This window comes from Nilaparvata lugens, chromosome X (assembly GCF_014356525.2).
Source record: "Nilaparvata lugens isolate BPH chromosome X, ASM1435652v1, whole genome shotgun sequence".
Lineage (NCBI taxonomy): Eukaryota > Metazoa > Arthropoda > Insecta > Hemiptera > Delphacidae > Nilaparvata > Nilaparvata lugens.
Genome location: NC_052518.1, coordinates 81,710,099 through 81,782,187, shown reverse-complemented (window position 1 = coordinate 81,782,187; position 72,089 = coordinate 81,710,099). Strand labels below are relative to the sequence as shown.

The 72,089-nt window shown below is 34.6% G+C and overlaps 3 protein-coding genes across 8 annotated transcripts; 1 reads left to right on the top strand and 2 right to left on the bottom strand.

Moving 5' to 3' along the window:
* The first annotated feature begins 2,975 nt into the window (after positions 1 to 2,975).
* Positions 2,976 to 17,355, top strand: LOC120354479. 3 transcript variants are annotated; one of them, XM_039441721.1, is made up of 5 exons: positions 2,976 to 3,314; positions 6,276 to 6,386; positions 8,714 to 8,895; positions 13,010 to 13,091; positions 15,882 to 17,355. In XM_039441721.1, exons 1-4 carry the CDS (start codon positions 3,186 to 3,188, stop codon positions 13,047 to 13,049), a joined length of 462 nt encoding a protein of 153 aa, XP_039297655.1. In that variant the 5' UTR covers positions 2,976 to 3,185; the 3' UTR covers positions 13,050 to 13,091; positions 15,882 to 17,355. The 3 variants fall into 3 exon arrangements, 2 of the variants coding, with proteins under 2 accessions (XP_039297655.1, XP_039297656.1); XM_039441722.1 differs by lacking the exon at positions 2,976 to 3,314 and adding an exon at positions 3,474 to 3,524; XR_005573053.1 differs by lacking the exon at positions 2,976 to 3,314 and adding an exon at positions 4,373 to 4,483.
* Positions 17,356 to 24,533: 7,178 nt separating this feature from the next.
* Positions 24,534 to 49,825, bottom strand: LOC111056822 (heterogeneous nuclear ribonucleoprotein A1, A2/B1 homolog). Of its 3 annotated transcripts, XM_039441717.1 has the most exons (9): positions 49,678 to 49,825; positions 46,828 to 46,839; positions 44,801 to 44,943; positions 34,403 to 34,523; positions 32,151 to 32,361; positions 28,741 to 28,980; positions 27,308 to 27,484; positions 26,597 to 26,664; positions 24,534 to 25,610 (listed from the first exon to the last, which is right to left on the bottom strand). In XM_039441717.1, exons 1-8 carry the CDS (start codon positions 49,684 to 49,686, stop codon positions 26,627 to 26,629), a joined length of 951 nt encoding a protein of 316 aa, XP_039297651.1. In that variant the 5' UTR covers positions 49,687 to 49,825; the 3' UTR covers positions 24,534 to 25,610; positions 26,597 to 26,626. The 3 variants fall into 3 exon arrangements, with proteins under 3 accessions (XP_039297651.1, XP_039297652.1, XP_039297654.1); XM_039441718.1 differs by lacking the exon at positions 26,597 to 26,664; XM_039441720.1 differs by lacking the exon at positions 44,801 to 44,943 and having other exon boundaries at positions 49,678 to 49,809.
* Positions 49,826 to 51,279: 1,454 nt separating this feature from the next.
* LOC111049549 lies at positions 51,280 to 64,130 on the bottom strand. Of its 2 annotated transcripts, none has more exons than XM_039441716.1 (5): positions 63,973 to 64,130; positions 57,320 to 57,430; positions 55,366 to 55,541; positions 53,677 to 53,771; positions 51,280 to 52,660 (listed from the first exon to the last, which is right to left on the bottom strand). In XM_039441716.1, exons 1-4 carry the CDS (start codon positions 64,066 to 64,068, stop codon positions 53,732 to 53,734), a joined length of 423 nt encoding a protein of 140 aa, XP_039297650.1. In that variant the 5' UTR covers positions 64,069 to 64,130; the 3' UTR covers positions 51,280 to 52,660; positions 53,677 to 53,731. The 2 variants fall into 2 exon arrangements, with proteins under 2 accessions (XP_039297650.1, XP_022191337.2); XM_022335645.2 differs by lacking the exon at positions 63,973 to 64,130 and adding an exon at positions 63,061 to 63,957.
* Positions 64,131 to 72,089: the final 7,959 nt, after the last annotated feature.

Sequence of the window (72,089 nt, the reverse complement as noted above, 5' to 3'; positions counted from 1 at the left end):
CTTTCATTTTTTTAATTTCCCAAATTCCATTTTCTCGGCTGTATTTTATTTTTCCTACAGTCACTTATTTTCTCTCTGAGGACTGCCTTCACTAAATAGTGATGCAAGTCACAAAAAATTTGGCTCGCTACAGCTCCGAGTGTCTATTATGGAGGATGAGAATCTTTTCCTTATTACCACATGATCAATTTGATTGATCATTCTACCATCTGGCGATTTCCATGTACCAAGATGTATTCTCTTATGAGGGAAGTGTGTGCTCTTAATATACATATTTGTCCTGGCCGCGAAATTTGCTAATAGCTATCCATTCTCACTTCTTATCTCATCGATGCAATGCCTTTTTCCCTGCAATGCCTTCCAGTTCATCTCCTTTTCCTATTTTAGCATTAAAATCTCCTAGGACCACCAGTATATCATACCTAGGAATTCCATCGCACACTTCTTCAAGCCCCATAAAATTGCTGTTTTTCTTCTTCACCCTTATCTCCTGTAGGAGCATGTACAGATTTCAATGAAATATTCTGGAATTTACCTTTAATTCTCAGTCTACATATTCTCTCATTTACAGGCTCGACTTCCAATAAACTCCTTTTCACGCTCTTGCTTATCAAGAATCTGGTGGCTAACATTCCTTTTCTTTCATCTGAACCACTATACACAATTGAGCATTCCCTTTTATCAATCCTTCCTTGTCCCTGCCATCTCATTTCCTGGAGGGCAACAATATCTATTTTTGCCTTTGCTATCTCATTCATTATCTCTTTCATTTTCCCAGGCTTCATCATTGTCTGTACATTCCATGTACCTATCTTAATATCACTAGATCTATCCGTTTCCAAATCCAAGTCAGTTTCCTTTCCATAAATTCCTTTTTTCCGGTTACCGATCTGAGGCCGTTGTGTTGGTTTGATAACGATTTGCTTTTTCCGGGGCAAGGCTGTTGGCCTTGCGCCCAACCCCCTACTAGGAGGACCAGGGGATCATGCGGTTATTTCTTTTCTCTCACTAGTTATCTATTTTATCTCATGCAGTTATTTCTAGCAAAATGTGAGAAAACGCACAAAAGCGGTAGGGAATGCTGAGAAAACGCAGTAAAGCCACCAATCTTGGGCGTATCTTTGGCGTAATTTTGAGTCCTCTTAAGAATAAATTTCTATAGACCCTTGCTGAACTCCTATACAAAATTTAAACATGATCTGGTTCTTGAGAAGGCCTAGAAAATGCATGAAAAACGCTCAAAAACCGCCGATCTTGGGCAGAACTTTGGCGTCTTAACTTTATAAGTGGAAATCAACTCCCAATACAACATTTTGACTCTGGACATGAGTGCTAGAGTGTTCTAGACATTAGAACCAGCCACGGTGTGTTTTCTTGTCCAGCTGTCAAGGTATCTCGCCTCCCTCTCGAATAATTACTCTACTCTCACTTCTGGTGTCACAGTGGTGGATTGAGTAGCCATTGCTGACTTGAGAATTTATTATATCACTTCTCACCAGCATTCTTGACTCTCACTCTCTCTCTGGTCTTACCTTCCTTATATGTGTTGAACCGTTGGTTCAAGGCGGGGGGTATGTTGCGGCAGCTTATCCTTATCATTGCCAGATAGGACGCATGTCGGCTGCTCGGCTGTCGATTCTCCCGGGAGTCCGTCACTCCCTGAGCTCTGATCTGTGTGGAACAGTACTCCAATGTAGTTAGTCGTTAACCTACAATTTCTGCACTCTCGCAAACTCTCCCTCTCTCTCTCTCTCTCTCTCTCTCTCTCTATCATAATCAAATGTTACTCTCATTTATTTCTCATTAAATTATTCCTCTCATTTCACCACTTCATCACTCAAGCCTCATGCAAGTGCAACATACGTGCAAGGGGCGCCCCCACCTGGTGCAGCACAATGGAGCATCACATCGTACTTCCAGTGGTGAGTAATATAATCATCCCCTCACTCAAGGTCCTCCGAATTCCTGTTCATAATTAACCAATCATCTTTAAACCAAGGGTTACAATATTGATCAGAATGATACACAATATAACTATGCTAACGATGCAGACTAGTATTGATTGCATGAAACAGACAATCTTTGAAGACTGCATTATCAACTTAATGAAGGATCTACACAAATAGTACTTACAATGAATAACAAGAAAACTAAATACGTGACCAGCAGCAGAACCTTAAAAAAGAAGGTGACAGAGAACTGGAAATACAGAACTTTGTTTTTGAAAGGGTATCAGAGTTTAAATACCTCGGCTCTGTAATCACCGAGGATAGGCTAACAATAGGTTTGAGGACTACATGAAAGCGAAGGTAGCAGCAGGAAATAAAAGCTATTTTGCCTTGAGTCAATATTATTGAGGTCTAGAGCGTTATCAAACAAGTAGAAAATCAAGATCCACGAAACAATAACTGAGCCAATAGTGTTGTATGGAGCAGAGGCCTACAAAGAAAGATCAAAATCTCCTGAATATTTGGGAACGAAAAATCCTGAGAAGGATTTATCAACCCATCATCATCAATATATATTGGAAAATATAGCACCAAGAAGTAATTATTTAGGCACTGAAAAATAAATGTTATTAATAAATAAAATGTAATTGATTATTTTAAACATAGATGAACAGTTAATATTACATCAGATATAGGCCTACCAGTATCAGCTATCAGGTAGTGGCAAGGTAGAGAATAGGCAACGCTGTGATTCTATCTTTTTCCACTGCTATTGTAACGTCGATCTCACTAACTATTTATTAGTGTGCACTGAAGTCAAACTTGCTGACGCCAGAAAGGCGTAAAAACGCGCCTTACGAGCGTCGCAAATATGCACTGAGACCGAGCCTAAATTATTATAGGCAGTGCATTATTTGCTCGTTCAAGCTTAACTTTGCCTTTTGCTTGTATTTTTTTCTGGCCTCTCTATTATTCAGCACTTGTTCATTTACAAGTATTTTCTATTTATTTAACTAGATTTTAAATCAACTACAATTAAGGATACATTTATTTAATTCATTCATAACTTCATTATGATTGCGATTTAACCTCAAAGTCGTATTTTCTCATCACCAATTATATTTGGCGCGAACTCAAGTCCTCGAATACGCAGCAGCAACAGTAGTGGTCCAGTGCATCACTCATTTTTGCTTCCACATTTATTTCGAAATTTTAGAGCAGACTTTGAAGAAGAAAATGCACGATTTTTTTAAATTCGTAATTAACTTCAAATATTATTTTATTATTGTGGCAGGTTTTACTGCACATTTCTTCTCAAATGAAGGAGTTCATATGAAGAAACGTGTATTTGAAGCTGTCTTGTTTGTAAGTAGACAAATTTATTGGAACATTTCAAACATGGTGAGCTATGACGCCCCCTATCGAAATTATTTTAGGTCTGAAGCAGCGTTAGCATTAGTCAGTTTCACTTGAATTCAAGTTTTCTTTCAACGTTTGAGTTGATGAAAGGATGATTTTGAAAACTTGGAGTCAAGTTTAAATTCAAGTTTTTATAACCTCAAAACTATGAGTACGGTAAGGCTATAAATTAAAAAATCGAATTAATCTCAAAGTTTTCTTCTTAGATAGACTACATTTTATACTTTTATATTGAATCATACTTCTCTATTTTTCAATAATTTCATACTGAACTTTCATAATTAAGATGAAATATTTTTTCAATTAATATTATTAATCACATTGTTGAAAGGCGATCTGGCAACAGAGCAAAGCAAGAAAGAGATAGCGCTATCTGCTTTGTTGAATTATAGACAAGGATAGCAATACAATTGCTAATCAAACACTGCCATTATACGTGAACCTCACTATAGTTGTTTTTATACATTCAACATTGACCGACAACTGTTTTTATCCCATTTGTAGGTTGAATAGTACCTTTTAGATTCAAGTCGAATCCATTAGTCAAATATGTTTTCAACATCTATAAAACTTGAAGAAGGGCCTACATTGGTAAAGTGGATTCAAGTTTCTGTTCTTACTTATAAATTCGACTACAAGTTTGAATAATACGGTACCTAACCATACTGTAACAACAGCTCGTACAGTTCATTCAAAAATGAAACTTGATAAATCTCCTACACTTCTTGTACAGTGAAGTTTTGCGATATTTCCAACAGTTTTCGAGTTATTTGCTCTTGAAAGTGTAAAATTGTTCAAATAACAGGTTTTTATCTAATTTTCTGCTCTTTCAGGGCTTATAGTCTAACTCCTCAACAGTGCATCGTTAAAACCAATGCTCATTGCACAATAACCTTGTACAGTGCATTCATTACTATGCATAGTGACTCCAAATGGAATCATCTCAGTTTTTACTGTCTTTCATTCAATATATTATGAATCCAAATGGAATCATTATGCATCACAAGACTAGCTTTATATGTGTCCTTACAAGTAGTTCCTTTGGAACACACAGATAGCAGCATATACCACACTTTCAAACGGATTCCATCTGAAGTGTCATGGCCTTCTGAAACGTAAGTCTCCGTCTCCATATTTACTTGTAATTTATAATAATTGAACGAGCGTCAGCGAAGTTCTCACTTCTGACTTACTGACTTACTGAAGGCGTTTCCTGTCTGTAGGCCTATGTTCGACAAGAACTTTAGAGAGAATTGATCAATCAGCTTAAAATTTTGAACACGAATTCTTCAAACCGTTTTACAGGTCAAGTTCGTTGGACAACAAAATTGACTCACTCCTTCGTCCTTTTCCAGGATATAGAAATAACATTGAAAGTGCATAAGAAGACAGCCATTAGCCGTTTTCACACCGATATCTCGCCGACACGACATACAGACAGGATTTACTCTGATGAAAAGCATAGAGGAGGCTGTGGTTTATAACTGCGGGAAGTCTACTGTTCACAGAACTATTAGTAGAAATAGACACGACTTCTACAGACATCTGTGTAATGCATGCAATTAATCCTATCTTCAAAGTAGATGATACTAGTAGTTCTGTGACCAGTAGACCTCGCGCAGTTAAAAACCTCCTCTTATACTGTCCATCAGAGTAAATCCTGTCTGTATGTCGTGTCGGCAAGATGTCGATATGAAAATGGCTAACGGCTGTTGAGGTTGGTGTATCAAAAATGCTAACATCAAAAGCTAATCTCCATCAAGACATAACCGGCAACAGGTCAGCCCTAGTTAAAAGCAGAGAAAAGTCGAGAGAAAATATCACATTATTCTAGTTATTAATTGCATGCGTCGTTTCATGCAATAAAAATAGTTTCATGCAAATATTGCATTTAAACTAGTGCATAAAAATTGCATGCAATGACGAATGCAATTAATAGTCCACACAACACATGATTTTTTACCAAATTACATTGAGGTATTAATTGCATGCGTCATTGCAAATTATCCACTCGACAGCTGATTTATGATGAATAATTCTATAGTCTGATTTTAATGGTAATATTAGCGTTCGAAAGAGCCTCCTTTTCCTTTTGTATTATCCTTAAAATGCGAAATTTCAAAAAACTTTTTATACGTCGACGCGAAATTCAAGCAGACTTGACAAACACAAAGGTACAATAGTAGCGTCCACAGGTGGCCTCCAAAATGCCATCACACGAGAACAGTAGACCTTTCACAGAGACAATTTATGCAGAATTTTGTTATACGACACTAATCGCCAGGCCTAGTTGATGCCACTATTGTCCTAGTATGCAAGTTGCATGTTTATTTTTCATGCTTGTAATGTTTCGTTTTATCTGAATAGAGCGTAATAATATTATTTAAGGGAATGTGATATGATGCCAATAATCAATTAATCTCAAAATCGTTGTATTAGTCTTTGGACTGTTATTTCTATCTAGGTATGGCATTATCCGATTTTAAATGGGTCGTTGCACATTATGATTGTTTTTGTGCAGCCACATTCCCCTCCTCACACTAACCCTCACCCCTCACCATTTTATCATCATCATCATCATTACACAATAATTGTACTTTGAAATATATATGTCTAATACACAACATATTTTTTAAATAATGTAGAAAAAATGGTAGCATCTGATTAGAAATGATATTGCTATCCTTATCTATCATTCGACAGAGCAGATAGCGCTATCCTTTTCTAGCTCCGCCACGTTGAAGGATCGTTTTTTAACAATGTATAAATAAAGTATAATCAATTGGAAAATATTTAATTTCAATTATGTAAATTCATTAATTTATCATTGGAAAATATTATGTTCTTGACGAATAAAATATCATTGATTATTTTTAAATATAATGTTTTTATGAAAATATTTTCCAGGCCTTTAGCTGCTCATCGATCATACATATCATTATGGATATGAACATTGTATTAAGAATTATGATTATGATGGTGTACTACGGTTACTATGGTTATCACTATATGAGTCAGGTAAATTGTTCTCCAATCATTCTAATCTAACTTATATTAAAAACTAATGACAGCACCTGAAGCTTATAATGTTATATCAGATCAAATTACTTGTGATTTGCGTAATGTGGTTTTCATCGGTAAGAAATATTTCTGTGTGTAGGAAGATTGAAAGAGTTTAAAAAGGTTCAAAGGAGTTTAAAGAGTTAAAACTTAAAAAATCATATTTAGAGAGATAATTAATTCTATTTTTGATTTACAAGATCAACGTTTTTTTAACTATTAAACTTGGTCGATAGTTTATTTTTAAAATTCAATTTTTGATATTAAAGAAGCAGATATGTTTGACTGAAATTTTATCACATTCTAGCATTCCCATGAGTGGAGTATTTTGGAAAAACTACGTTGATTAGACGAAAATAACGTTTTTTTATTAAAATATATTTTTTTAAATTATAAAATAAAAAAATTTACCATTTTTTAGTTTCTTTTCAAAAATTTTAAAAAGAAACAACAAAACTATAGTTTAATTAGTTTTCTAATTATATAATAATTTAACTATAGTTTTCATGTTTTAAATAATAATAACTTTTTCAAGTTATTATTAACTTAGTATTATAAACTTATTAAACAATAATAATTTAATTATAGTTTCCTTGTTTTAAATAATGATAACAACAGTCCATTGGGTTAATTATAGTCCAGGGCCGGATTAAAGGACTAGGCAAATTTAGATTAGACCAGGGAGATAAATTCCAAATTTACATTAGACCAGATTAGACTCAAATTTAGATTAGGCAAATTAGTTAGACCAGTTAGACCAGATAAACCAGGCAGACCAGTTAGCTGCTTCAAGACACAAACAATTATTAATGATTGAATAAAGAAGTGTGAAATATATTTTCAGAGTTATAAAGGTATAGTACATTAGTACTTGCGTTCAAAAAAACAAAATGAATAAATAAAAAATAAAAAAATGGAGATTTGATGATTATTCCCCCATGCCAAGTAAGAGTCCGTTCAAACTATTGTGTCACGTGAATTTTGTGCAAAATAAATAAAATATTAAAACTTGTGGTAATTTATAACGGACACATCAGGTATTTTTCACTTTTTTTCAATTTTCACTTCTTTTTAAACACTTCCAAAAAATCTTCTGTGACAACTTGTCAATCCACTCTCTAATGCAAAAGGAAATACTAATCTCACCTAACCCATCTCAACCAAATCTTACTAGTGCGTGGAGCCATACAACTCACCGCCTCCTCAAAGAAATAGTGGATACGCTGATTGCGCTCCTCACAATCGTTATATCTTCTCTTAAACTGGAACTCAGCCACGTAGCCAGGGAAGTCGGCCTTTTTCACACCAAAACTGAGTAAGGTCACTTTTTATCAGTAGTAGGCCTATTTCACTTTTTGGCCAAATTGCACTGTTCCCCACACTTTTTACACTTTGTTACACTTTTAAAAATATTTTGTTTTAACATAAAATATTGAACTTCCTCATCTTTGAACTTCGTGCTCTCTAAATATTTCACTCTACAACCAACACAATCCATTTTGAAATAACTTGGTTCAACACTTTTAAACAAACTTTGTTGATTAAAATATAAACTACAAATTCTTTTTCTTCATAAAGAGCAACCATAATTACATAAAGAATGATCATAATTACAAACAGAATGGTCTTACTGCATTTATAATTTAAATTTTCCTCACTTTTTATAATTTTGATCTAGGCAACCACATGATTGTCCAATCAGTTTAGTGATGATATGAGAAAAAACATTCTGGAAAACATAAACATAAACAAAACCATACATAAACTTGATGAGTGAAGAACGTTAATTTTAGAATTCATATTAATATATTTGAAATGTAAAGAAAATATATTGTTGTTCCAAGTTAAACAAAATATCACATAATCAAATCCATAAGTTTTATAAGTAATAGAGTAAGTATATCTTTTTAAATACCTGATGCGTACATTGTAAACTAGTACCAAACTTTTAACTTGGCAGAATAAAGAACATTGAATTTTAGAGGAAATTATAAATCCATAATATGGATTATAAGACCAGTTTTTAACGACATAGCAGTCTAAGTCAACAATTATAACTGAAAAAACCAATATGCTACGAAAAATACATCATTTACACATTTTGTTTTCAAAGCCTAAACAATTTTATTTTCTATTTATATTTTCCATGGCATATTATGTGTATATATTCTTGATAATTGCAACTCTCAATGGTACTCCTACATATTTATTCTGATTCATGTTACAAAAAAAATGATCATTGATGTTGATGTTGATGTTGATATGTTGTTGATGTTCTATTGTAGCTGCTGGATTTCATCGTGAGGAATTCGATCCCAGAATCTGTCTTGAATAACACCTCAGCTTTGGTCGTGTACCTCCTTCGAATCTTGAAAGCTGTATGTTATTGGTTTGCATTGACCAGATGTTTTTTTGTACTGACGGACGAGTATATTAAAGAAAACATTAACCTCAATCCTGAACCTGAGTAAGTTACTTTACCTTGTGTGATATTACCTTGTAGTATATTCACATAGAAAATTCAACAATAATTTATAATAATAGCCTCAGTATTGCGTATGACAAAATGATAAAATGTATTTTTGAAATACATCAACTGTTTCCTTAAACATTCAATATTGGTGTGGTATGTGACATATATATTTGCAGTGGGCCTTAAAAGATAATTATTATTGACAATAGAGTTTAAAGTGCAAGGAAAATGAGATTCATATTTTATCAAGTATTAAATTACAGTTTTTATATACAGTTGACGTATTGTCATTACCTTAAAGTCACTAAAAACCATCTCGGTTGGGTACAATCTAGGTTTGTTAATAATAATTTTAATGATCAGTTTTTGCGCTATGAATAATTCCTGAATGTGACTAATTTTTCTTATTTAGAATTTTGTATATTTGGTAGAATTTTTAAGATAAATAACTCATTCTTCTACAGGTGGACTTTTTGTGAATACATCTTATAATGTGAATAAACATGATATTGCTGTTTTTCAAATGTCATCTTTGACAGGATATTAATTTGGACTTTTGTCAAGTCAAAAGTCAAAATCTTTATTGTTGAAAACATTTAACAATGTTATAACAACGTCAGAACAGTAGCTAAAAAAATACAGAAGAATAAGGTTAAAATTATACAAATACAAGAAACATGTAACAGTAGCAAACTTAAAGACACTCTAACTCTCTCTACTTATTGTAAAATCAGAATTTAAATAATCTTCAATAGAGTAAAAACACTTTTCAATCAGTATTCTCTTTATAAAAGACTTAAAATGATTTTTATCTATAATTCTAACCTCAAATGGTAATTTATTAAACAGCTTAATAGTCATGTAACGCCAATTTTTCTGAGCAGTAGTCCAATAGTGACAGTCAATCCTTATATTTAGCCTACTTCTTGTATTGTAATCGTGAGTCTCGGCATTCAGAGTATATTTGTGCACATGCTTCCTCATATATAACAAGCATGTAAATATATATAGAGAGGGAAGAGTCAACATTTTTAAGTTCAAGAAAAGATGCTTACAAGTTGCCAGTGGTGACGCATGACAAATTATTCTTATTGCTTTCTTCTGAAGCTTGAAGAGTGTCGGTGACATAGAGCTATTTCCCCACAATTGAATACCGTATGCCAAATGACTATAAATATGAGCATAATATACATTTATCATCACCTCATGTCTTACAATATTTCTTAACCTACGTAACATGAAAATTCCCTTTGCAAGCTTACTACATACATCAAGAACATGATATTTCCAATTAAGATTGGTGTCAAGTGTTAATCCTAGAAATTTGAAGGAACTGAGTTTTTCTGATTTTCTGCTGAAAGTGAATTGCAGGTCCTTTGTTTTAAGCTTGTTAAGACATAGAGCGTTAGAAGCACACCAATCTTCAATTGCTGTTGTGCAATTCTCAGTTGTAGTGTTGATTGAAGCTTCATTAAGACCACTAACTCTTAGTCCTAAATCATCTGCAAAAAGGTATGGGTGACTATCATTACAACATTCATTGATAAAATTAGGCAAGTCATTTATATAGATTATAAATAGAAGTGGTCCCAGTATAGATCCCTGTGGGACCCCGAAATTTATCATCTCACCACTTGAGAATTCCCCATTTTCAATTACATATTGTAGCCTGTTGCTGAGATAAGAGTCAATGAGATTTACTGCTGCCCTGTCAAGACCATAGTAAGATAGCTTATCACATAATTTTCCATGCTCTACTGTGTCAAATGCACGTGACAGATCAAAGGATCTTAGATTAACTTTTCTCTTTTGTTCCAAACTACTTATAATATCATGTACTAGATCCAACACATTGTCGCATGTACTCAAGTTTTTTCTGAATCCGTACTGATTTTTTGATAGTAATTTGCTATTTTCGAAGTATTCAGCTAGTTGCTTGTGGAGGAGCTTTTCAAATATCTTGGAAAATATCTGCACTATGCAAATGGGTCTGTAATTTTCTATTTTCGACTTGTCACCTTTCTTATGAGTAGGCATCATTTTAACTTTTTTTAGGCCGTCAGGGAATATGCCAAAGTCTATACATTTATTGAATAAGTGTGTCAATACTTCAGAGACCCTATTAGCAGCTAATTTCACAATAAAAGAGTTTAAGCCATATACATCTAAGCAGTTACTGTTACCTATTTCATTAATAGCAGCAAATACCTCTTCAACTTTAACATGACTGAAGCTGAACTTCGTAACTGGTTGTGGTATTTTCTTGACATAATAGCTGGAATCAAAATTGCTCTTGGGAATGGTTCCTATCTGCTTGTCCACTCTATCTATAAAAAATCTATTTTTGTCATTGATTGGCATATCACATTCAACTTTGGAAGATTTACTATTCCTACAAACATGTCTGTTAACTATTTCCCAAGCCGCTTTAGTTCTGTTTTTACTATCTGAAATAAATTTACTGTTAAATTCAAGTTTGGCTTTTTTATTGCTAATTTATATTGCTTTTTACTATTATTATACTCCTCTTTTATTGTGTCACTAAGGCAGTCTCTATACAAATAGAATAATTGTTCACACTTTATTTTTAACATTTGCAGTTCAGGTGTATACCATTTATTATAATATCTACTCTGATATATCTTCCTTTTAACTAGCGGATAAGCCATATTAACCGCCCCCATAAACAAGCTTTGAAATTTTTGTATTTTATGACTAATATCATCAAGCTCATAGACTGAAATCCAGTTTAAGGATTCTAGATATGCCAGGAATAGGTTTGTCCTATCTGCACTAATTTGTCTTAGTAGTATTGTTTTTTTCTTTTTATCGATACAAGACTTTTTTTCAATTTTAACTTTTAGACTCAAGGCATAATGATCTGAAAAAATTGTATGTAATACTTTACTCTCCCATCGGCTGAAATGTAAATCAGTGGCAATGTTGTCTATACACGATCCTTGTGAATTAATATTATTAATGTTTGGTCTGGTTATTTCCTTAGTTGTAATAGACATATTAAAACTAGCCAACAAGGTACATAGTTCATCTCTGTTCTCTGATTCAACATTGAAATCGACATTAAAATCAGCTCCCAAAATAACATTACAATTAAAATTAAACAAATAACTCAAAATTTCATTAAGCACCTCTAGGAATTTTCTAAAATCGCTCGTTGAAACACTATATGGCCTATAAACAGATACAACAATAATATTCAATTCCGGTATTCTAATAGCGCATGCTTCACATATCATTTCCACTGACAAATCCCTTATTTTCTCTATTTCCCTGAATTCAAGCTCATTTCTCAAAAAGATAGCAGCCCCTCCATGAATTCTATTGTTTCTAACAAAATATGAACCTAACTTGAATCTATCAACACTTACATAGATTATATCATCCTTTTTCAGCCAATGCTCGCTCAACAATACAATTTCAGTATTATTCTCATGCAAAATATTTATCTACACTATTTGTTCCTCCTATTATGATATTCCAATCATTTTTCGACTGATGACTATGATCTGCACTAAGAAAAGTATTTGAAAGTTTTTGAAACGGGGCCCCAGAAGAAATGTAGGCCGTGCACTTATAGGAAGGTAGCAAGCGTTGTAGAAGCTCTCTGATTCCCCTGCCGTGACTATCAGCCCATATGTTGATATTTCCATCGCAGTCCTCTGTCGGTGGACATCCTTTTATAGCTTTAGAAGGGGGGCTTCGGAGAAAAGTTACTTCCCTTTTCAACTCTTCAATTGTCTCCTGAAGCGAAATGTTGAGTCGATCTGCCTCTTTTATTTCTCTTATACATCCCTCCAAACAGCTCTGCAAATCAGTAATTTCTTTTTGAATCTTACTATTGTAATCTTTGTAATATTCCAAGCTTCTATTGTGCAGTTCAATCAATTGCTTCGTAGCAATCCCTATATATCTTCGTAGCAATAATATATTATCTCAGAAAATGATATCAGTTATATTATTTGTATAATTAATAATCAAATAATATTGTTATTATCATATCAATAATGCATTGCATCTCATCAATCATATATGGAGAAAGTTCATTCAAACACATGATTTTCCATTAGTTTTCTTATCTTTTTCACAGAATTCGTGAAGTACACTACCCTACAATGCTTGGTGATTAGATGGGATTCATTCCAAACTATCCAGAATTGGAGAAGGGAGTGGTATGTATGAATCTGTAATTTTAAAAACATTTCGATAAAGTATCACGACACTTCCCATTGCTTTATTGGCGAACTTACTCAAATCTATTGCTATTGATAATATTGAACTGAGAGAACTCAACCTGTTGCTCAATCTGCGTCTACAATCAAAGCTGCAACCAAAAAAAGATTTTATGTACGACCATGTTAAAATGTAAACATTACACCATCACAGTAAATCCCATAATAGGAGTCTTTTTGCAATGGATTTTCAAAACTACACTATATAATGAGGACTTTATGAAACGACTTTAACATTATAACACGGTTTTCAATACTGGTGGCATCAAAATTAAAACACGGTTTCTGGTGATGGCAGACGGTTACAGATTATCAAGTCTCCACTAAATCAAGTTACCAGTTTGACAAGTTTTCAATTCGTCAAGATCTCAGTCTATCAAGTTTTCAGTATGTAAAGTTTTCAGTAAGTCATGTTTTCAGTTTGTCAAGTTTTCAATTCGTCTAGATTTTAGTTTGCCAAGTTTACTGTTGAGCTACCTTCTCTGAGTAACTTTTTAAATCTTTTTCAATCTTTCCATCATAAATAGGATAGATGGTTGATTTCTAACTTTACAAGTAAGCAATGGGATACTTTGCTTGAGTGCTTGTAGATAAAAATAGTGTATACAACAGTTTTATAAGGTTTTCAAAGCACGCGTGAGATGTTTATGCTTTTAAAACACTAAACCATCCTCGTCTACGCTCGCTCACTTGTGTCTTAACTCTACATCTAACTCGTGCGTTGAAGCCCCTCATTATGAAACTGTTGTATAAACTACTTATAACCTATTCATCTAAAAACCTATAAACTATTTTCTAGTTACTTTCTTCTACTGTTTTCATATTTTCAGAGCACTATACAGGATAGGGATTCTAAGTGAAGTACGTAGTTATTATTCTATTATCTTTGTGTAGTCTATATTTCTCTTTGTCTTTTCATTCATGTATACTCTTCAAGTATTTTATCTACAAGTATATTATCTTTCAGTATTTTATCTTCAAGATTTGCTGCCACATGATAAAAGTGACTAACTTGCCAATTGAACCGGAAACTTGTTGAAGATGTGTATCACAGTCCTCCGCTTTTAATTTCCCAAAATCTTGAATCCCCTAAATTTGAATCACTTCAACGCCCACAACTCACTAATCCTCGACTCCTTTGAACTTTTCTTTCGGATTGATAAAATAATCTTGTTTGTTTGCTCTTGCATATGAGTTTGCATTCTTTTACTGGGTTCTTATAATTTTCTTTGACCAGCTCTGAGTTAGATTCTCTGTACACTTTTAATAGGCTTCTCATATTTTCACATTCTCTGTCGAGCCAATTCCCTTTCCGGCTAGCATTTTGTCCTCCATGAAGATTGAGTGAATAAGGAGGATTTATATACAAGCTTACTTATCAACTCGGAATATCAAGATTACTTATCTCATCACCACTCCCGGGAAGTTTAATTTATTTCTCTACAAAATTTAGTCAGTTAAATCATTTTTCCGCGCTTCTTTCTATCTCAACTTTGGCAGCAGCTGTATTAATTACTCTCATAGATCCTTCAAACCCTTTTTTAATCCCTATCAATTTCCCTTCTATCGCTCTGCTCCATAATAGATTCCCTATCTTCGAATTCCCAATATAACAATAATCTACTACATTCTAAACAACATTTCTAAAATATAATTCCTTTTCTCGCTCAACAAACGTCTCTTTTGATCTTTGATCTTTTGTTTCTCGTGTCGAAAGCAAAGCCCTAGTGAATCATAAACCGTGCATTCTTCAACTTCCTGCTGTTTCTACTGATGTAGAAGCTGATTGTATGACGTGGTCGACAGGAGAATGCGCAATGATCGGCCTATCATTAATTTTCTTGCCTAGAGCATGAGCTCAGTAGACCCAAGTTTCTTCTCGCGCCCCTACATGCTTTACTCAAAAGTCATCAATAATCCTAGCTTAATCCACAATTCAGCTCACGAAGAATTAGATTATTCCTTCTTGATCACTTTTCAAGATTTTTACTCGCTTAAAGATTCTGCACTCCAAGTTCATCATTTTGCTTTTTTAATAACTGTTCATTTTTGTCGGAAAGCTTTTTCACTGTTTATTAGTTCATTTACGTCCTCCTTTGAAGCAAAAAATGCTAGTTTCTTGTCCATGGACTCACTAAAACGTATCTCAAACCGTTAAAATATTGATTCTAAAACATCAGAAGTTCCACATCAACTGTTGCACTCAATCCTGAAGCACGTTTTTCTTTTCCGTATTATCAAACTCCCGTGAACTTTTAGGTCTTGTCCTCTTTTTTTGCACTATTATCAGGTGAAATGTATGTTTCAATATTGGTCTTAGCCATAGCATCAATTTGAAGCACCTTGATTCACAGAGCAATACTTTTTTTCAAACAATACAAATACAAACTAACACAAAACACTTTATTACGTTAAACACTGAAATGCCTGAGCATGACATGTCCGAAATCTGCTGCGATAAGAGAGAAAAATATCTCAGCGAGCGTTCCGTTGAAAAGCTCACTATGATGCTTATATATTTTTATCTTTATATATATATATATTTTTTTCTCCATAATCTTTCATTACAATATTATTTATTGCAATAATGCTAGGCCATCAAGAGCATTTTTTATACTTTTCCCTGATGATAATGTTTTCCTGGAATAGCTCTAGATATCTTGAATATGGTACTTGAATAATTAAAATAAAATATTATTATAATTAGATTATTATTGTTAATGTTTGCAGGGAGAGATGATGTATTCGGTCCTACGCCTGCGTTCCGACTATCCGATCATACTCCTATCAAGTTTGAAATTGCTAAAAAGTTCGTGTGTTTTGTATTATTAAGTTGATTACTATGATTTAAAATTTATTTTGACTGTGATAACGATTGAAATTGACTGTGAATAAAAATTTAGAGTAGGTCTAATGATGATTCAGGGCTTTATTCATAAACGATGCTGAGACTAAATCTTCGATTAGCACGATTAGTAACAAAAACTAGAATCTAAGATGACTGACCTAGGACAACAATCGTACTTTTGCAGTAGGCCTACGATTCTAGCTAATCTTAATTTTAGTCTAAGATATGATATTTACGGCCCTGAAATTGCTATAAGCGTGTACTGTTTTGAGTTGTTGGAATTTGAGCATATCCAAAAATATTGTGTCTATTCCCTGAAATATTGATCCCTTGAAGGCCGGTCTAGATGCTAAGACCTATCAACCGATTTCTTATAAATATAACAAAAACTTGAATCGTGTGATATGGAAATAGATAGGGAATGGATTCTGATTTACAAGTCTGGTATTACAACACAATAATTTTCCTAATCAACTAGATATTTTGCGTAGTTAAGGTTGAAAATCGGACGTTCAGTTCAGCATCTGTACCAACCTCTAATTCCATTCAAAGCATATATATATGAACTTTTCCAATTGAGTTTTTATCCACTCAAATATTTAAACGTTCAGATGTAAAGGTTTGGTCAATTTTTAGTTTCGAAATTGAAGCATTTCCGGAATTTCGATCGATCATCATTCCACGCTTTTGATGATTTAGTTCGTTTGTTCCTTAATTCAGTTGAATGTTTAAATCCTTCAAAGCATAAGTCAGCGTAAGGTACCGTATCTTGAATTCATTTAACGTTACTTTTGTTCCTTATTAGTATATATTCCGATTCACTCATCAATTAATTTCATTTTCTCATTGCTAAAAATGTTTATTTTTTGTATGTCCAAGAACTTTGTTCGCTCAGTTCATTTATTTCCTTTATATGTAGTTAAATGTTTAAATCGTAAGCGTAAGTCAGTTTCATAGATTTATTTCGCGTTTGTTATTATTACGCTTTGTTCTTCAATGTAGTTAAATTTTCAAATTGTTGAAAGCGTTTATGTCAGACTAACATTTAAGTATCTTAGATTTATTTCACTTTACTTGGGTTTTGTATATGTATGTTATTTGTAAGTTTGGAAATTAGTTCCCTTAGTTCATTTGTTCCTTAATGTAGTTAAATGATCAAATCATTCAAAGCTTCAGTCAAAGTTTTTTTAATTTGTTTCACGTTACGTGTTTCTTAATAAAATATATGTTTCGATTCACTCATGAATCCATTCATTTGTTTGAAACTTGAAAAATGTATATTATTTGTAAGACTGAGAACTCAGCCACAACTTTTCTGTTTGTTCCTTAATGTTCAAAGTCAAATGTTTAAAACGTCCAAAGCATAATTAGAAGTTTCTTAAAACTGTTTCACATTACTCTTGTTCCCGAGTAGCCTTTGTTTCAATTTAAAAATATTTTGATTTATTTGTAAGTTTGAGAACTTTATCTTGTTTCTAATTATTTCAGTGAGTAAAATTTAGTTAAAATTAGTGTGTATTTTGTCTGCTTTTCTAAAATCTATTGAATTTCAACTCCCAAGTTAGATCTAATACTAGTTATAAAATTTCATTACTATTACAAAAATGGTGACAAATTCTGATCTGTATAGGAGGAGAGGAAAAATAATAACATTTTTGCAAAACAATAATAATCCTAGCCCATTGCAAGCGTTCAATCGAGACAAATTATTTTTCCTCCACTTATTTTTCAAAGTGTAATACACTCTCTGGAGAGAATCTTTTCTTCCATGGGATAATTTTGGAAACAACGAATTATCGAAACGCATCATAATTTGACATATTTTAAATGATATTGGTGTTACTTAGTGTTGGAAAATATTGATATTGATGAACTTAATGAGTGCTCAAAATGTTGCACCCAATCTTCTAATGAAATATCTGCACCCAAGCTGAAAATTTCCATTTTAAAACTACGGACAAGCTTCCAAAATGGTCCAGACTCCTTAATAGTTTTAAATTTTTCAGTCAGGTCAAACCAAATTATTTTATCCACGCAAAGTTTCTTGAATTCTCTATGTAGCTCCTGCGCACCATTTCTGAATTTGTTTTCCTGTAGTTCTTATTTTATGAAAAGTTTCATACAATAAAAAAATTCAATATTCCTCAAATACTCCAAAAAGTTAATATCATCTATTTTATTAGCAATTCCGGCAACATTATAAGAGACAATCTCCAAATCGTACACAGCATTATCATCAATGGCATTATGCAGGCATATTTTATTGCTTTGATTTTCCTTGTGGACGAAAAAATTTAGTTATATCCGCTCCAGACGTGGATGTTGCCGATCTATTCGATTTCTGTTTCAGTTGTGCTATTCTCTTGCTTTTACGTGAGTTTGGCGTGTGGCTGCTGGCCGGCTTCCTTTTCCTGCAAATACTTATCCAGCCCCTCATTGGTTAAGTTCTCCAATGTTGCATATTAGTTCCATCAATGATTATACTCCGTACAAAATTACTTTTGACTTGGGAGGGACATGCGCAGCAGAGAAGGCATACAGCGGTAGGGATACAACGGCGGCGATGTTACCGTTCTAAACCGGCCAGCGTTCTCTTATTTTTAGTGAGTATTCAAGCGCTCATGTTAAACTTACGAAGTTTCCTCTCTGAAAGCATAAGTCGGCTGAGTCTAATCGACAAATTGGCAACTGCTCTTCTACCTATGACTATCCATCACTGTAATTGGCTGATCTCCCTCCTTTTCTCTGCGTCGCATATTACTCCAAGTCAAAAGTAATTTTGTACAGAGTATAGTACATCCTTCCTAATCCTCACCTCATAGTCCGCACCACGTAATTGTCTCTGCATGTCACTCAACACTCTATTATTTTGTCTTGTCGCCTTGACGCAATTAGGAGAGACAAATATTTCGGGAGATTTCAATTTTAAGCAGTTAGTTAGGAGCCTACGTCTCTTCAAATCGGACACTAATGTCACTGGGCGACTGGAACCAACTCTACCAGCCCCAAACGCCGCACATAATTTATATCAGCTTTCTTCATTTCCACTTTCATCACTTTATCGCATGAATCAAGCGTCTTCTTCATGACTTGTTCATCATTTTCGCTCGCCTCCTCCTTCATTCCATGGAAGATATCATTTTAAAATTTCATCATTTCTGTTTATTTGTACTCGAAAAACCTGAGAAGAGAAGAAAAATGTACGAAAAAACACGAAGAAAAACGTATGAAAAAAGCAGATTTAAAAAAAAAACAAAAGCAGCACGAGGAAAAAAGCATGAAAAAGCAGCTTTTGAGCGTATCTTTGGCATTATTTCAAAAACGTTCAAATACAACAATTTCACACTTTGGTTGAACTTTTGTAAAAAAATTGAAAATTTTCTGTTTATTGATCTCTCGAAAAAGCTGAGAAAACGCAGAAGAATTGTGACAACAGAAGATTTACCGTAACACTCATAACTAACTATTCCCGCTGGTTCAAGTATATGGGAACCTATTTTTCCTGAAATGAGTGTGTCCTGCTGAAGCATTAGACGACCAACGAGATGTCCTATGGGCTATGGATTCTATATACAGTAATACAGACGAGATATCAGGGATGCGAGAAAAATATTATAGCCTAGTAAAATGAATGTTTTTTATGTTTTCAATTTCGATTATAATATTATCAATGATCAATTAATAAAGTGTATTATAATTGAAAAATTGAATAACAGAAGAGCCAGGAAACTATGTTGGTTTTTCAATACGAAAGCAACAGGTATGCGATTTACATGCCCTTGAAAAATCGAGCATTATAAAAGATCCAGCCGTCAAAAAATATTGAAACTCTAGAAAAATAAAGATGAATATGAATCGCTGGATATGTCGATGGGATTGAAAGTTATGTATTTTTTTAGTAAAATACTTACAAAATTTCTCAATTTAACATTGAGAAGATGGGAAAATAGATTTTTAGAGCACCAATGACGTCACACCCATCATCTTTGAAGTTTGTTACTGTGTGCATCTTTTCATGAGCACCAACTTGTATTCTAGGTACATTGGCTAAACCTAAGAGAGTTTACCTGTATATCAAGTAATATACAGGGTGATTCTTAATTATGGTAAAATAATTTGATACGTGATAGTAGAGGTACAAACAAGAATTCTTATAAACATATATCCATAAACGCTTCATTAGCGAGCTATACAGAGTGAAAGATTTCGTCCTTAATTCAGTTCCTCTGGTGAAATACACCGATGCTGAATTGTTTGGGAACTAGTTTTTGAAAAAGTTATGCTGGATTTATAAGGGAATAAAATATCTGAAAAATTGAATAAAACTAGTCTGGAAGCTGTAGTATGAGTAGTTTTTGAGAAAAAAGTTGAAATATGCAAAAAATCTAAGTAGAAAACAAAGACTTCTACGTTTGATGCTTAATAAATTTCTTTAAAGACCAGTAAACAAATAATTTTTCGCAATAAAAATTGTAGAGAATTTAATTCTGAAAAGAATTATGTAAGCTGTGTAAACTATAAAAAAACTACAAAAAATATTTGTTTACTGGTCATTGAAGAAAGTTATTGGGCATCAAACGTAGAAGTCTGTGTTTTTCTACTTAGATTTTTTGCAAATTTCAACTTTCTTCTCAAAAACTACTCACACTACAGCTTCCAGACTAGTTTTATTCAATTTTTCAGATATTTTTCCATATGAATCCAGCATAACTTTTTCAAAAACTAGTCCCCAAACAATTAAGCACCGGTGTATTTCACCGGAGGAACTGAATTCCGGGCGAAATCTTTTACCCTGTATAGCTCGCTAATGAAGCGTTTATGGATATATGTTTATAAGAACTTTTTTCTTATTCTTACCTCTACTATCACGTATTAAATTATTTTACCATAATTAAGAATCACCCTGTATATTTGGCACTATACACAAATACTGAGATCGTTACAATTCATTAGCTGATTCAACTCCACATTACCAGCATAACGATTAAATATAGAATATCATAATATGATATTATCACGATAGCTTCATCAGGTCCCGGGTCCGTATACAGAAGAGAACAACGAGTAACCACACTCATCAAACGATGTCTGTAACTGAGCTCTGAGATGATTTTTACTTACGGGAACTTAATGATGGCTGATCATTTTCTGCAATTGAATTGACCGTTTCCTTAATATTTTATTATTTTCTTTCTGGAGTTGCGAAAGAAAGAACTAGATAGGAGATAATGCTGCGAAAGTATATGTGTTATCTTGCTTCCAAGGACAAATGAATTATGATGTGCAACTTTTTCCTTTTTTTAGTAGATCATGCACGGGAACGCGACTAGGTGCCACCCAGACTACTTGTCCCCTTTTGAAACCGGTTTTTAGGGGACAAGTTGACGTGAGCCATTCCCGACTACTTGCCTCCTTTCTAAGGAGGTGACAACTAAAAACTTTTAGTCGAGGGGACACCCTAACGCAAGGGTGCGAGGTGTCAAGTTGTCGTTTACGGTCATGACTAGTTGGCACCTCCGGTCCAGAAGGTGACAAGTAGTCGGGGTGACAACTTGACGGCAATGGTATATTTTTACGAGGGTACAGGTAGTCGTCTACGGTCACGATAACCTATCACCTCGATTCCACTCCACAAGAAATCACCATTCCGGCTGGCTATTCATTTGAAAGTTGGAAATTATTTCAAAGTGAATGTATCTTCAAAAAATTATCTTGAATATTTAAAAAAATAAATTTATTATCTCATTTTTATTGCCTCAATTTCTATCTCATATTTACTCTCATTGCCACTTATTTACTATAATATGCCCAGGAATTCGAGAAATAATTTCTTTCCTTCAATATTTTTAGTGAGAGATATGGCAATACGCTACTCTTCTCAATAATCATACTCATAAAATTTGTTTGAACAGAGTCTGTGAGTGTAGAAGACACAGACACAACTTGAAGATTCTTATTGGCCTTCTTATGGTCTGATTGCCATCTGAGCAGTGGCGTAACGTTTCCAAACCGGGCCCCCCCGCAAAAAAAATTCCGGGCCCCTCTTCTAAAATCGTACCACCTTTCTCCAGCCCCCTTCTCCCTTAATCCCAAGCATTAAACTCTAATGTGAACGTACATCTTTCATAGCTTACATAGCTTCGTTGAAAAAATAAAACTTGTTCTCGATTGAATTCTACAATTCAAGTCAAGAATTATGTTTTAAGCTACAAATATAGAATCCAACCTTTAGAGCTAGAAATAGAGTTAGTAATGAATTATTAAAATAATAAAGTCAATAATTTATAAAAACATTTGATTTGATGTCTCCTACATGCCTCCAAGTTCATAATTAAATTCAAAATAATTTCTTTCCTCCAATGCTTCTTTAAAGATAGTAAATAAATATAACGATCTACTTTAGAACCATTCTGACAATCTTTGTTTGAATCAGAGAGAAAAGAAGTAAATCTTATTTATAAGTAAGTGGTTTGAATAGTCTCAGTCTGGTCTGGATTGTCTCACCGGATGTATAAATTTTAATGATTTGTAAACAAACAACATTCCTAATTTTTCAATAAGCTCGATCACTACCAGCACACAATCATTGAAGCTCTGTCAATGGAACTATAATTATTATTACGAGTAGATTTGAACAATGATTGTTTTTCTTTCTTGCCTTATTCACTATTTTCTACTTGTATTCTCTTGATATTAATTTATAATCAGACTGATAACATTGTTCTATTGCATATTTCTTCTTACACAATGAATGAAACCTGTCATTTTCCACAATAAAACTTCTGCTTTTTTTAACAAAAGTTACTTCCATGATTATTTAATTTTTCTTTTTAAAGTATGCAATATATAATTATCATTTCGGGCCCCCTAGACCGGGTAATTTTATTTTTTTTAGAGAACCTATATTAGCCTACATATTATCCGCCCCCCCCCCGCGCCGCGGGGGTGTACGTTACGCCACTGCATCTGAGCGCAAGTGTATATAAATAATTAATTATTTATCCTCATATCATCTACCAGACTTCATGTAATACCTCAGTTGATAACCAGACTGATAGCTTCATCTACCATTATCATTGATGGATGAAAATTTGACTGTCCTAGCATTAGGCTCAATTTACTCGTAAACGGTGCGTCTGACGGGGAAAAAATGTGTTTGGAATATTGTGTTCTACATCTGGTTCAGTCATCAAAAAGACTCAGTATTCAATTTTTTCTGTTTTCAACCAACTCGAAAAAATTTGTCCTAAAAATAGCAAAGACGGCGAATATCTCCCGACCCGTGCGTTTGTCGGGAAAATGTTACTGAACCAAAAGTGCTTAGAATTCAATTCTACATCATAAACAGTAATAAACATTGCTTGATCCCTCCTCCCTACTCCGCGGAGGTGTAAGTTGTGCCAACTGGTGCTCTGTAGGTGACAAGTAGTCAGGGTGACACCTTGATGCCAGCGTGCAAGGTGTCATAATGACGTGAGCCATCTCCGTCTACTTGTCTCCTTTCTAAGGAGGTGACAACTAGTCGGGGGGACACCCTGACGCGAGGTGTCAAGTTGTCGTTTATGGCCATGACTAGTTGGTTAAACAGTAATAAACATTGCTTGATCCCTCCTCCCTACTCCGATGAGGTGTAAGTTGTGCCAACTGGTGCTCTGTAGGTGACAAGTAGTCAGGGTGACACCTTGATGCCAGCGTGCAAGGTGTCATAATGACGTGAGCCATCTCCGTCTACTTGTCTCCTTTCTAAGGAGGTGACAACTAGTCGGGGGGACACCCTGACGCGAGGTGTCAAGTTGTCGTTTATGGCCATGACTAGTTGGTTAAACAGTAATAAACATTGCTTGATCCCCCCTCCCTACTCCGATGAGGTGTAAGTTGTGCCAACTGGTGCTCTGTAGGTGACAAGTAGTCAGGGTGACACCTTGATGCCAGCGTGCAAGGTGTCATAATGACGTGAGCCATCTCCGTCTACTTGTCTCCTTTCTAAGGAGGTGACAACAAGTCGGGGGGGGACACCCTGACGCGAGGTGTCAAGTTGTCGTTTATGGCCATGACTAGTTGGCACCATTGGTCCAGTCGGGAGGACAACTTGACGTTAATGGTATATTTTTACGAGGGTACAAGTAGTCGCCTATAGCCAAAATGACCAGTTGTCAGGTAGTCGGGGTGACACCCAGACGGCGACCCTCATGCACGTGTGTGTTCGTGAGTGAGCGATAAGAGTTGGCTTTACTGGGGTAAAGCTATATAGAATTTAATATTTCAATTCTAATAAAAGATCAGTGAAATTTTCCCTCTAAGCCATCAACTTAACATTATTTGTTATATAAAAGGAGCTATAAATATTATTATATTATCTGGAAAGCAGATAATTGCAAGAAAGCATTGCGATGATAGAATTTTTTCGAGTGATATCGAATAAAACAAAATAATGTTTTATGAAAATCCAACTGATTTACTACAACTAATACAAACTACAAAAACTATAAAACTACATGTTCTAAAACAAACTACTAAGAAATAAATGATTACACTATTGTGACAAGAGAAGTTTATTATTCTTAAAACATTTATTATAACTAATAATACTTGAGGTTACTGAGTACTTCAAATGCCTAACGTGGATAATTTGGAATGTATATTTTTCCAACAGTTATTTAATTTATATTTCAAAGTAAGGTTGCCTTAATTATTATCACAAATTGAGTTTTTAGGAATACATAAAATAATTGAGTCTTATTATTATCTGATCAACTATTATCAGAAATTATAGTCTTTGAGAAACTATTCTAATATTATAATTATTCATTATTAAATTATTAATTATTTCATAAAATCTAGATTTCAATAAATTTGAAGTTTTTGAGCCAAAAGATTCAGTTTTTATTTACTGATAATTTGTGTGAAATTGAATTAGGCCTAAATGTGACCTTATTGTTTTTCTATAAAATGTATAGAGATTGAGTTTATCTAGGTTTCTATAAAAAACATTAATATAAAAACAGGGTATTTTCCATAAACTATATGAGATCAAAATACTTGTCATAATGTATTACCCTCAGATTGATTTTACACAAAACTAATTTGGCCAATATTTGGTAAAAAGTTCTCAATTTACAATTCCTTACTGCATGAAAATGGAAACCAAATTGGCAAAGTTCTACGGCAAAAGAAACTGCTAGTAGCTATCAAAACATCTTAACAAAAATCTAATTTAATCCACTACATAAAAATTACAGATATAATACTAAATCGACTTACGATAAAGAAAATTATAAATCCAAGTTTGTACAAAAACTCCTCATTTCAAACATACTTAATGGAAATAATGTTTTCTGTGACATAGTTCATAAAATGACTAAAGAATACACTACCAAACTAACATACTTAGATAGTTTATAATATTAATCAGTTCTTAAACAATACTTTGGTCAAGTGCTAAATTCCTGGTAATGATGAGAGACCATACTGCGGATATACTGGGGGAGCTGGAGAGGTCCAACTGCTTCCTAGTCTGCCTGACTTGCAATCTTGTACTTTTCTTAACATGATTTTCACTTTCCTAGGCTACACTCCTCTCACTCGGTTCTTTCTATCCTTGCATCACATACCTGAATAGCGCATATAAAATAATCAATTAATAGACATCTTTGATAAAATAGCAATTAAACCTGTCTTTAATTATAATAATGTTACACAATCTATTGTAATGTTATTTACAAAGTAACTACTCAAATTATGCTACTGCTACAATTTATCAAGGATGATTGTAAAATTATTTGTTATGAATGAAATTATAAAAGCAATAGTGAACTGTTTGACCTACAACATTACAATTCCAGAAAAACAGTGACGGGTTGAGATTTTCTGAAATTTATACTCATATAAATGAGTAATCAAACCCCATCCTGATATACACAATCAATCTGATCGAATTCGTTGATAGGGATATGCATATGAAAGTGGATCTCAAACACTAACAAAGGCAATTACCAAGGCAAGGCTAATGTTATTATGGCGAGTACGCAATATTCCTGGAACCGGATTCTTATTCTTCTGATTTTTATTACTAAATGCTGATAAAATTCTGTCAATACTGCTTGAAATATCCTGCCTTGAAATAATGGAAATAGATCGTTTAATTCAATGATATCATGAAGTGAATAGAACATAAGAGTACCCAAGTAAACATGTGAACATAAAATTATGTGTTAGCACAGTACTGCTATTAATTGAGTTTCCGACCACCAAAGCTATTTCAAACTAGCTAAGAGAAACTACTTGAGAATATTATAGATTTAGAACTACGTGATAAGCATGAATATATTCATTTACGCCTTGAAAATCTCAAAGTGTTGCATGCAAAATTAATGTGCTCTTGTTGGAATAATTACAGTTGTGTATGCATTTATTCCAATATGTAGAAAGAGTAGAACAACGTTCATGAAATCGATATTTGAAAATTTTCATTTCAAATTCCAATTAATGTATTATAATTTAGGGATGGTAACTTGGTGCAATATGTTGAGCCTTGCAACAACTGTCTATAAATGATCTATTATTTTCAACGGCCGATTAATGAAATAGAGGGAAATACCTTCAACACATCTTAGGAATTAGCAGCGACTCAGTACTTTCGGCCTTTGTCATAACCACCACCACCAGCTGCAAATATAAAAACAAGTATACAACAAATTTTCACAATGAATAACAACCAAATAGCTGATAACTGAGGTTCAAAGAACTGATAATGAGGGAAGTTTGTAAGACTGTTATTTCAAAAATGAAATTGGGTTTCTATAATGAATTATTCATTTGTGAGGGGCAAACGCCCTAAAATGCGAATAGAAGTTTAGACTTGAGAGTAGAAATACAGAAGATCATACATACAGGTAACAGTAAGAAGCTACAAATATCTCAGGCCAACCACTAACAGAAGGTATCATCGGACTTTTTCAACTGGACAGTCAAAAACTTGAACATTAGTGCCAGTCGATTCCAACGCAGGTGTGCAGAAAAGACCACTGTCTGTGTTCTTGCAACTCAGCTGTTCCAGACGACGTCAGTCGAAAATTTCCAGATAACGTTACTTTGGTGGCTGGCTCAAGGAAGTTGGTTTGTTGCTCGTTCAAACCTGTGTCGCTTCTTGGACCGTTTTCGCAACTCATCTCTGAATGCGTGAATAGATGAGTTGAAACACCCGTCATTAGAAGAAATATGTCATCTTACAAAGAAAGAATATCCGTCATGAATTAGTTGTTTTGGTTTTGAGAGTAAATAACCTAATAATGATTAAAAATAAACTGACCATTGCCACCATAGGGCGAAGGCCTTCCACCGGCACCGCCTGAAGAATAGTTACTGCGCATGGGTCCACCACTGTAGCTCTGTTGGTAGCCACCTCCACTCCCTCCATCATAGCCGCCCCCGCTGTTTCTGCCTCCATATGAACCGCCTCCCATTGGCTCAGATTCCCACGTTTTACCTGTTCAGATCAATTCATTTTAAAAATTCAGTTGAACGTTATAAAATCATCAAAATACTCAAGCAATAAAATACATGGCAAAAAAACTGTTTTTTTGTTGTACGAGTTTTCATCAATTTTTTGCATCATCATTATCAAATGTGTCTGTTCGCTTTTGTATAGGGTCGAACTTTATCGAAGTGAGCTAACACAATTCATTTGTTTATAACAGTAAAAATGTATTACCATTTTCCATGAAATTGTAAAAAGATAACAGTTAACTTCAAAAATATAATACATCAATAATGCATTTTACATGAACATTGTTTTTTGTAATACTGGGCGCAAATAAATAAGATTTCCATGTCCGCTCAAGATAAGATTTTGTTATTTCCATCCCGAGTCCAGGATAGTTTTGGAAAGTGTGAAAAATGGTTGCTTTTTCCAGTTTCTGATAATTTTAAAGAAAAATTGAAATAGAATCTAAATTGAACGGGAGTAAGATACAATTCCTTAGCGACGATTCCAGCGCGCGACCAGAGCACATAGCCTATAAATTCATTGGATTTGATGATTTATTGGAAATAAATCCAAAAAGCAATATAGTAGCCAACACTTCTAATTCATCTACCGCCATAACGTTCATACATCTAATAAATAATTGAATCTAATAAATTAATGTGAATTAATAGGTTTTGTGCTCTAGCCACGCGCTCCCAACTCTCCTGTTCGACTTTCGCTATTTTCAACTTTTATTTGTTGGTCTTATATTTCAACTATTCAACATTTTGACTTGGTGAAGTTCTCTGTATTTTTGGCTAAAATTTTAATGTATTTAAATGTTCAGGAAATAATTTCCGCTTTTCTTTTTGCAAGAACTAGCACAAATGCAGATAAATCTCATTAACAAGCATACTATATTTCTCACAAAGTTGTTGATTAACATTTTGTGATCTTCTAAGCATTTGTTGTTGCTACAGAAACTCATTCTTATTCTATACGAGAAATCAGTTTGAACATGAAATATGAAACGATTACTTCATGTGCGTTGGTGCATTAAGCGGTCCCTAGACGGTCGATATTATTGTACAATATAGTACCTACTTATAACATCAGGCCAGTGTCCACGACATGTTTATTCTAGTTGTGTGGTCTGACCTAATGCTATATGTAGGTACTGATATTGTACATTCAACGATACGGAATGTCTAGGGATCACTTTGTAAACTACTAATAAGTCTTAAACTAATGATGTGAATGACATTGAGTTTCGTTACCGCCGGCCACCACAGTTGTGTTATTCCAGTCGCTTCCTCCGCGACCTCCGCCTCCGTATCCACCCCCACGACCTCCGCCTCCATATCCACCCCCACGTCCTCCTCCTCGACCTCCCCCAATTCTGCCACCTCGTCGGCCACCCCTATCCCCACCACCTCCTCCCATCTTCGCCATCTCCTCCCTGCTCAACGCCTTTTTCACATCGATGCGTTTGCCTTTCACTGTGTGACAGCTTTGCACTGCAAATTACAATTTACAAATTACCTTTCATCAGCGTGAAAATGAGAGTTAAATACTCCAGATCAAACGAATAATTACCAAGACTAAATACTCACGTACTGAAATGAATATAAAGATCAGAATCATCGAAGCTAACAGTGTCTTATGACAAAAATATAGAATATATAATATTCAATGCAATATAGTCCGGACGCAAATGTCATTCCGTAGTCATTTTTGGGTAACAGCCGTGGAAGATGTCTCGATTTCTTCGTTGGGTCTACCATAATAAGGATCGAGTTGACGATAAGATGAAATCACAGGCAAACACCTCGGAAACACGATAGTCGCCAAAAGTTTCACGATTTTGATAAATCGATTGTATTTCAATAACCGTTCAAGATATTCAACCGTTATTAACGAAAATATTTCAAGAATCTTCCTCTACAAATTTTGTACTATAAATTTCCCTCTAAAACGCATATTTCACTAGTTATATATAACCTTCAGAAGCACATTAAAACTATTTTTCAAATTTGTTTCCATTGTAAATTTTTTTGTGCAAGGAATACAGATAAATTTCTGATCTATGAAATTTAGATCGTTTATTCAGCTTCAAAACGATATATCTTAATGCGCTGTACGTCAACAAATGTGTTCTCCAGCGCCCTCCAAAGAAAACCCTGTATGATTTCTGGTGCGTTTTTCCAGAACTATAAAATCAAGCTAGAACTATAAATCGATTTTTCATGACTAGACTTGCAAATGGCCTCAATCTCTTCATTACAACAAGCTGAATAAGAATATTGATGATGGAAACGAAAATATTCGACATCATTAAAAAATTCAAGATGGCGGTCATTATTGACAGAAAAGTTTATATCGCTTGCTATTCAGTTATTGTGAGATATATCGTCGGATTGATTTTACCACCAGTGTTAAGAATTAACCAATATATAATATCCGATAGAATTGTCTCATTTGTACTACTTTTTTCGTGAGTAATTCAACTTCAAAAACTTGAAGTTAAAAAATATTCGTCATCATAGGAATATCCAAAATGGAGGCTGTAAATGATAGACAGTCGTTTCTGGCCGCCATCCTGGATTTTCCTATGATGACAAATATTTTTGAGATAACCATAATAATTGAAGAGACTTGGAATGTTGTCAAAAATCCACTTTATTTGAATAAAAATTAATATTTTACAGGAGCATGCTTTCATGTGTGCTCACACATCATCAGCTGTAAGTAACAGTGTAAGATATTAATTTTCATTTGAATAAAGTGGATTTTTGACAACATTCCAAGTCTCTTCAATTATGGAAAAGTTCCACAACATCATCATTCACGCTACAAACTTAATTACCATAATAGATATTCTCTTTCTACACATCATTACAAAGAGATGGATACAATTCCCAAGTATGGACCTCCAAGGAGTCATGAGTTACACGGTTTTCTAATTGTTAGGTTTGGCATAAATGGTGGAAAAAGTGTATTTTCCACTGCAAACAGTACTTTTCACTCTTTTTCCGATGACGCTCCAGCCGTAAAATATGGAATTACATTCTTCAATCAGATATCATTTTGAAGCTTTGGAAAAATTTTACAATACTGTGCCAATAATACTAGTGTATGTCTACTGCGAATACAGATTTGAAATACAAGGTGGAAAGTGAAATATTGTCCCCGAAAAATATATGTTTCAAGTTTTTGAAGTTAAATTAATCACGAAAAAGTAGTCCAAATGAGACGATTCTATCGAATATTATAGATTGGTTAATTTTAAACACTTTGGTGGTAAAATCAATCCGATATCTCTCACAATAACTGAAAAGCAAGCGACATAAAAATTTCTGTCAATAATGACCGCCATCTTGAATTTTTTAATTATGTTGAATTTTTTACTTGTTTTCATCATCAATATTCTTTTTCAGCTTGTTGAAACGAAGGGATTCAGGCCATTTGCAAGTCTCTATCTTAAAGTAGTCATGAAAAATCAATTTATAGTTCTATCTTAATTTTATAGTTCTGGAAAAACGCACCAGAAATCATACAGGGGTTTCTTTGGAGGGCACTGGAGAACACATTTGTTGACGTACAGCGCATGAAAATAAATAGTTTTGAAGCTGAATAAACAATCTAAGTTTCATAGATAAGAAATTTATCTGTAATCCTTGCACAAAAAAGTTATAATGGAAACAAATTTGAAAAATAGTTTTAATGTGCTTCTGGAGGCTATAACTAGTAAAATATGCATTTTAGAAGGAAATTTTATAGAACAAATTTGTAGAGGAAGATTCTTAAAATATTTTCGTTCAAAAAACGGTTGAATATCTAGAACAGTTATTGAAATACAAGCGATATATCAAAACCCTAAAACTTTTGGCTGCCATCTTGTTTCTGAGGTAGTTGCCTGTGATTTCGACTATCATCATCACGATCCTTATTATGCTAGACCTAACGAAGAAATCGAGACATCTTCCACGGCTGTTACCCAAAAATGACCAAGGATTGCCTTTTTCATGACATTTGCGCCCTGACTAATAAAAACCCCAGAAAATTCTATCATCATTCCAAATCACAAAGAAGCAAACCAGTTCATATAAAAACGTTCCATAAATAATCAATTTTAAAAATATACTCTGAATAAATTATTCTTTTCAAGTAATGTAAGAGAAAGAAACTGTACAATACTATATTTCAATTCTCAACAATAATTTCGGTTGCGGTCTTTAAAGAATAACTTTAGTGTCCCTTTCGAGGGGAAACAAAGAATTTAATAACAAGATAATTTGGAACTATTCTCTTGCAAAATTAATACAATATATTATTTCTATAGCTTATACAATACAGTAATCCAACAACTGGCGAATTCCTAAAGTAAAAGTGGAGTTCACCTCGAGGTACGTACAGACTAACACGCTGCGCCGCACACAAACGAAACGCGAGCAGTGGGCAAGATTCCGCTTCGCGCGTAACAAGCTGGCCAAGATCACGCCGACAACAATGGACGTTGCACGTAGCAAGCTCGCGCTCTGATCTTGATCATCTTACTTAGCGAATCCTTGTTTAAGAAACGCTCGCTTGTCACACAGCGCATAAGTCTGTAAGCACTTTTCGGATCCAATTGAAATAATCAGACATTTCATTCTATTCAAGTCCAGCAAGAGAGGTATATACTCACAGCAGATTTTATCAACTGGGTCATAGTCATCGAATTCAACAAATCCAAATCCCTTCTTCTTGCCACTCTCCTTATCACAAATGATCGTGCAGTTTACAACGTTGCCAAAAGTTTTGAAATAGTCTTTTATTTCTTGTTCGTCATGTTCATCTTTCAAGCCTCCAATGAAAAGTTTTTTTACTGTAGCTGAACTATCTGGCCTTCCAGCTTCCTGAAAATGAGAGGACGCAATCAATGCATCGATATTTATGTCTGTCATGAACAAACCATAGTTAATAATAATTCAAGTTTCATCACGCTCAATGAGTAAATATGACATGATAATTGGATTAATATAAACTACTTTTAATAGAAAAATATTCCGAGCAAACATAGAAATTTTATCAAAGTTATCTTTACTCTACCATTATTATAATTATTTTTGAAGGCACGGATTCAAATATCCAAAGGTTCAAGAACTCTACACGTCAACCAAAGCTTATTGTGTTGACCCACATTTGTGCCTGGGGTTTCACCCATCTCTGGTCTCTTGGGTTTTTCTTCTGTCCCTCTAAAACTTTGCAGGGTCAAAAGCCTCACCTCTCCCAAGAAGTTTTGCCTGAGTGGCCGCCCTTCTTTGAGGAGTGGTGAAGTTTGGTCTCTCCACCCACAAACTCGTGACCTACGTAAGTTCCACTCCTGGCCTTTTTGTAGGTCCTTCCGCTAAGAGAGGGGACGCCAAACTGCCCCTACGGCGCCCGGCCACCCTCGACTCAGCCTCTTGACCCACATTTGTGCCAGGAGTTTCACCCATCTCTGGTCTCTTGGGTTTTTTCTTTTTGCCTTTTCGAAACTTTTCAGGGTCAAAAGCCTCACCTCTCCCAAGAAGCTTTGCCTGAATAGCTGTCCTTGTTTGAGCAGTGGTCTGAGAAGCTCATCCCTCCTCTCCACATGGGATGATGTGATTGAGCTTACATCATACATGTCGTGATCAGTAGAAGCCTCCTCAATATTGATAGCCTTTACATAAGAGTGCAACGGAATTTCCTGTGTTCCTGAAGCACCCATTTCAGATTTAGGAACCTGCCCTGATGGAGCAGATCCCGTGGGTTTGAAGGCAAGGCAACTTCTGGAGTTGCCTTGGTGTTTGGTTTGTTCGTGTGGTTCCCACGAACAGCTAGGGAAGTGGAATAGTGGAGTCAACCCAGACAGAGCCCCGCATGTTCAGGCAAGGCTAGATACTACAGAAGTGCGCCTGTACTAAAAGGCAGAAAAGTACTACCCATCAGCACGGTCCACATAACACCTTGGGTTGGCCTAAGAAGTAAGAATATGACCAATGAAGGCCGACAGATAGAAAAAGACATAAGGAATGGCACAAGCTAAGTCAATGGAAAAGTATCATTCTATAAATGAAAAGTTCCAAAGCATATTAAGAAAGAGAAGAAGGGTTTTGGAAAGGGGGTCACTTTTAGTCGCCTCCTAAGACAAGCAGGAATACTGTGGGTGTATTCTGGTTTTTAACAAATTCTTGAGTACGATGTTCGACTCAAAGCTCCCCCAACCGACAGGAGCCTACCCTACCATACCTTATGACGACTGAGTACCCAGTTGTTCTATAGCCTACACTTCCTAAACTTTCTCTTCACCAAGACCAGCAGAGCCGGATGGGTTGCGTAAAAGAATAAACTTTGTTTGAAGTTTAGTCATGTCTTTATACTTGAGTTGTCGAGATGGCATGACGACTTCGAAGAACTCATGAAACCCATAAAGAGATGGTTCTTTAATCAACACTTCAACTTCAACCTAAATGCCTGGTTGCTAAAGGCAGTCAACTGTAACGAGTGAAATCTAGTAACGGCTAAAATTTAAAATCCGTTGATTATCATTACAAACTATATGCTTACCAGTTTCCTTGGTTCATGTCTAATAATTGACTTTTGATATCACGAATCAAGGATACGTTATATGATAATTTATGAGCAATTACAACAAAAGTGACATTCTTTAAAAAATGGTTGTAATGATGGTGCCATTACATAAACTAAATTGAATCTGTGAAGATGTATGAGATTTACTCCAACAAATGACTTAACACAACAAGAATGAAAAAATAAAACATACATTGTAAAGTTAATTATTCTGATGAATCTTCCACAAACATATGTGAATTAGAGATTGTGTAGACCAAGTATGGGAAGTACCCAATATAAATATCAGCTACAGTATATCACACATTATAAACACACAATATGCGGAAGGAAAACACTTACGGTTTTAGGGACTGCCCTTTTTGGTTCTACAACTCTACCATCGACGGTGTGAGGCCTCGCACTTTGTGCAGCATCGATGCAGCTAGCCTCAGAGTAAGTAACAAATCCGAAACCTCTTGACCTATAAATTGAGTAAAATGGAATTAAAAAAACCTTTCTAAATTAACCCTAGAGTCGCGCGCAAGTGAAAATCACCTTGGGGGGTCGCGCTGGGCTGATAGGACCAGGTCCATTATTAAAATATGTGACAATAGAACTCGAGATTTTATTGCTATTTTTCATACATAATAATGAATTAAACAATAGTTTTTATAAAGACAGCTCAGCTGTCGAAATACACAAAAAATGAAAATGAAAGTTTATAAGTGTCTATAATTTGTGTATTTTTTCTCTATATCGTTATTATAGCACGTGATTAAAGCTGTGCAAAGGAGAAAAAAAACGTTCTACTGGTGATATTTTTCAAAGTTATTTTTGGTAAATTGAATAACTTTCTTAAAAACTGACATTTTCAGAATTTTTTTGTTTTATTCAATCAACAAAACCATGGAGATATCCTCTAAATTTCATGGATTTATCTCTCACCGAATTTGAAATTATCTGTCCCAAAAATTCAAACTTCATGCGCTCATATCTCAAAAAGTAATGATCAGATAAAAAATTTACCTGAGAAAACTTTTTCATTTTGATACCTTGATAGTATACAAATCGAAAATCTTTAAAAACGATCACCAGTAGAAAGTTTTTTTAGCCTTTGCACAGCCTTAAAGACACTTGAGTTTTTTTTAACTATATAGAGGAACAATATACAAATAAAGAGTAGTGTGGCATGGGTGAGGTCATACCTTCTTTGTCAATATTGGTCTATTGTTGCAAAACTGAAGATTTCACAATCAAGAAGCTTCCGCAATAGTCGTTGGGAAATGTATAGAATTAGGAATTAAAAATGAAATTAATGAGAATTTGATGCTCTACAAACTCATAATTAACAAAGCAGCATATACCGGTATATGTTTTCCATAAATGTTTGAAAAGTTATGAACAAAATTAGAAAAAAATGGAGACAAACATGTTCATCCAAATTTTTCCCTTTATAACTCTTTCTTGACTGAATATGTGTTTTTATAAGCAATTCATTCATGAAACAGAAATGGGCGGCTGTAGAAGCTCATCGAAAATTGTCTTGCTACCTGGCTAGGAAAATTTTTCGGTCAGTTTGCAACCTACAACAATCAATTATTTACGTCTGCAACTGTGAATAGTTTTTTCATTGGACGTGAGCTTTGTCTGTTGGGAGACTGACTTTTTCGCTCTTTCTCTCTGGTGCTCTCACTTCTCACACAAAACTTCGTCAGAGAAATACTGCTTTTAGAACGAACCTAGTTTGTACAGAAAGGGACAGCCGATTCTGAATTTTACCTGGCTACCCTGCCCGGGCCTTGAGAGTAATTTTAAATTTCAATTCTAAAAATTGACAACAAACTGACGTTAGTTACTTGAGGAATGTTGAGAGTATATTCTACTCATATTAATAGTTTCTTGAGATACAAAAAAATCTACAAAAATTTTGTAAAATTAAATGTGTTAAAACAAACTTATCAAACCTACAAAATTATCGACTTTTATCGATTTTGAATATCGAATCGGAGATTCGATTTTATATATTCCTGGATATACGGCAATAAATAAGTACACTAAACAGAATAAATGTGATGGATTATGCATGTACATAAAAGATTGTATAAGATTCAATGAAGTTTCACTCGATATTACTGATGCCAATGTAGTTAGTGCTGACTTAAGAATTGATGATTTTGTTGTGAAGGTGATTGGGGTTTATAGATCACCAAGTAATCAAAATATTGATAATTTTCTTAATAGTCTGAGTAATGAAATCAGTAAAATTCCTAATGGAATAAATGTATGTGTGGCGGGAGACATGAATATAAATACACATTTAACTAGTGTTCTTGTTCAAGATTATCTGCATATTTTCAATAGTAATGGCTATAAGTCTTACATAACTGGTGATACCAGAGTAACAACCACAACAAATTCTTGCATTGACCACATTTTTTATAAAAATTCAGGCAACCATTCTATGTCCATTAAAGGAGCTATATTTAGGACAACCATAGCTGACCACTACGCGGTTGTACTGAACTTGGTGAAGGTTCCTATCAATAAGGATAATAGAAACGTATTGATAAACACATTAACTAGAACCAACTATCATGCACTATTGGAACGCATAAGGAATGAGGATTGGGAAGAAATCTATACCGTGAATGGAAGCATTGACCCTATTATGGATAAATTTGTCGATCGTTTGACCAGTCTCATCAATCAATGCAAGAAGGTAAAAGAGATACCTAACAGACTTCGTCCCCTGAAGCCCTGGATATCTGAAGGCATCATAAGATCAATAATCACGCGGGACAGAATGCATTCTAGACTCAGAAGAGATCCTAATAACAATATCTTAAAGAATGAATATAAGGCTTATCGTAATGGTTTGAATAAGATCATAAATCATGCAAAGGAAGTCTACTATAAAGGGAAAATTGAAAAAACAACAGCATGAAGTTGTGGAAGTGCATAAACGAAGTTATAGGTGAGGACAGTATCAAGGACAAGAGTACTGAACTTGATGCTCACTCCCTCAACAATTATTTCACAAATGTGGGTAAATTACAAGCTCAAACTATCAATATCCCTGATAATACTGGTGATCGATTTCCTGCAATACAGATCGATAACACGTTTTTTATGAGACCAACGTGCCCAGTTGAAGTTGAGGCAACTATTAAAAATCTAAAGAACAACTGCAGTCCTGGTATTGATAGTCTAGGTAATATTACGCTGAAGAAAATAGCCAATTTTATATTTCAACCTCTCGCTTTCATTTTTAATAGATGCTTTGTGGAGGGATATTTTCCCGAGCACCTCAAATCAGCCAAAATAAAACCTCTATTCAAACAAGGTGACCCGACTAATCCCTGTAATTATAGACCGATTAGTCTTATCAGCAACCTTGCTAAAATAATGGAGAAACTCATAAAGTCAAGAGTTGTTTCTTGAATCTTAACAAAATAATCAACAAGAACCAATTCGGTTTCTAAAATGGTAAAAGTACATCTGACGCTCTAATAAAATTCATCAATACTTTATCTGATAAAATAAACTCCAATAAGAAAACTATTGCGGTCTTCCTGGATATACGCAAAGCTTTTGATACAATACCTCATAATACTTTGTTCAATAAACTGGAGTCCTATGGTTTCAGAGGAGTCTCGCTTAAATTGTTCAAAAGCTATCTGAGTAATAGAACCCAGTCCCTAACCATAAATGATCAATCTAGTGTAACTAACTTAACTTCTTATGGTCTTCCTCAAGGTATTGAACTTTCTCCCATCCTTTTCATACTCTATGTAAATGACTTTTTAAATTTAAGACTTCTAAACTCAACTGTGATATCCTTTGCAGATGATACTGCAGCTATTTTTCACGGTAATTCATGGAATGAAGTTCATACCATAGCTGAAAATAATATGCTTTTAATTAAGAAGTGGTTAGATAAGAATACCTCAAGTTTAAATATTGAAAAAACTAATTACATAACTTTCTCTGCAAATAGAGTAGGGCAGCCTAACGAGAATCAAGATTTGAGATTCTCAGTGCAATTTAAACTTGGGTAATTGTGATTGTCCCACCATTAAAAAAGTCAATAATACTAAGTACTTGGGAATCATAATTGATGAAAACCTTAAATGGGATGTTCATATTAAAAACATATGTAAAAAATTAGATATTTATCTTTTTAATTTTACCAAGTTAACAGAATTCTTAATAAGAACCACCTGAAAATGATGTATCATGCTCTAGTCAAGTCAATTCTGCAGTATGGCATAGTTGTTTGGGGAGGTTGTTTCAACTGTCATATTGCTGAATTATTTGTAGCACAAAAACTTTTTTTTTCTTGATTTTTATAGCACCTAGTTAAAGACTAATAAGCTATTCTATTTTGACATAAATTGATAAGAATATTGTTTGTGAAGGTAAAACCCATTGGTTAAGCCTTCTATATTGGTCAAGGATTAAATAAAGATTATTTTTAGCATAAAAGGATACAGTATTCTGCCTTTGCACTTCCAATTGAACACTTTAGCACTAAACTAATTCGTGTGGCTTTCTGCGTTGCAGTCTTCTTACTCCATGCACGTTGAGCAGCTGGATTGCTTACACGTTCACATGTTGATGAAGTCTTTTCTCATGTTTTTCTGCAAATCTTTGGATTTCACTGATGACTGTCGCCACTCCCAGGACGCGGTGGAGATCAGAGTTCCTGATGTACCAAGGAGCGTCTACACAACTTCTGAGTACTTTGTTCTGGAAGCGCTGGATGATGTCGATATTGGATGGTCGGGTGCAGCCCCAGAGTTGAATTCCGTAGGTCCACACCGGCTTGAGAATCTGCTTGTAGAGAAGCAATTTGTTATAATTTGACAACTTTGATGTCCCCCCAAGTAGCCAGTACATTTTCTTGAATTTTATGCCAAGTTGTTCTCTTTTCTTCTTCACATGCTCCTTCCATCTAAGCTTGGCATCCAGCGTCATGCCTAGATACTTTGCAGTGTTGGAGTAGGGTACAATATTCCCATTGAGTGTTAAGGGGATATATTGAACTCTTCTGTTTGTAAAGTTGACTTGAACTGATTTTGCTTCATTCAATTTTATAAGCCAGTGTTTTGTCCAAACATTGATTCTGTTGACTGCCACCTGCAATTTCTCTGTAGAAACTTCAACAGTTTCACCAACTGATAAAACTGCTGTGTCATCAGCAAATGTTGCTACTGTTACGTTTTCAGGTTGAGGTATATCAGATGTGTATAGGAGGTACAAGAGGGGACCCAGCACACTTCCTTGAGGAACTCCAGCCCTGATTTCTCTGAGAGATGAAAAAGCATCATCTTGTTTTATCCTGAAATAACGGTCTTGAAGATATGATTTCAGTATCAGACTGTATTCTGTTGGTAAGAACTGGTTCATTTTGTAGCACAATCCTGAATGCCATACTTTGTCGAAAGCCTGTGCTACATCAAGGAAAATTGCAAAGCAAACTTTCTTTTCCTCCAATGTATTTTCAATAATATTTGTTATTCTGTGCACCTGATCTATTGTACTATGTTTATCTCGAAATCCGAATTGATGGGTTGGTATTAATCCATTATCGTCCAGATAAGGCTTTAATCTTTTCAGTAGAAGTTTCTCAAATAATTTTGATATTACTGGCAGTAGTGAAATTGGCCTATACGAGGTTACATCATGTGGAGGCTTTCCAGGTTTTGGTATCATGATGACACATATTTCAATCGGAATGAAGCGTTGAAGAGATGGCATAGCTTCACAATTGCTTTTCTTGGGAGCTCCTGTAGAATCTCTCCAGTCAAGGAAAATTGCAAAGCAAACTTTCTTTTCCTCCAATGTATTTTCAATAATATTTGTTATTCTGTGCACCTGATCTATTGTACTATGTTTATCTCGAAATCCGAATTGATGGGTTGGTATTAATCCATTATCGTCCAGATAAGGCTTTAATCTTTTCAGTAGAAGTTTCTCAAATAATTTTGATATTACTGGCAGTAGTGAAATTGGCCTATACGAGGTTACATCATGTGGTGGCTTTCCAGGTTTTGGTATCATGATGACACATATTTCAATCGGAATGAAGCGTTGAAGAGATGGCATAGCTTCACAATTGCTTTTCTTGGGAGCTCCTGTAGAATCTCTCCAGTTATTAAGTCGAAACCTGGCGTTTTCTTTCTGCTCAAATTTTTAATCTCATATTCTACCTCCCTTGGCGATGTTGGAGTGATAACTCCTGCTCCAAGATGATGAGGATTCTCATCTATAATTGTTTCCTCATGAGGTGAGAAAACCTTTTCCAGATGATCAGCAAACAAATCGGCTTTCTCTTTATTGCTCCTTGCCCAGCAATCTTGATTCTTCCTTATCGATGTAACTTGTTCAAGAGGTCTCTTCAGTTTCCTGGTTGATCTCCATAATGAAAAATTTGTAGTAGACTCATTGGTTAACTCTTCTAAGTATTTATTGATATCATGTTGTTTTACATCCTGTATCATCTTTCTCAGTTCATTAGTAATTCTATTAAGTTCTGTTTTAATTCTTGGATTTCTTGTTGATTGCCATGATCTTGTTCTTCTTCTTTTTTCTATCAACTCTCTTACCGCTACAGGATAGCAATTACCTTTGAAAATCCTGCTTTGAAGTAGTGGTGTATTTTCCCAGGCACATTGTTGGATATTGATTACAAACTCCTGGACTTCAGTTTCTAATTCATCTATAGTTTGCAGAGATGTGTTCAAGTCTATTTTAGATTCTATCATATTTTTAAAAGTTTCTAAATCTGTGTACCTGTTGATGAGTCTAGGTGGCATTTCTTTTTTAACAGCTGCACTGTGCATTGTCAAAACTATTGGCGAATGGTCAGAGTTGAGATCAAATTTTTCTTCAACTTCAACACAGTTTGGTGAAATATTTTTTGTGATAAAAAATCTATCAGGTTTGGAATTTTTGTTTTGTCTGTTGGCCAGTAAGTTGGTTTCCTTGTTGAGTGAACATCGCAGTGGTATTCATTAACAGCCAGTAATAGCTCCTTTCCTTTAGTTGTGGTCAGTCGGGACCCCCATTGTGTATTCTTTGAATTGAAGTCTCCTTCGATGATAAATTTCCCTGTGAAGTTGCTTAGGAAATCAATATATTCTATCTTCTTCAAATTAAATCGTGGTGGACAGTAGACGGCTCCAATTGTGATCGTACCAGATGGTCTACCGATAAGTTTGACTTTGATTGAAATCGACTGGAGAACTCCTGCAATTCTATCTTCTTGAACTCGTGATGGTTTAGCTCTTCTCTTACAATAACCGCACTTCCGCCTCTAGCGCTGTTGTTGGGATGTATGGCATGGTACGTTTTGTACCCTCTAATTTTAAAGTAGGATTCTTTGGTGAAATGAGTTTCGGAAATGAGACAGGCATCTATTTTATGCTCAATTAGAATTGCTAATAGATCATCTTTGTGCTGTAGTAATCCATTAGCATTCCAAGTCATAATTTTGAATCTATTTTCCATGCTTCTTGTGAATGACTTCTGGAACTGAAATATTTTCCAGTTTTTCTAACCTACTTAAAATTGATTTATTCAGGCCTTCTTGCACAACTAGTTTCTCAAGAATCAATTTAAGTTGAGTTGTAATGCTCAGTTCCAAATCTTTACTCAAGTTGTAATCTTGATGACTTGACTTTTCGTTACTGTTGATAGGTACTTTATTTTTCAGCTTATCAGCATAACTCTGGTTCTCCTTAACTCTACTGTCATTTATTACAGCTCTCTGTGGCACAATAGGATCGTTTCTTTTGTTGACTGACAAAATAGATTTTATTGCTTTTTTCTTATTTCGAAGTGCCTGCAACTCTTGTGCTACAACACATTCTCTATAATTAGCAGGGTGCTCCATCCCACAATTGTAGCATTTAGGCTTAACTTCTTTACTCTTAGTACAGTTGATAGTGATGTGGGGACCAGCGCATTTCACGCACCTAGGCTCCTTCTGGCAGTATTTTTTAGTGTGTCCCCAGATTTGACAATTTTTACATTGCGGTAGAAATTTCGATTTTTTCAGGGGGACTACTTCAACCTTCATACCCATAATTACACATATTTCATAAATTCTATTTATGCTCTCTGTGTTTTCAAAAGTTAACATGAATATTGGGAGTGGTTCTTTTGTTTTCCATTTAAGAATGTTTACCACGTCCAAAATTTTAAATCCTTTTTCCTGAAGTTCCTCTTTTATTTCCTGTGGATTGCAAGTGCTGTGCAACTTCTTCACTATTACTCTTATGGGTCTCGTTTGCTTGTTTTCAAACGAAGACCAATTCATTTTTTTTGTCATTCAGCAATGATGTAGCTAGTCTATAATTATCCTCAGATTCAACGTTGAGTTTTAAGCTACCATTATTCAATAGTGTGATCTTATAAGAGTCTTTTATTTTTTCATTCAAAATCTTATACACTACTTGATAGTCTTGGATGTTGTAGAGTATTATTGGAGGAGGTCTCTTAACTTGTTTGATACTAGGAGTTTTTTTTGGTTCAGCATTCTCTTTTAGTTCAGTTTCTCTACGTGAACTCACTTTCTGCTCATTGGATGATTGTGTTGGAGGTGAGTCAGATTGTTCTCTCTTCCTCTTTCTTTGCTTTTGACGAATCCATTCTGTTTCAGTAGATAATTCTTCTTCATCGGTATGATAATTGTCCGTATTTTTTTCTTCATTCTTAGATTTAGTCTCTAACGCTGATAATCTAGTTTGAAGCTGTTCAAGTTGAATTTTAAGTTCAGAACTTATTTTTTCTGATTGCTGGAATTTTGTATTAGCTTCGTTCCAAGCTTTAAATAAAAGTTTTTCGCATTCTGATTGAATTTTATCAGTTCGAACCTTGTAGGAGACAGGTTTATTTTCTTCAGTTATAGTAATAATAGTCGTATTATCGTCACCGTTCATAGTTACGATAGTTCAGTTCTCACAATAGAATTACCGATTCAGCACTCACCGAAGCAGCAATATCCGAACTCGGCTACAGTCATAGTTGCTGCCAACGCGCGCGCGCACGCACACACACACTCACTCACAATTCGGCAATGCCGTTTTCACTGACACAACAGTTTGATGGTATACTTTTAGAATAATTACATGAATTTCACAAAACACGTCTACTCGCTTCGGCTTCTGAAAGCTGACTGAGCACAAAAACTGATAATTAAAACTATATTAAGCAAACCCAGGCTCTATCCAACGGATATGGTTTTTAGTGATTTTGAGGTCATGACTATACGTCAATTATCCATAAAAACCGTAATTGAGTACTTGATAAAATATAGATCCGGTTTTCCTCTCACAATAAACTCTACACTTAATTATTATAATCTAAGGGCCACTGCTAACAAATATGTAACCTATAACACTAATATTGAATGTATAAGGAGGCAGTTAATTTACATAGGTACTAAAATAATAAACCTCATTCCAAATCACTTTCTCATGGACAATAAGATCAGCGGAAAAATGATAATAAAAATAATAATATCGAGTGACCTGGCTGGCTCAGGTCTGGTGTCAGAGTTTTCAGGTCGCAGCTGATCAATTTCAGGGACTCTGACATGACCTAACGACTGCTTTTTAGGCAGCCGGGACCGACGGCTTAACGTGTCCATCCGAAACACGGATATAAAAATTAAACTGGATATAAAAAACTGGACATACAGTAATTTCTTCTTCCATTTAGATATATGACTCGAGATTTCTGCTCCAGCATTGTTTTTTCTTCAGTTTTTTAATTTTTCAGTGGACTCGCTTACCTTTATTTTGAGTACCTATTCCTCTGTTTTCTTCCTTCCCCCCATTTCTCCCTTCCATTTTTTCCTCATTACTTCTCTTCTCTTCTTTGCCTGACTATTACATGGGAAACCATAGTTGACTAGGTATCTTCCTCTCTTTTTTTCTCTTCTCCAACACACCCAACCACAAAGCCCATGGTTTTTTATATTTGTAACTTTTTATTGTGTATTATTTGTTTCGTAATTCTTTGTAATTTTGTTTTGTCTTTTTAATAAATTGAAATTGAAAAATACAGAGAAAATTTGTAACATCACAACATCAACAATACAACATAAATAGGAACTATATAAAACGTTGATTTCATACTAGGGGACAATTTACTTTGAGTGCACCAGTACTATCGATCAAAAGGTGCGTACAGATATACGCGCCGCGAATATGAGCAATTCACTTTTAATCAGCTGATGCCAAGCTTTTTATACCTGTATCTTGCCGTTTCTGTAAAAATACAGATATAGGTAGTCAGCTGATTAAAAGTGAATTGCTCATGTTCGCGGCGCGTATATCTGTACGCACCTTAAGCTTCTACACAAGCCGCCGCGGCTGGAGCACATAACTGAATTCATTCGATTATTCACTAGATATGGATCGTAAAAAAAGCAATAAAGTAGCCAACACTTCCAGTTCGTCTGCCGCCATAATGTTCATAAAACATAAAAATTCAATGAATCAACGAATCTAAAGAATGTATAGGTTATGTGCTCTAACCGCGCGGCTCGATTCGTCGCTAAGGAAATTGCACCTTGAGAATATCTAAACTCGATACTATCTAACTAACCTAACTCTATTACCACTCGCTATGAGTGGTCACTAGTGCACTCAAACTCTAAACTCAAAACTCAAAGTCAAGTCTAGCCTTAACTAGCCTACCCAAATATACATGTGGACGAAACAAATATAAAATAGATAACTTATTTACTTTTTGGTATTTGAGTCCTTCATGACTACAACATCAACGATCTCACCCCATTGTTCAAAATGTTTCTTCAATGAATCATCAGTTGTCTTGTAGTTCAAACCTCCAATGAACAGTTTGCGTACATGTTCTGGCTCCTTTGAGCCCTGTAAAAAGTCAGAAAACGTTACAAAAATCAAATAAAAAACATTCAAGTTATGTTTTACCAAATTAACTTAGCCTTCCTAAACCTAAATTAAAAAAGTTCTTTGTATATCTAGAGTGATACCTAAATACAGTTTTTTCTCTCTGAGGGGGAAGTTTGATTTTTTCCCTGAGGGAGAAAAATCATTCTTCGTTCGTGATGTACACAACATTTTTTCTCAACCTACATTTATAGGAACTGCAAATCAAATAATTTTAATAACTCACATTATCGGTGACAACATAACCTAAAATGTAAATAATAAAAAAAATCCTTCGGCAATAGTTGTAAAACTTATGAGCTTCAAATGATGGCCGACACCAGTTCACGCGTTTCAGATTTGAATCGCAGATGAAAAATATTTGTTGGCTGGTATTTTGAATAGAATAAAATATTTTTAAAATATTTATTAATTTTTAACGTCTACTAGCTTAATATTAAGTATGTAATATTATACAAACATGTATTTCATGAGTTGACAAATTTCTGGATAAGATACTGTATTAAATTCAGTAATGACGGACAACTCTATTGTGCTTCACATCTGTGCTTCCTCATCTGTGCTTCGACCATACAAACCTATTTCGAATGTAAGTTTTTAAAATAGAGATGCTTTCAATGCTATTTAAATGGAGTTAATTTTACTCCCTAGGAAGTTTGTCTGGTTTTTTTTAGTACCGAGGGCGAAAAAGTGCCACTTTAGTATTATGTTTCAGGGAGTAAAATAAGTAGGAACTTTAAACAGTAGGTGGTGGAAAAAATATAATGTGGGCCTAGCCTTTATTATAAAGTCAACCGGGCCAACAAGGTCACGGAGCTTCATTCAAAATGCACACTACTAATTGGCTATTAGGCCTGAGTGGTGCATTGCTAAAATATAGCCTACATGTGACGATTTACCGCCATTGTGGAAGATATGTAAAAATCCATTAGACCCGGTTGCACAAAATTCCACGAGAACCAATCAGAAAATGCGTTTTAGAAAAGACGGCTTGATTTGTTCTGATTCGATCTGATTGGTTCTCGTGGAATTAATCACGGTTAAAATTTAACCGACTTTTGTGCAACCGGCACTTAGTCAATTAGTTTGTTTTATAGTATTATTTATTCTTGAAGTCTATATTATAAAATAAAAATTTAGTCTTGGCTTTGAACAAGACGATATTTTCTAAGTAGAACAAGCTTATGCTTTATACGATTGATAAGTAGTTCAGAAAAGTCTATTGTCTGCTGATAAACAAACAATACAATTGTCGGCACTATTTTAGTAAAAATCATTCATTACAATAAGTAAAATGACTTGTGGAAACGATCAACAGGCTCATAACGGTTCCTATTCCAATATAGGTATAGTACAACACTCTACAAAAATGGGCCTATAGGTTATGAAAGTAAAATTTGAAAATGAACAATTCACACCACAAAAACAGGAAAACAAATACTGAATTAATAAATAGTTAATAGGAAATAGTTGATATGATTGTACATAGAATAAGACAGAGATCAGAAACAATTAATTGAAAATGTTATCTGAATTAAGTTGAAAATTTATAGCCGAAAAACTAAACTTAAAATAGGTAAGGTAACTCCATGTAGGCTAATAGCCTTTTTGTTGAAACATTGAGTGCCATCAAAACGTTTATGAAATTTAATGAAGAGATTTATTGATTAATTGATGATCTAATTCAAACAACTGAGTTATTTAGCCGAGGCAAAAATAATGAAGAAGGAGAAGAGTAGTACGGTACCGAACACAAGAAAGCGGCACATGTAAAATGTTGTTAGGCCTAGTTGAACAGAATAAATTCAGAGGTATAAAAAACAAATAAGTAATATTGTAACCTACATCATACTCGTTCTTCGGGGGGCACTTTAGTTTATGGGCCGCGGAATCTAGCATTGAGACCAACGTAGATCGATAGAGGAGATCAATACGAGATCAACCATGTATGACATTGTTGTCGATTTCCAAGGATTAGCTGAAAAAACATGGCGGAAAGTTCAAATTTTTTATATCAATTTTTATTTTTAATAATTTTTTTTATGGCTAAAATATGTTTAAAACTAGTGCAATCTTATGTAAAATTTGACGAGGAATCCAATGAAACTAATTTCAGGTTCGTAACTTCAGTAGTTTTTGAGATATTGCAAAAAATGTGCAGAAAAATGCAAATTTTTTGCTTTAAAAAAGGTTAACTTGTTTTCATGATGCTTAATAGGTATTTTTAACTATTGGATTTAGTAGAATGATGAATTCTGAAGAAAAAATGTCCAGTCACTCGATAGCCTAAACTTGAAATTGTTGGAGATATTTGAGAAAAAACATGGCGAAAAGTTCAAAATTTTTATATAAATTTTTATTTTTAATTTTCTATGGCTGAAATATGTTTAAAACTAGTGCAATCTTATGTAAAATTTGACGAGGAATCCAATGAAACTAATTTCAGGTTCGTAACTTCAGTAGTTTTTGAGATATTGCAAAAAATGTGCAGAAAATTGCAATTTTTTGCTTTAAAATAGGTTAACTTGTTTTCATGATGCTTAATAGGTATTTTTAACTATTGGATTTAGTGGAATGATGAATTCTAAAGAAAAAATGTCTAGTCACTCGATAGCCTAACCTAACCTAACCTAACCCAACCTAACCTAACCTAATTTAACCCAACCTAACCTAACCCAACCTAACCTAACCTAACCCAACCTAACCTAACCTAATCTAACCCAACCTAACCTAACCCAACCTAACCTAACCTAACCCAACCAAACCTAACCTAACCTAACCCAACCTAACCTAATCTAACCTAGCCTAATCTAACCCAACCTAACCTAACCCAACCAAACCTAACCCAACCTAACCTAACCTAATCTAACCCAACCAAACCTAACCTAACCTAACCTAACCTAACCTAACCTAACCTAACCTAATCTAACCCAACCTAACCTAACCCAACCTAACCTAACCTAACCCAACCAAACCTAACCTAACCTAACCCAACCTAACCTAATCTAACCTAGCCTAATCTAACCCAACCTAACCTAACCCAACCTAACCTAACCCAACCTAACCTAACCTAACCTAACCTAACCCTAACCCAACCTTACCTAATCTAACTTAGCCTAATCTAACCCAACCTAACCTAACTCAACCAAACCTAACCCAACCTAACCTAACCTAACCTAACCTAACCTAATCTAACCTAACCTAACCCAACCTAACCTAACCTAACCCAACCTAACCTAACCCTAACCCAACCTAACCTAACCCAATCTAACGTAACCTAACCTAACCTAACCTCGATAGCCTAAACTTGGAATTGTTGGAAATATTTGAGAAAAAACATGGCTGAATTAGTGGATTTAGTGGAATGATGAATTGTAAAGAAGAAATGTTTAGTCACTCGATAGCCTAACCTAACCTAACCTAACCCAACCTAACCTAACCTAATCTAACCCAACCTAACCTAACCTAACCCAACCTAACCTAACCTAACCCAACCCAACCTAACCTAACCTAACCTAACCTAACCCAACCTAACCTAACCCAACCTAACCTAACCCTAACCCAACCTAACCTAATCTAACCTAGCCTAATCTAACCCAACCTAACCTAACCCAACCAAACCTAACCTAACCTAATGTAACCCAACCTAACCTAACCCAACCTAACCTAACTAACCCAACCTAACCTAACCCTAACCCAACCTAACCTAACACAATCTAACCTAACCTAACCTAACCTCGATAGCCTAAACTTAAAATTGTTGGAAATATTTGTGAAAAAACATGGCTGAATTAGTGGATTTAGTGGAATGATGAATTCTAAAGAAAAAATGTTTAGTCACATTTGGGTTAGGTTAGGTTAGGTTGGGTTAGGTTAGGTTAGGTTGGGTTAGATTAGGTTAGGTTAGGTTAGGTTAGGTTGGGTTAGGTTAGGTTAGGTTAGGCTATCGAGTGACTAGACATTTTTTCTTTAGAATTCATCATTCCACTAAATCCAATAGTTAAAAATACCTATTAATCACAATGAAAACAAGTTAACCTATTTTAAATAAAAAAAATTGCAATTTTCTGCACATTTTTTGCTATATCTCAAAAATTACTAAAGTTACGAACCTGAAATTAGTTTCATTGGATTCCTCGTCAAATTTTACATAAGATTGCACTAGTTTTAAACATATTTCAGCCATAGAAAATTAAAAATAAAAATTTATATAAAAATTTTGAACTTTCCGCCATGTTTTTTCTCAAATATCTCCAACAATTTCAAGTTTAGGCTATCGAGTGACTGGACATTTTTTCTTCAGAATTCATCATTCTACTAAATCCAATAGTTAAAAATACCTATTAAGCATCATGAAAACAAGTTAACCTTTTTTAAAGCAAAAAATTTGCATTTTTCTGCACATTTTTTGCAATATCTCAAAAACTACTGAAGTTACGAACCTGAAATTAGTTTCATTGGATTCCTCGTCAAATTTTACATAAGATTGCACTAGTTTTAAACATATTTTAGCCATAAAAAAATTATTTAAAATAAAAATTGATATAAAAAATTTGAACTTTCCACCATGTTTTTTCAGCTAATCCTTGGAAATCGACAACAATGTCATACATGGTTGATCTCGTATTGATCTCCTCTATCGATCTGTATAGGTCTCAATGCTGGATTCCGCGGCCCATATACTAAAGTGCAGCCCTTCACCATGGTTGATAAATTCAACAAAAAGGCAAGTCAACTTGACTTGATTCCACCTCAACTCGATTGAAAAAATCTCACCATGTGAGTTGCACAAACTTAGCACACAAGGACAGTGACAAAAATGCGGAAGCCGATGCAACAAGGAAGCAATATGGAGGTTATGTTGAGATTTTGGAATGTTTACAAGTTGGCCGACTTGATATGTTTTGTAATTTCCAGGTTGTAGATATATATATTAGATGATTTATGAGTTATTTGATAATTTATGAGTTGATCTTCCATTATAATTCATAATAATGATAGTTTATTGAAAATAATGCTTATTATTTTCATTTTTCATACACTAATCATCAAGTTGGCTCTTGATATGCCTTCGTGATATAAAGCACGATTTAACCGGCAAATTCAAAAACTGTATGCCATTTGTACCGCAGTTAGTCGCAGTTATGGTCCGATTTGGATAAAGTTTGGTAAACAAGTACTCTGAAAAATGGCGCAGATACGTATGTATTTAATTTTTTAAAATTAATCTCCGTTTCAAGATGGCGGCCCTTCATTCGGGAATTTTACCCTAAAAATCAACCTAACTTTTCAATACCTAATTTATCGGATCAGGTTCAAATTGGGTTCATTCTTCTCAGCGCTTCAAAGCAGTATTATTTCATGTATCACATGTTCAAGAGTTTTAAATTTTTGAAATTAGAATTAAGCAGATACCCTGCCCATTTCTTATTGGAAAAAACATATATTTTATAGTTAGGTATTCAAATTTTAATGATTCTAAATAGTGTACGGTAGGCCTAGTGTAATATAACAATAATTTGGTAAAGGTAACTTACAGTAGGTAGGGTACCGTACACAATTTCTTAATAAATTTATAAAATATTTTTCAAACAATAATTATTGTTAGTTAGCCTACAATTGGTTACCGTATGTACTGAGTTCATAGATCTCTTAAACTACCGTATGGTTATAGTATGATACATTCAAAAACAAAGCATAAAAGATAATTATTTCTCAGCTGATAACCATCAATTTATTAAAATAATATGCCGATTTTTGTAAAAACAAAATTAATTATACCCAAATGTAACAATAACATCAGTACCTATTCTATGGAAAATGATCCCAAAAAGTATTGTGGCTATATGATTTTTGTATTAATAGCATAAATATAATAATATTGCCTACATTTTAGCAAGCTTAATAACCTTGAACACACAGTAGCACAAAAGTCTGATAACTTTTAATCCCGATTATATGTCACGAAGAATCCTCTAATTGGTTCTCGTGGAATTTAATCATGGTTAAGATCTTTATTGGATTTTTGCGTATCCGGGCCTTAGCCTATGCCAACTTGGAAGACAACTGAATTAATATTGGTACCTCACGTCAGATAATACTTGGATGATCCAGACGTGGGTCCAGAGGGGCCCCGCTGGCTAGACGGATGAGGCGAGGGAAGGTAAATAATTATGTATTATTATATATAATAATAATATGGTATTTTATTAATACAACAAATTGATTAAAATACCTTTTATTCAATTATGATTAAAAAGGAATAATAAAATTATTAAAAATAATTCGACACGGCATGAAAATTTATTGTTGCCGGATTTTATCCTTAGAAGAAGAGGTTCTCATTTCCAGAATGTAAAATACACTACTTAAAAAGTGAAGAAAACATTATTTGTCTTATTATATTTTATGATTGAAAGCTTGCAGTTAACTAGAGGATGCCGGTAATTGTTTTGCGAAAACTGTCATAATCTTTCCTCTCCTATATTTATTAAAATTTGTCACCGTTCTCAACGAAATATAATTTTATCTAGCCTTAGATCTGACTTGGAAGTTGAATTTCAATGGATTATAGAAATAAAGTATATAAATGACACAGTGATCAATTGTAACAAATTTTAATAATTGAGATCATTATAGTGACAAGGTGAAGTTCTCAAACATACAAATAATAAAAATGTGTTCAAATTGAAACAAAGAATTGATACAAAGACTTCGCTAACAACCAAGTAGCGTGAAGTTAATTGAAGAATCTCTGACTTATTCTTCAGTTAAAACATTTAACTATATTAAGGAATAAATGAACAAAGGGAACTAAGTTTTCAAACATACAAATAATAACAAATGGATGAATTTATGGGTGAATAGAAACATACAGACTCTATTTAGGAATAAACCGGTGGGAAAACAGATAAATTTAAGAAACTCTGACTTATGCATTAAACGATATGAAATTTTCACTACATTAAGGAACAAGCCTATTAAAAGGCACCTAAGTTTTTAATTTACAAATAATAATATACTTTTTTCATATTGAATCAAAGAAATGGATGAGTCAAAACATGAGTGACTCTACCAAGGGAGAAGTGATGTGTAATAGATTCAAGAAACTCTGAATTATGATTTCAACGATTTGATAGGGATCAATATCTCAGGGAAAAGTTACAATAATTTTGAATAAGCTTATTACAACAATTCGAAGCACTACACTTAAACTAAACTTTCATTACTACACTAAACTTACACTACTACACCTATAGACGGTTAGAGCCGTAATATTATGGATCATGACTTAGATTAAAACTACTTTAGTTTAGAAGGAAACGAAAAACTAGAACTGTATTTAGCAAGTACCGTACCGGACGATTGTTGTTCTAGGTCAGCTCCCCAGATTCTAGTCTTTGTTTCTACTCGTCGTAAGCGAAGTTTTAGCAAGAGCACATATATAAAGAGCGTTTATAAAAATAGAGCCCTGTATCATTATCATTACATATTCTTATTCACAGTAGATTTTAATTTGAAGCTATTATCACCCTTAAGCTTCAAGCTTTGACATGATAATTAACACGAACAATACAAAAAACACAAGAACTCATGAACTTGATAATATTTCAAACTTGGTAGAGTATCATGAGAATAAAGTTGAACACAGTCGAGGGAACGAGTACAGCACCTCTCCCTGCAAAAATCACCAATAAATTCCATTATAATGATATCTCCTTCATTATTCAAGCGCAATATTCAAAATACCTACAGCTATTTCAGGAAAACATTCTTAACAAGGATTAGTATGAGATATAATACTACTATCGTTTGTAAAATGCTTTCGTATAAATAATGCTCTCAAAGGTAGGCTATATTATAGTATCAGTGCAATATACTGTATACTAAATGAATATATAGACAATTTAAAAATAAATTTCAATTTATAGTGTATAGGTAGAATTAGTTGATAGTGATTAGTATTATACTCAGCAAAATAATTCATTGTTTCCTTTTTCTTAATTAAAAATATGATGGTGCCCCAAACAGGACATTTCGATCTCGGGGTACTTGAATTTTTTTATAATTCTATTAATGTAGGTGAGTTATTGTGATTTCTTTGTACTTTGTAATTAAAATGTATTATTTTACATTTTTATAAATTGCAATATTGTTGTGATATATTCTTCTTTTCGTAATTTCTTATTATGTAAGGTATCAATTGGAGAAATAAATGAATTTATTTTTTTTCATTAGGGCTACTCTTGAATAGAAATAAAAATCCAAGTATACCCTTTTTTACATGTAAATAAACAATTTTAAAAAAGGGTGCTTAGATTTTTATTTCTATATGAATGTATTTATGCTAAAAATTGGTTCACTGGTAATGTATTAATTTTTGCAAGCTGCAAAAATCATAATGATAATTATTGTAATGAAAAATTATAAAGATAAGATAATTTGAAGCATGCATATTTAATATGGAGACAGTGTTGAAGAAAGTTAATAGAAAATAGTTCACAGGTTTCTAGAGAAATTAATTATACCATGTCTTGGTTGCAGCTTTGATTGTAGACGCAGATTGAGCAACAGGTTGAGTTCTCTTAGTGCAACAACAACAATAGCAATAGATTTGAGTAAGTTCGCCAATAAAGCAATGGGAAGTGTCGTGCTACTTTATAAAAATGATTTTTAAAACATATTCATACATACCGGTACCACTTCCTCCTCTTACAATATGTTCTGGATAGTTCGGGATGTATCTCATCTAACCACCAAGCATACTAGGATGGATGGGTTCACGAATGCTGTAAAAAAGGTAATAAACTAATTGAACGTAATGTATTTTAATAGACTTTCTCCATACATGATTGATGCAATAACTAGAAAATTATAGTTATAATTGATATAATAAAAGTTGATCATTTGAAAATATTTATAACTGATATCATTCGAGATGAATGAAAATATGCATGTATGCAGAGCTAATAATCAAACGAGAATACAAATTAATATGTTGTCAAAGATAATATTTGAAAAGTAGTATAATCATGATTATTCCTATTATAAAATATTATAGCACACAATATTATTGTGTATTGCAATAGTGATTGTATACTGGTTTTCTTTTTGCTAATAAAGATTTCATTTCATATTGAGTAGGGTAGGTACCTACTCTGCTATTGTGATGGTTAGAGTGTAACATTGAAGAACACTTCCAATAATGTATAATAATTATTATAAAATATAACTATTATATTATATTATTTTATTATCGGAAGGTTTTTCATGAATATTACTTTTGTAAATGAATGATTGTTTAAAATAAATAAACATATAGCTTGCTCGTATTTTATACAGCACCCAAACCTGAAGAATGAGTTAAGTGTTTTCTAACCAAAGAACAATTATTTTGCAATGTTTCAAATTCACTCTGCTTCGGATATTCTTGATTTATTTTTTCTATTGGATGGATCATCAACTGCTATTTATTTTCTAATATTTAAATTACCAATTTAAATGTATTTTTTCTAATGGCGATCACACATAATCTCTATGCTTGTGCGTGGATGATAAAAATGGAGTTTCACACATTTCGATGCGCATAAGCAATTTTGAACGTCCAACTTGAAAGATACACGCCCAAACGTGGCTATCAGGCGCACGAATATATTATCTCTACTTTATTTAAAAATTAACATCTTGATTGAGTTTTAGTGTTTAGTAGCCTACTTATTATTTAATTTTTTCATGGAAATATTATAGACCTTGGAACTACGTTTCAATCACATGCATGAAACTAAATGAACTAGTATCATCAATATACATGCTACATTATTAATTTTTCACTGTAATAGATGGTGGAAACAATCAAAATTGACTTACTTCAAAGATCTACTTGAAGTATGCTTCTACCTTAGTTCCTATTATGCAGTACGCACTAGACCATTCACTGTGTAGCCCATAATTATCATTGTAATATTCTCTCAACACTTATATTATACATTTTTTGCCTTAAAAAATAAATTTAAAAAATATTAAATTGAAGCCAATTATTGTGACTCAATTTCAATTGGTGGCAGATCTGGCAAAAACATTGTCTCATTTTTGGTTGGTGGGGACATCCCCATATCCCCCCTGGATATGAATCTGGTTTATAGCCTATTTTAATGTGTACAAGGAATTTGAGATATGAATCAGGATACCCTGGTACCCTGGATATATGAATCTGGTTGAGCCTATTTTAATGTGTACAAGGAATTGGAAGGAATAGAAAGTTTTGAACATGTTATCATTATTTGGTAGACTCAACATCAATAGCCTATTATTATCATTTATTGTTGAACGTTCTATGTGGATGATGGATAGACTACAAGATGATATTCTGAACAAGTAACTTACACAGGTTGAGGTGGATTGATGTTATCTCTAATGTACTCGCTTATCAGTCCCATAAAACAATAGGTCAATGCAACCCAACATACAGATTTCAACGTTCCAAAGAGATACACGACAAATGATGGGGTGTGATCCAACACAGATTCTGGGATGAAAATCGTCATGGTTGAATCCAAAAGCTACAATAAATCATCAACAACATATTTTCATCAATGATAATTTTCTTGTTACAAAAATTAGAAGAAATATGTAGAAGTATCATTGAGATTAGGAGTAGCAATTATAAAGGATATTCAGAGCTGACTGGATACTCTAGTAATGAGTTTCAAACTGGGCTTGATGATAGATGGGTGGACCTATATGGGCCTCTGGGCCTAATCGAGCCTCCATGGTCTCAGAGGATATAGAGTAGTTTATAAGTTTAAATTTCCCGGTATGAATATTTTAATGAAAAAATAATCTACTAAAACACAGGTTGCTGAATGTCCTCAAAAGAAACCACAGTGTAGACTACCTATCAATGTATGTTGAAAGTGAATTAATAAGAAGCATCTTCGATGAAGATACAGAATAATATAGAGCTTCGAATGAGAATAATGAAATGACTTTAGCATTTCGCAAAACATACATTTCATCTAAAGAATCTGAGGTAAATAGAAAACAATATACTACGATATTTGATCATTTCTACATTCATCTGCTTCAGCCACCTCAATATTGCAAATTTGCTCACTTTATGTACGGTACAACTAAAATTGATAGCTAATAATTATAGAGATTCTTTTGAAAATTTTTAGAAATTTCTGATAAATGTTTTCTAAAAATTACATCGATTGAAATTTCTAAATAATACACATTAGAAACAAAAGAGCTGAACTCAAAATCTCTGAACAATTTAAATTCACATACATAATATGTATGAAAACACCTAAAAACATCCTAAATGAAAAGACCCACATGAAATCCTCAATCTTCTCAACTGAATCACCAAATCTTCTGCCGCCGCTATCACTGCTAAATAACACATTAATACCATGATGAAACATATTATGGAAGTGTTGAAGGAGGACAACATGTCCGAAATTCTACATAAAATTAGACTGCTATGTCATTAAAAATGTTCCAATTAATTCATTTTTTCCCTCCAGTTCAATCTTCTACATTCTATTAAGTTGAAAGCTAAAATATATAAATTATTTTGTAAAAGGCTTATTACGAATATGTGACACTGTAGCTTAGACTCTTATTTGGCATATAGGAATAATATAATAATCAAATTTTCAGTAGATAAAAACGTGCTATAATGTATTATATTTTTATAACTCCAGAAGCATATTCCACACTTCTTTATCTAATTGTTATTTGATTGTGCCTCAAATCAGTTGAACAGTCTAACTAGCTCTTTATCCGGCTCTAGTTTTAAATAATACTAGTACAAGCCGGAGCGCATTCGAATATTCTACATTTTCTTTCAACCAACGTAGTTTTTCATAATAGCCTACAAATAAATACTCCACTAATGGGAATGCTAGCGTTTGACGCAAATCACAAGTAAATTAATTACTATAAGCTTCAGTTGCTGGTTGCTGTCATTAGTTTTTTCCGAATATATTATAAGTTAAATTAGAAAAACAATATAAAAACTTGCAGTACCCTTTTATTAAAAACTTTAAAATATTTTAACGACTAGTTTCGACTATTTGTCATTTTCAAGTCAAAATGTATAAATAAACAAGTTGATACTAGATGATATGAACATATGCTTAATTAATTTATTTCTTATTCATTATTTTTGGCCAAAATGACCAATGGTCGAAACTAGTCGTTAAAATATTTTAAAGTTTCCAATAAAAGGGTACTGCAAGTTTTTATATTGTTTTTATTAATTTGAATAAAGTAGCCCATAAAAGTGAAGTGATTTTATTATAAGTTAAATTAGAATGATTAGGCAATTTACCTGACTCATATGGTCGTAACCGTAGTAACCGTAGTACGACAGCATAATTATAATTCTAAATAAAATGTCCATATCCAACATGATGTGCATGATCGATGAGCAGCTAAAAGCCTGGAAAATATTTCTACAATTAAATCTTGAATTGAATCTTAAGGGCTACTTTTTAAAATAGAAATAGAATAAACACTTCCTTGGCACCTTGTTTCACCAATTGCCAAACCATCTTGTTGTTTAAAAATATTTCTATTACATTCAAAGTAGTTTTGAAATATTGAGAATAAAATCCTGAAAAAGAGGAACGAATATTTGAATGTCTCATTGGATGTCTGCCTGAAACTATTAGGAGTTATTTTTCTGTAATTATCTGAATTCCATTCAATCAATCTTTATTCAAAAAAATAAACAATCAAATACATCCTAAAAAGCAATAAATACAATATTGTTTCCTAATTTCTATTATGTGTTCCCTATAGGCTACCCTGTGTAGGGACACTTGAATATAATATAATACGCATTTGGTACACAATGGTATTCAATTATTATGTTCTTCATGATATAATATTTGAATTTGTATATTATTATTTTATTATCTTTCATAATTATTTATTATTATTTTATATTTCATTATTTCATTATCCAACATAATAATTGAATACCATTCACATTTCATTCCATTATAATACTTTTATTACCTTTTTGCACACAAAATTTTAAAAGAGAAAGATGTGTGTTGGTATGTGTGAGTGGATGTAGCATGACCTCCTACTTACATACAAATTAAGAATAACTTAGCAATTGAGGGATTAGCATTATACTCAACTGGTATTGAGAGGAACTAATTGTATCGAAGATTTTATCTTTATTTCACTGAGTTTGTTCAAGTAGATTATTTCAATTATTGTATTGTGTTTTTTGTCAAAATGAGAATGATTTGATTTATGCAAGTTTTTGTCAGTATCAAAATGATGATTTGGTTCATTTCAATCTATTCCATTGGAATTTTTTAAATTTTGTCTCAGAATATTATTGGTTGAGTAACCAATATCAATGGTTCCAGTTATTGGAATGGATGTGTACATGCGTTGGCTACATCAAATGACAAGACAATTGCATTTTTTGGTAGTTGTAGTATATGTCTTTTATATGTTGCACTTATTGATAGCTATTTTATATGCAATAATTTCTGCCAAAATTTGTTTTTGTTTCAATTTGTTATTAAATAATTAACATAAATTTTATGCTGGAGCATTACGATAATTCAAGATTGCTCTTATTGGAACTCCTGATTTTTGTATTTTTGGTTGACATCTGAATTTCGGTATTGATGGATTGATCATTTTCATTTTAAATTGTTGTGCTTTTGATATTGTAAGTCGCTTTGATCGTATGTTGTTAATGTTTTTTTACTGAATTCTTTAGTTGTATCTTTTGCTATTGCCATAGAATTATTGCTTTGGAGTGTCATAGTATTGCATTTATGAATAATTGAATTTCATTCATTTTTGATTTTACTGAGGATTCCAGTTCTACCAATTGTTGTTCCATGATATTCTTCTAGTGATTCAAATTCATGTTATATTTCAACCCTCAAATACTGGCGCGGTTTTTTTGTGACACTACTACTGGCGCGGGGATCCGGTAGACCCCCCCCCCATTAATGTTTTTCTTTAATAGCATTTATAAAAACATTTTCCTCATAGAAGGTTGGCTATCTCAAACTTCGGATAGTTTCACTATTACTGGAATGTGAATATACAGTATACTGGAATTATCAATATTCATTGTATATTATTGGAAATCTGGCCAATTTGGGAGGAAAACGTAGCGTTTTTGTTTGTGGGAAAGAAATTAAAAATAATAAAATAAAAGTTGTTAAACTGAAGATCCTTACTTGAAAACAATGAAAATAAGTATTATCATGATATATTGTTTATTATATTCACCTATATTTACAGGAATATTGACTATGTATAATGATATGCTAATTTCCGGTGCTGATCAAAATACTCATTGATAACCTCCTGGAATTCGATTGTTATCATTATATAATCATATATACAATATATATTATAATAACTATTATAATCATAGTTATATAAATTGTTAATAGGAATTATACTCGTACTCTTCTAGTACTTTTTTACATGATCACAACTAGTTTCGAGCACTCCTTATTATTGCCATTTTCAAGTTTCAAAATGAATGATTGTTTTTCAGAGAACAAATATTTTATCGTCTTTAGTAGTTGGCTCATTTTATTTTTTTAATTTCAAATACTGGGCACTTTCTCTTACTATATATACAAAGCCTTAAAGGTCTATCTATCTAGCTATTAAATCATCAAGATATTCTCTGAATTTATGATAAATTTTCAGTGGAATATGTCTTCCGTAACTTGCATGTGAAATTGCATCTCCCCTTAGTTGAAATATTTATCCAGGAAACAACTAAAGCCAGAAAAATATCTTTGTTTGCATTAAATAAATTCTATTCAACTTCTACAATTTTATTATCACTCTTTTTTGTAAATCTCAACTACTCTCTTTTAATTGAACATGAGACTGAGAATTAGAATTTCACTTCCTTTGATTAGTCGATCAACTAGTGTTAATAGCAAGGGCTACCTACTTTCATAAATAAAAATAGAATGGAAGTAGTACCCTTTCTTTCAATGAACACTTTATACTTCTTAAGGTAATAATGTTTATATAAAAGAAAGGATTCAAGCAGCTAATAGGGCCTACTATGCCAATGTTAGATTATTTAAAAGTAAGTTGGTCGGCAGGAGCACCTAGATAACAATATATAAAACATTGGTCCGTCCAGTGGCAACATATGCGGCAGAAACTTGGGTGATGAATATGGCTGACGAAAATGCGTTAAAAATCTTTGAAAGATCCATACTAAGAAGAATTTACGGTCCTGTTCAGGTTAATGAGCAGCAATGGCGAATAAGAAAAAATGAGGAAATAGAAGCATTAATAAAAGGAGAAAATATAGTACGCTTCATTAAAGCCCAAAGAATAAGGTGGTTGGGGCATGTGATGAGGATGAGTGAGGCTAGAATGCCGAAAATAGTTTTTAATAGCAAGTTGCACAGCAGAAGAAAGAAAGGTAGGCCAAGGAACAGGTGGGTGGACCAAGTGATGGATGACCTGAGAAAGATGGGGGTAAGAGGATGGAAGGAAAGAGCCATGAACAGGGAAGAATGGAGGTGTGTTGTGAAGGAGGCCAGAGCTCACCTAGGGCTGTAGCGCCGGATAAAGAAGAAGAATAATAGCATAAAGTTTACTGTTTTATAAAAAGAGGTGAAAGGTGTTTGTTCAGAAAAGTTCACTATTCCCATTCCATTATTATTTTTACAAATCTATATATTGCCAAGTATGAGTAATATTGTGCAATGATGGTGATGAAATGATGAGGGTTAGTTTGAGGAGAGGAATTTGGCTGCACGAAAACAATCTTGCATAATGTGCAACGACTCATTCGAAATGGGATAATTTTATACCAAGAGAGGAATAACAATCTAAAGAGTAATTCAACGATTTTGAGATTAATTGATTATTGGCATCATATTACATTCTCTTAAATAATATTATTACGTTGTGGTCACATAAAAGTAAAACATTCGTAGCATGCAAGATAAACAGTCATTTAAGCACCCTGCATACAAAGAAAATATTGTTATCAACTAGGCCTGGCAATTAGGGTGCTAGGGACTTTGTAACCAATACTTTTTGGGACTAAAGGGCTCTCTTATAAGAGGATGACTCTTCGCAGGTAGAATCAGGTTTCTCCAAACAGGTGGTTGGACATTGTTCTTAAACACAACGGCATTGAATTAGCAAGTCAGTCGCAGGCCTCTATTTACCTAAATATAATATTTATTCAATATACTGTTTATATTTATTCATGCAGATTTCAAAGTTGAATTATTATTTCCGTTACTAATATGGACGAGAAGCCTTCAGAAGATTTCCGTTATAAAAATAGATATAATATGTATAAGATTGTTCATCCACTCAGTACTCAGAACTATTTCTGAAAATGGAATAATGAATTTACTAATCACCACGCAGGTAGGGACCCCAGACCCTCGACAACAGACACTCTTCCCTTGTTTTAATATAGGTACCGAACCGGATCAATGAATTATCATGGATTGAATGAATACATCTGAATATTATATCATATATTTATACATAATATTGTATATAATGACATGAGAGTACATCAGTAGGCCTATACATCAAGAACCTTCTCATTCAAGCACGCAATCATAACAATATTCTAGTGAAAGTAGTACTCGGTTGGCCGATAGATTCGCTGCAGGCTACTCAGTTTATTCTCACTAGTTCCACTGAGATCATCAATTCACCTACAGCCTTAAACAAATTGATTATTAAAGAATAAATAAACAGTGTTGTAAGTTGAAATGGCATAGGAGTGTATGGATGGAGTGATTCTCATTCTCTCAGGGAGTAAGAAAGAACGTGATAGAGTTATTAGACTAAGAGAGAGGAAGAGAGAGAGAGAGAGAGAGAGAGTGAGAGAGTGAGAGAGCGTGAGAGAGTGTGTGAGAGTGATTGAGTGCTTTAATTTACAGATTGATTGATAAAGCACTCAATCTCTCTTTCTCTCTCTCTCAGAGACATAGAATAAGAGTGAGAGAGAGTGAGTGAGAAAAGAATAGTATTAAGCGAAAGTGTGAAAGGTTTGTATAAGTTAGTTAAATATTATTTGGCAGAGATGGTGTCGGACTGAATAGCAAACGCTAAACCAATAAAGGACAAGCGTTGCCTTTTAATTTTTGTCTAAAATTCAATTCTAAATAGCCTACAATATTATAAGTATGTGACTGTGGGGCGATGGAGCAGACAGTGCACCACATTATATTTGAGTGTGAGAGACGTGCCTACCTGGGCGAGGCTAACGACTTCACTGTAGCCAGTCCCCAGGCAATACAGTACGTTTCAACCCTTGACGTGCACTTATAGTGTGAAATTTTAAAAATTTGACAAAAAATGCCATACGCTAAATAATAGCATTAAGATATCAATATAAAGTAGTGTACATTTTAGGATGGGTCTAATTTATATTTTGCATGATTCGTTTTCATCGAGTCTAGTCATGAAACAATAAAATATCAACTCGACAGCCGACAGTCCTATTGTTAATGAATTCGTAGATTTCTCTGTATGAGGCTCATAAATTTTACTAGTACCTACAGTAATGTAGAAGATAAAGAACATACTGGAAGATTCAAAGATACTAGAAAATACTGGAAGATACTAGAAAATACGGTAGGCCTACAGCGAATTAGGTAGTTTTCTTGCGATAAGTTGAGCTGACACGCCATAACTGAGTGCCGGTTGCACAAAAGCCGGTTAATTATTAAACGTGATTAAGTCAACGAGAACCAATCAGAAAAGCCGTCTTATCAAAAAGGCCTTCTCTGATTGGTTCTCGTGAAATTAATCACGGTTAAAGTTTAACCGGCTTTTGTGCAACCGGGCCTATGGCGTTTCTATAAAGTCGACAAGCATTTACTTTCTATTTACAATGATAAGATCAGTTGTGTCGATGATAAATAGCTTACCTACTTATATCTTTGAATATTTCTCATATTATCCAAAATCTATATCGAATAATCAAGAATTCATATTTTCTGTTAAAGCTACAATAAATTATTTCAATTTTTCATGCCATATGTTTGAACTAATCTAATAAATTCTACTTACAAAGAAGCCAGCTTCAAATATCCGTTTGTCCTCTTGAACTCTTTCATTTGAGAAAAAATTTGCAGTAAATACTGCCACGGAAATGAAAAAATACTTGTATTTTATTGAGAATTTGAAAAATGGGTGCATTTTTCTTCTCAAAGTGTCGAAATAAAATGTGAACCTAAAATGTCGAGTGATAAACTGGACCTGAAGCTTCGTGTTCGGGAACTGTTGATCGAGATCGCGCCAAATATGACGAGAAAAAGACGTCTTTTAGGTTAAATCACAATCTTATTGAAATTTTGAATGAATTAAATTAATATATAGTATATTCTTAATTTTAGCTGATTTCAAGTAAAGTTCAATGAATCAAGAATATTATTTATAAATTAACAAGGGCTGGAAAATGGAGGGAATTATTATTAATTATTCTTAATACACGCAAAAGGCGACGTTAGGCCAAATTTATTCCTTGGACGCGCAGCTATGAGCAGGCTTGTCGAGACGCAACGTCTAAGCCGCGTCCACACTATGCCGATCGACACCATCGACAATGTCGAACAAGTCTGACACGTCCATTGTCTAGACATTGTTGAGCGCTGTCGAGTCGAGTCGAACGCAACCCGAATCAGGTCGGTCCGGATCAAAGACAGTCGAGTCGAAGGCACCAGTGTGGACGTGTCGATCTTGTCACTGCCGTTTAAAAAAATAGAATAGTGCTATACTGTTGTTCAAGTGCTTACATTTTTATTGAAAATGAATCATTTTCAAAAGATTTTCAAAATCGGAACTTTTCATTCTAAAAAAGTTTTTAAAGCCCGCGTCACATCTATATTCTAGATTTAATTCGTCAACCTCATCCAGCAATAAATCTTCCATAAATTCCTCTGTACTATACTTTTTTCTGCCTCAAACAAGGCTAGGCCGTACCAAAAATCTCCGCGGGCGACGATCTTTTTGGCTTCCCAAGATGGCAATAAGAATTGCAGCAGAAGCCGCTGCTCCAGCATCTTCATCATCACTCATTTTATATAAAAACTCGATTTATATTTAAAATAAAACACTCGATTAAATATAAAACACTCGATTATGTAAGAAAATTTATGATGGTTGTCGGTCGACTCGTCCACATGTACTACTGAGGCGATTTTGTCGAGTTGACACAGTCGAAGGTGTCGAGCGACTCTATCGATCGACCGGGTCGACAGAGTCGATTGACATAGTGTGGACGCGGCTTAAAGCCGCCACGGCCGTCACGGCTAGAGCACATAACCTATAAATTCATTAGAAGCTATGACTCATTGAACTTTTATGTTGTAGGAGCGTTAGATTAGATTGGAGTTCTTCATTTACTTATGTATGTTATAATATTTACTGGCTTATACGCTAATTTACATTGAATGACAGTATTGAAAATATTATTCAACGAATTTTACAAAGTATGAAAAATTAATCAATTATAATAAAGATTGAATGCAATTTGAATAATGATAATATAATATTGTGATGTACGGTAACTTCATAAATTGGCGGTGTTTCAACAAATAATTGTCGATGCTCTCAAAAAAATCAAGATAGCCTATAAGGCTTTAGTAAAAGCTATATAGCTATTACATTTACATAGTTCATATACTTCATAGCTCTATAGTTCATTATATCTGAATTATACACTATAGTGAGGTCCACGTTATAATGGCAGTGGATAAAGATAGAAGAATAGCGATGCCGATTCTCTGCATTAATTAATTATATTTCTACACTGTAAAAATCATAATTGGCATCGTTGTGGACCTATAAAAGGATAGTACCACCGGCTTTGTCGAATGATAGACAAGGATAGCAAAACCAAAGTTGATCAAATAGCCTACTGTCATTATAACGTGGACCCCACTATAATAACCTACCTATAGTAGTTCTTATCCTTGAACAATACTCAGCAGCTTTTTATTTTTTTCCTAGCCCTTTTACCAAAGGCAAGGAAAGTATTGCTTTCCAAAAAATCAAGGTACCCTAATTTAAAGTTTTCTATACGTTTCAAGGTCCTCTGAGTCCAAAAACATGATTTGTGTGTGTGTGTGGTGTGTGTGTGTGTGGTGTGTGTGTGTGTGTGTGTGTGTGTGTGTGTGTGTGTGTGTGTGTGTGGTGTGTGTGTGTGTGTGTGGTGTGTGTGTGTGTGTGTGTGTGTGTGTGTGTGTGTGTGTGTGTGTGTGTGTGTGTGTGTGTGTGTGGTGTGTGTGTGTGTGTGTGTGTGTGTGTGTGTGTGTGTGGTGTGTGTGTGTGTGTGTGTGTGTGTGTGTGTGTGGTGTGTGTGTGTGTGTGTGTGTGTGTGTGTGTGTGGTGTGTGTGTGTGTGTGTGTGTGTGTGTGTGTGTGTGTGTGTGTGTGTGTGTATCATGAGTATCCGACAATGAGAAATTCAATAAAACCCAATTCTAAATGGTCAAAAATTACCGAAAACCCATGTTTTCACGGTTTTCTCGAAAACGGCTCTAATGATTTTCTTCAAAATACCCTGGATAGCTATTTTCAAACCCTATCAACTGACATAAGTCTCATTTCAGGAAAAATTGCGGAAGTTCCGTGATATTATTGAGAAAAATAGAATTTGTTAAATTTCTATCACGATTTTCTCAAAAATGACTTGACCGATTTTTTCAAATTCATACTCTGTATAGTAATTTATCAGCTCTATCAACTGGCATGAGGCCCCATCTTGAGAATTGGACTTTGTAACTTCCTTCTCCTGCATGAGGTATGTAGGTAGAGCAGTTTATTCAAAAGAGCACATAGTCGGATATTTCACTTGTAGTACAGCTGTTTTGATGAATTTTACAAAATCATCAAATTTCACAATTCACACAAGGGAAAATGTACTCTGAAAACAATATATACAATAGTATGATCATATAGTTTTAAAAATATGTAGTCGTCAATGTCGGCATTAAGTTATTCCCCTAAATTATTCTCGTTTAAGAATCAGGCTCACAGTTCAATGAGCAAGGAATGTTCTGTGAGTGTACCACACCAGATTTTTTTCACATTTCAATGGTGAATTCAAGTTATGAGAAATTAATATTTTATTGCTTTCGAGTATGAAGAATAAATTTATTTCATAATCAATAATAATTTCAATAGCAAAAAGTAAAACTCATTATTTGAAATAATTTTCCCAAACCTAATTATGCCAAATTAAACTCAAGGATACTGCCATCTTTGCCATGACCTATTGCTGTATTGTAAAGTACAATACTTGACTTCAAGAAATGTGTCACTCGCTGTACACATTCTTATATCATTTCAAATTTGTATAGTTCACTAGAAAATAGCACAGACTATTATTTCCCGATCAACTTATACATAGAACGCTCAACACAACTTGCATTCATCAACTACCAGTTCATGCATTTTTGGATGTGATATTGAGGAGCAATACTGTGCTACTAAGTGAATATAATTATTATGTGATAGATACAACATTGTGATAATAAGCTGTGCATACATGTGAGAATATTTGTAAGTGTACAAGTGATATAATACATTTTTTTGATGAAATCACAATCATTTATCTAAAAGTATAATCTAAATTCTTGTTGGTAAAGGGTTTTCTGATTCCATTAATGATGAACAATTACATCAATAGGTACCCTGCATTATCAATAAAAATTCAAATAGTTTTGAATTACTAATGGATTTTCTCTTTGTTATTTTCAGTGTTTTGTAATATATTCTATAATATTTTTGTTCCAGTGATCATTTTTCTGTGAATACTTGTTTCAACAGCAAAACAGAAATTCAAATTTTGTACCGTATTATATTATATCATTGGAACACAAAGTTTAAAAATGTCACTGTTCACTGGAACAAAAATATTATAGAATATTACAAAACACTGAAAATAACAAAGAGAAAATCCATTAGTAATTCAAAACTATTTGAATTTTTATTGATAATGCAGGGTACCTATTGATGTAATTGTTCATCATTAATGGAATCAGAAAGCCCTTTACCAACAAGAATTTAGATTATACTTTTTAGATAAATGATTGTGATTTCATCAAAAAAATGTATTATATCACTTGTACACTTACAAATATTCTCACATGTATGCACAGCTTATTATCACAATGTTATATTTATCACAATATATATTCACTTAGTCCTCAGATAATCAATAATCCTCAGATTTAGACAACATAACCACCAAATCTTTTTTTCCTGCCAGGGTGCGCGCGCGTGCAAGAGTATTGATTTCACACTGTTTGTGTTGTAATATGAAATAGGCTATTGAAATTAAATGTTTAAGAAGTAGTACCAGTCGTCTATTACACAGACTGCTAAGCGCGCGCACAGCGCTCAGTGAGCAAGTATTTGATTTCACAGACACACACACACACACACACAAATATTTGTTGTACATCTAATAGGCTATTGAAATAAAATATTATTTTTTTAGCTCTCTATTGATTTCCACCTTACCCCAGTAAGGTTTGTAAGTGTATAAACACTAGATCCAGAAGAGAGTATTGATTTGGTGTACTGCATAATTTACCCCGCGTCTTCTCTTACCTCTGTTACTTACCTTTGTAGCTTCCTCTAGAACAAGAACTACCAGTTCAGTTTAATATGTCTGTGTTTCAGTATTTTGTTCAGGCACTAACTTATATTACAGGTGTTGAACCCATACTGACCAGTCAAGCAGCTTACCTCAATTGTAATTGAATTGATTTTCTCCCTATTATAGTTCTTCCTAATATTTTCTCTCTATTATCTATTACTGCAGTGTTAAGAGTAGGTATTTAAGAGAAGAAGAAGAGAGAGAAAAAAATTTATTACACATATAGTTAGATACAACTAGTTAGACACACCCACTGCACTAGTGTCTTCCATGGTGGCTTGGAGTCCACCTAAAATTGTAGGGTCCATGTATCCAATGTCATGGCTCATATGACAAAATGGTTCCACCTGTAAGGGGGCTGTCCACCAATAAAAGCTATATGCTTATTATTATTATTGCAGCTATGAAGAAGTTGAAGAGGAAGATGATGATGTGTCATTCATTAAATTTGGTGAGGATGAATTTTCCATTGTGCTTTGTGCAGTCACTTTTTTAATTAATTTTTCCAACATTATAATCTGTAGAGAACAAGAAAAAAACACTGTTATGAACCATAATATTATTGCATCACTCTTTTTGTTAGTATAAAACAAACACAACTTCTGAGTAGATTTTTGCCCACACCTTTCTCTAACAGAGTTCCCAGTGTCGCTCTGGGCTGGCTAAACTCAGTCGGCGACTGGGGAGGGCCGCGGCAGGGGACGGGAGTCTTGGTGGGGCGTCGGTAAACCACCCTCGTTCGAGTTGGGGGTTGAAACAGGGTTTTGAGTGTTTTGGAGAAATGTTTCCCTCTTTTAGGAAAGAGGGGCCGTGCTTTCGCACTGCCAAACAGGGTTGGTCGCGGAATGAAGGGAATAGGAACCTTGCGGTGTTAGTCATGAGAAAGGGCTTCGTGTCAGGACTAAGTCTTAGTCCTTGGGCACCGGGTGGCTTCCCGGGGTCCGGGTTGAACGCGGAGCTCTGGTAAAGGCCTTCCCTGGCCTTCCCAGAGGTCCTCTTTCGGTTCCGCACTGGATTAGTGCGCTGCGGCGGCTCGCGCTCTGGACTTTCCTAAGTCCTACTTGCCGGACACCAGCTGTCCTCCTGGGGTCCGGATCGGTCGCGGAGTCGCGGGAAAGGTTTTTCCACACCTTCCCAGAGGTCCTTTCTCGATCCCGCACTGGATTAGTGCGTTGCGGCAGCTCGCACTCTGGACTTTCCTAAGTCCTACTTGCCGGACACCAGCTGTCCTCCTGGGGTCCTGATCGGTCGCGGAGTTGCGGGAAAGGTTTTTCCACACCTTCCCAGAGGTCCTTTCTCGATCCCGCACTGGATTAGTGCAGTGCGGCGGCTCGCGCTCTGGACTTTCCTAAGTCCTACTTGCCGGACACCAGCTGTCCTCCTGGGGTCCGGATCGGTCGCGGAGTTGCGGGAAAGGTTTTTCCACACCTTCCCAGAGGTCCTTTCTCGATCCCGCACTGGATTAGTGCGCTGCGGCGGCCCGCACTCTGGACTTTCCTAAGTCCTACCTGCCGGACACCAGCTGTCCTCCTGGGGTCCGGATCGGTCGCGGAGTTGCGGGAAAGGTTTTTCCACACCTTCCCAGAGGTCCTCTTGCACCTCGATGTCCCACTGATGGTCTACCAATGGGGAGTCAGGTTTCGACCAAACCTGACGTGTCGCCGTTGGTCGAAACTGGTAGCTCGTCGTCTAAACGGGTTAAATGTCGTTCAGCACTCGCCCAAACGGGTGTTGAGCAATGGAGTTCACCGTGTTTGAGGCTAATCGTCTTTAGCCTCAACACAACTCCCGGTCGCTGAAGAAATCGGAGTTCACTTTAGTACAAGACGTACTGTGACGTTGCTAGCTTCCTTCTCACCTCACTCGACCGCTCGCCCTGGCTCTCCGAACTCAACTGCCTCCGGCTAGCCTTTCTCGAGCCTCCCTCAGTGACCGAGGGGGAGGGGAGAGAGGATGCGCAGCACCGCTGAGCGGTAGGCCAGAGGCTGGCTTGAACGTTGACCCCTTTGATTCGATCAAAGATAGCCGAGCGTCGAATAAATGAGCCCTAAACTCAATTCCTTTCTCTAGTTACGATATACATCGTGACACACTGTTCCTACTAAGGAAAGGGGGGGGGGAAAGAGAGGGGGAGGAGAGGGGGGGTGAGGATGGAAGGGGTAAACGGCAGACAGAATGTCCCAAATGCCTGAGTACATTCTGAGTTAGAGATATATTCAAGTTATAATGTATACGTAAGTTATATTAAAGTCCAATTTATTCTGTCTATGTAACAGAAAGTTATATTAAAGTACAATGTATTCTGTCTATGTAACAGAAAGTTACATCAAAGTTATGTTAAATATTACAGAAAGTAATATTCTGATACAGAAAGTGATATTCTGTGATAAAAACGTTTGAGAATTATTCTGTCTGGTCAATAATAGTGAAAGTTACAACTGATATCAGTCTGCACGGCGTCAGGAATCAAGATAGCAAGTTAAAGTTATGATTTCTTATAGAGGTTAGAGATGCCGGTTTATCTCTTGTTTTGGGACTCTATCACACGATAAGCTCCAGAGTCAACGTCGACAATCAGAGATAAACGCTAGCTAGGAAAGAGACACTCAAAAACACGAAACGGTAGTACTGTACTATATTGTAGCTTGATGTTGAAAGGAAACGATAAGAAATTAATTTACTCGTATTCTTTTATAGAAATCTTTGAAGAGTTCGTACCGTAGAGTATGTATAGAACTTTTCAGCTAAAATATCCTAGTTCAAGCAAACACCGAGATTTAGTCTGCCCCTCACTGAGAACCAAGTTACTGTTAATTAATGTGGCCCTTTTGATTCCAACAAATAAATATCGGGCGTATCCCGTCCGCCTCCGGGAAAAGCCCGAAAAATGCCCAGAGCAAGGCTGCACAGAGTTTACAAATAATATACCCCTGTACACCGCTTACAAGGACAAGTGGAACACAAAAGAATGTATGTTTGCCACTTAGAATATCGAAAAAGTCTCTGAAATACGTAATTGTTGTTTGAAAAGTTATTGAGTAATTAATTAGTTGATTCGTTGTGAGAAGCAGATCAGTAACTAATCCAAATCCCAATGGAATTACAATTTATTAAAAACTTATCAATCAGCCTAACTGAATTGTTCAACTGTTTGAGATGATAAAGAAATAAAATTTGGAGTGTGAATCACCAGAGATCTATTGAAGAATAATCACTAGAAACTCTTCACGTATTGTAACAGTCTATTAACAAATTTTCTAGATGAGCTGAGGTTCAGAAAAATATTTATATATTTTTAGTGTTCTCTATTATTTAAAACTGGAATAATAAATTCTGACAACTCTCAATGCTGCCGTACAGACTCAGTAATATCAGTCGACGAATTAAAAGTATAGGAGTCAGAAGGAAAAATAAATATTAAATAATTATGGTGTTAAGTGATTAGTAATATTTGCTACGATTGGGCTATATTAATCAATATTTTATACATAAAAAAGAAACAATTTCTAGGTTATGAGAAAGTTCAGTATTAAAATTGACAATCAAGAAATAGAAGTGAACAGGCTATCTTATCTGAACCGGAGCTGCTTGGAAAACAACCGTCCTCTACCACTGCCTCGACTCGACTCTGCCTCGATATCTGCCGCCTCTCCGCCGGTCATCATAGACTGAACACAAACTGGGCGCCAGGTTGACTCCTTGCCAACCGGTGGTGGTGCGTCGGCATCATCCGAAGAAATGAGGCTATCAGGCCAGATCCTAGGCCTAGCTTCAGAGAAGATCTTGAAGATCTGCGCCGTGCTTTCGCACTGCGTTGAGATGCCGTGTTTACACACTGCAAGAAACCGCCGTGCTTCTGCACTGCAATGGGGGACGCCGTGCTTGCTCACTGCGATGTGGAACGCCGTGCTTTCGCACTGCAAAAAGGATGCCGTGCTCCCGCACTGCCAAGACGCCGTGCTTCCGCACTGCTAGGAAATGCCGTGCTGTCGCACTGCAAGAGGACGCTGTGCTTTCGAACTGCGGAATCGCCGTGTTTCCACACTGCCAAGGACGCCGTGTTTGCACACTGCAAGAGACCACCGTGCTTCCGCACTGCAATGGGGGACGCCGTGCTTTCGCACTGCGATGAGACGCCGTGCTGTCGCACTGCAAAAATAAGGACGTGGTGCTTTCGCACTGCAAAAGGGATGCCGTGCTTCCGCACTGCCCGGGGCGCCGTGCTTCCGCACTGCCAGGAAATGCCATGCTTTCGCATCGCAAAAAGGACGCCGTGTTTCCACACTGCCGAGGACACCGTGCTTCCGCACTGCAGATGAGAGTCGCGGTGCTCTCGCACTGCCAGGAGGGGACTCACTGAGGCTTGGGGAGCAGCCTCCACAGAACCTCGTGAACATCCAGGAAGTTCCAGCTGCTTTCCTGTCACCAGCAGC

Coding starts and splice junctions, on each gene's coding strand:
- LOC120354479 (XM_039441721.1), top strand. CDS start 3,186: ATGCACGATTTTTTTAAATTCGTAATTAACTTCAAATATTATTTTATT. Junction 6,387..8,713: donor GTTATCACTATATGAGTCAG/GTAAATTGTTCT, acceptor GTTCTATTGTAG/CTGCTGGATTTCATCGTGAG. Junction 8,896..13,009: donor AACCTCAATCCTGAACCTGA/GTAAGTTACTTT, acceptor TCTTTTTCACAG/AATTCGTGAAGTACACTACC.
- LOC111056822 (XM_039441717.1), bottom strand. Junction 34,524..44,800: donor AAGGACTCAAATACCAAAAA/GTAAATAAGTTA, acceptor CTCAATTTATAG/GTCAAGAGGTTTCGGATTTG. Junction 32,362..34,402: donor AAAGGGCAGTCCCTAAAACC/GTAAGTGTTTTC, acceptor TCTCATTTTCAG/GAAGCTGGAAGGCCAGATAG.
- LOC111049549 (XM_022335645.2), bottom strand. CDS start 63,189: ATGCACCCATTTTTCAAATTCTCAATAAAATACAAGTATTTTTTCATT. Junction 57,431..63,060: donor TATTTGAAGCTGGCTTCTTT/GTAAGTAGAATT, acceptor AATATTTTCCAG/GCTTTTAGCTGCTCATCGAT. Junction 53,772..55,365: donor ATCAATCCACCTCAACCTGT/GTAAGTTACTTG, acceptor CCTTTTTTACAG/CATTCGTGAACCCATCCATC.